At 41.1% G+C, this 57775-nt stretch overlaps 6 protein-coding genes across 8 annotated transcripts; 3 read left to right on the forward strand and 3 right to left on the reverse strand.

The window, feature by feature from the left end:
• The first annotated feature begins 5767 nt into the window (after window positions 1–5767).
• Window positions 5768–11761, forward strand: slc1a8b (solute carrier family 1 member 8b). Its single transcript, XM_012815307.3, has 11 exons — window positions 5768–6041; window positions 6548–6627; window positions 6915–7130; window positions 8047–8089; window positions 8202–8412; window positions 8537–8636; window positions 9255–9488; window positions 9742–9936; window positions 10352–10486; window positions 10599–10698; window positions 10995–11761. Exons 1-11 carry the CDS (start codon window positions 5793–5795, stop codon window positions 11145–11147), a joined length of 1716 nt encoding a protein of 571 aa, XP_012670761.2. The 5' UTR covers window positions 5768–5792; the 3' UTR covers window positions 11148–11761.
• Window positions 11762–15006: 3245 nt separating this feature from the next.
• On the reverse strand, window positions 15007–25719 carry elavl1a (ELAV like RNA binding protein 1a). Of its 3 annotated transcripts, XM_012815368.3 has the most exons (7): window positions 25507–25719; window positions 23589–23648; window positions 20949–21123; window positions 20125–20228; window positions 19258–19411; window positions 18950–19175; window positions 15007–18035 (listed from the first exon to the last, which is right to left on the reverse strand). In XM_012815368.3, the coding sequence occupies exons 2-7, from the start codon at window positions 23622–23624 to the stop codon at window positions 17711–17713; spliced, it is 1020 nt and encodes a 339-aa protein (XP_012670822.2). In that variant the 5' UTR covers window positions 23625–23648; window positions 25507–25719; the 3' UTR covers window positions 15007–17710. The 3 variants fall into 3 exon arrangements, with proteins under 3 accessions (XP_012670822.2, XP_031416250.1, XP_031416251.1); XM_031560390.2 differs by lacking the exon at window positions 23589–23648 and having other exon boundaries at window positions 25507–25718; XM_031560391.2 differs by lacking the exons at window positions 20125–20228; window positions 23589–23648; window positions 25507–25719 and having other exon boundaries at window positions 20949–21084.
• Window positions 25720–26727: 1008 nt separating this feature from the next.
• Window positions 26728–31245, forward strand: pex19 (peroxisomal biogenesis factor 19). Its single transcript, XM_012815399.3, has 8 exons — window positions 26728–26846; window positions 28204–28295; window positions 28470–28632; window positions 28818–28903; window positions 29008–29181; window positions 29286–29444; window positions 29612–29656; window positions 29740–31245. Exons 1-8 carry the CDS (start codon window positions 26777–26779, stop codon window positions 29824–29826), a joined length of 876 nt encoding a protein of 291 aa, XP_012670853.1. The 5' UTR covers window positions 26728–26776; the 3' UTR covers window positions 29827–31245.
• A 1054-nt stretch (window positions 31246–32299) lies between these two features.
• copa (COPI coat complex subunit alpha) lies at window positions 32300–47333 on the forward strand. Its single transcript, XM_012815356.3, has 29 exons — window positions 32300–32563; window positions 33037–33150; window positions 33254–33327; window positions 33800–33880; window positions 34007–34083; window positions 34302–34411; window positions 36447–36556; window positions 36785–36884; window positions 37024–37242; window positions 37530–37680; window positions 37857–37923; window positions 38045–38120; window positions 38218–38300; window positions 38523–38748; window positions 39209–39347; window positions 40583–40745; window positions 40974–41120; window positions 41350–41539; window positions 41712–41807; window positions 42019–42107; window positions 42254–42377; window positions 42485–42574; window positions 42715–42821; window positions 43071–43217; window positions 43437–43760; window positions 44081–44191; window positions 45262–45423; window positions 45609–45803; window positions 46709–47333. The coding sequence occupies exons 1-29, from the start codon at window positions 32524–32526 to the stop codon at window positions 46766–46768; spliced, it is 3672 nt and encodes a 1223-aa protein (XP_012670810.1). The 5' UTR covers window positions 32300–32523; the 3' UTR covers window positions 46769–47333.
• A 150-nt stretch (window positions 47334–47483) lies between these two features.
• On the reverse strand, window positions 47484–49528 carry apoda.1 (apolipoprotein Da, duplicate 1). The gene is made up of 4 exons (XM_012815281.3): window positions 49404–49528; window positions 49066–49187; window positions 48612–48697; window positions 47484–48301 (listed from the first exon to the last, which is right to left on the reverse strand). The coding sequence occupies exons 1-4, from the start codon at window positions 49518–49520 to the stop codon at window positions 48066–48068; spliced, it is 561 nt and encodes a 186-aa protein (XP_012670735.2). The 5' UTR covers window positions 49521–49528; the 3' UTR covers window positions 47484–48065.
• Window positions 49529–52175: 2647 nt separating this feature from the next.
• LOC105889443 (apolipoprotein D-like) lies at window positions 52176–53988 on the reverse strand. The gene is made up of 4 exons (XM_031560392.1): window positions 53966–53988; window positions 53021–53142; window positions 52640–52728; window positions 52176–52484 (listed from the first exon to the last, which is right to left on the reverse strand). The coding sequence occupies exons 2-4, from the start codon at window positions 53137–53139 to the stop codon at window positions 52246–52248; spliced, it is 447 nt and encodes a 148-aa protein (XP_031416252.1). The 5' UTR covers window positions 53140–53142; window positions 53966–53988; the 3' UTR covers window positions 52176–52245.
• Window positions 53989–57775: the final 3787 nt, after the last annotated feature.

A 57775-nucleotide genomic window follows, 5' to 3' on the forward strand; every position in this document is an offset into this window, starting at 1 on the left:
ACAAATACAACATTCTAAATAATAAATAATACATTCTTTATATGGCCACATATTGAAATAAGAAAATTAAGACACTTTTCAGTCCTCATGTGGTTGGGCATATTTCTCTGAAGACTGAATCTTTCTCATGAGTCGGCGATTACCTATCAAATAGGTATGAAAGTCCTTGCAGGTCATGTGTTTGAAATTGTAGCCTACTGGGTGCACAGAATCCCCTTCAGCACTTGGGATTTTTTGAGCTGTCACCGAATCTGGGAAAACCTTTCTTAGCAAACCAGATGTGCAGTCCATTGATCTGTAGCTGTTGTGATGCTTTATTGTATGAAAAGCAAGGGTACCCTCTGCAGCCGTAACAGAAGTGTCTGTTTTACTCACAAAAAAGTCTGTCACTTTACTCGATGAGCTCTCTCCTCTTGCTGCAGTTTTGTGTTTTGCAGAGTGCACGTGAGCTTCCAAATCGCTGCCACCTTTATTTGCCACCGACACGTAAGTGCCTGCTCTGCATGTCATGCACTCAGCTTCCGAAGCATCACGGCCGAGGCGAAAACATGGGTATTTTTTTTTTAGTTCGTCCGTGAACTTACATTTACGTTTCGGCATGGCTGCAGATGTCATGTGCTGTAACCATGCAACTAGTGGAGGCGGCAAGGTGCTCAGTGTTGCCAAATTGGAAATGGTGAAGTATCGTACCAAAGGCTCAAAATGGTCGTATTTGGAGGATAATTATCGTGTATCTGGCAACACTGAGATCGGTCGACCAATGTTCTCTCTACAGTCAGAGCTCGCGCAAGAAGGTGGAACGTAAGGGAGATACCATTTCCAAAACTTGTAGGGGCGTAATAACTAGTTTTTGAAAGACCCAGAGATACACAAAATAATATCCGACGAAGCAAAATCCCGGACGTTTTTGGAATCCCTGCCGGACGCATTTTTTAGGTCTCGAAAAGAGGACATGTCCGGGGAAAAGAGGACGTCTGATCACCCTAGGTTCATTGATCCTGTGGGTATGCTACCCTACTCAGTATCTCCGCCAGCTATAACTAGCTAGTGAACTCTAGCCTACAACGTTAACCTACTTACTTGAGCTGCAAATCCCTACCATGCTACAGTATAATTAGCACCTATCTCAGCAGATGTCTTCAATATGTTTATTGTTGTGCCATATTTTAAATCTAAGTTTTCTCTTTCTCTTTCTCTTCATAAACCCACAAGGACACTATTTAAAAGGATATTTTCTAAAAAATGCTTAGGGGGGAGCATGCCCCCAAACCCCCTTAGATTTGCTGGGTCACAGGAAAAATAATAGGTTTTATCTTAGCCCCCCCCAAAAGTGGGAACCTAGATTCGCCCCTGGACTGTAGCATTGCTAACTAAGTCTTTGAGTTCAGTGAATTACCGGTACGTTAGTTTACAAGTGCATCAAATATGCGGTAAAAAACGGTTGTCGAGATGCTTCATCCTTTCACCAGGAGGTGGCACTGCTCTCGTGTATCAAAGCAAGAATTCACTCTTGCTTTCGCCTGACCTGACCTTAGTTTTTGCGATTCATTCAGTAACATTTACGGCCATATAAATACGATCCTGTATGAGCACAGCGTTTTGAAATCGAGGGTGGCCTCTCTTTTTTCATTCTTCTTTCAAGTTCAGAGAAAAAAAGGCTGTGATTTCATATCCAAGGCATTGCTTTTTGTCGTTTCTATTTTATTGTAACATAATGGACACAAACATATTTCACATGTATTCACACAAATATTTATCACAAAGTCTGGTTCACCGCTTTGCTTTAGGACATGTCATTGCAAACAGATAGTGTTATAATATATATATATATATATATATAAGGGCACCTTAAGCTGATGGCACTAATCACTGTGTCTGTATTGATGTCCTACTTGGAACTAGTCCATGTAGGCCTACACAATCGAAGACTAACTAATTAACACTGTCCTAACTTTTGTAAACAGAAAAGTTGTATGTGGCCATACTTCATTATTAATCCTCTTTTTTTTACTAGATATGGGCAGAAACCAAATACTAACTGAACTCTGCTAACTGTTTGGTTAGACTGTCAACAGGATTATGCAAAAAACTAGAAGGCCGATTCTCATGAAAATTGATGGAAGGGTTTAGCACGAGCCAAGAAAGACCAATTCATTTTTGGAACGGATCCACCTATTATTTTTCAGTTTCGTTAACATTGCGAACACTGTGGTCCTGGGAGGCCTGTAGCGGAGAATGCGTGTGTGCGAGACAGGAAAGGAGGATATAAACAAAGATGCTCTAGTGCAAGGCTGCCATCCTATTGCTTTTTAATTGACACTTTAACTTGACCTCAATGGAAAATGTCATGAGCTCAAGAAAATGTTATTGACGTGAGTCAAGTTGATTGGGTTGTTGTTGCTGCAGCAAGGAATTGTGAAGGGGGTACTATCTCCTTTTCTTTTGTAAAGGATGCTCCAGTGTACCCTATGCTAAAGAAGATACGAAAGGAAGCATTGAATCACCTTTCTTTAGCATTTTGAGAATCCAACCAGCTCTTATCATGGCTGCCATTTAGATACCCTGGGTCATTTCACTTAGTTAGGAACCTTCCTTGCCAAATAACACTATCCGAACAGGTCCCAGGTTCCTGAACCGTCTCTGGTTTAAATCTCGTAGAAGCAGAAGTGGGGTGAGTGATGGCTGTCAATCATTCCAACGGGCTCCTCCCAACCCTTTTGTGTCAGTCAAATATTCTGACTGCTATGCACTTAGTTGCCTTTTCTATAACTTTAAATCAGTGATAGCTTATATTACAACTTTCCTTCAATATAAGCTTGTGTTTTGTGTTTAAAAGAGTTCTAAATGCTTTCCCATGGAAAATGCAGAAGAAATATTAGAAGAATAGAATATTGAAGCCATAATGGGCCATTTGATTTGACCCACATGTATTCGTCCTATAGGCTACTTAAACATAACTGAAATACGTTCAAAAAGTAGAATAGAGAGTGCGTGCGTGCAAGAGGATCACAGGTTGGCTTCTTCTGGACCAAATTGTACAGCAGCCTTTAATTTGAGCTCAACGGCCAAGATAAGGAGATTGGCAGCCAATGAAACATAATAAAGTGTTGTAACTGACAATGTACATCAAACCACCGCTTGACTGTGCTTGCTTGTGCTTCGGTCCATAGTTGACTGTTAACTTTCATCACATTTCATCATGGAGTCATTAATCCTATTGTGAAGACATTCTCTAGCCTTTTAAATTAGAAAAAAAACATTTACAATGTTTCTTCTCAGGTCTAATGATGGGCACCTTGGCAGTGGCCATTATTACATTAGAATTAGCGATGTCTTTAATTCTGCTGTGAGGTAAAGGTTCTCAACGAAATGAATGAAAGTAATTTTAAATGAGCTAGAATGAACGAACACATGTACTAGTTTACCCTGAGTGCATGTTTATTCATTAGCCACCTGCATCATTGCCAACAGTCCTAAATGGTGACAGTGCTGCATCCTATATCAGACCTAGCCTAGTCCTTTTGGCCTACGTATATCGGTCGAGGGATGTTTTTCTACAGGGCCATTGTCGTCAGCTAGCTTTTGTCACTACTGGCAGGGCACTGTAACATTTAGATGCTGGTCATGTTCTCCTGATAGTATTGTAAGGTCAAATTGTCAGTTACTTGCAGTTTTGTGTCACCATAAATGTTTATTTTGTTTTTCTGTGCAAAAGTTTGAAGCGCTTATAAAAATGCTGTAAAGTGAGGATGCTTTAAAAAAAAAAATGACATGAATAGTTTTTACATATCAAAACAACATTAAATGTTTGGTAAACAGAAAGAAAATAATGAAATCAATATTGTGTGTAACTAAACTTACCTTTAAAACTAAGTTGCCAAGGTTCGCCTGTTTTTGTTAAGGTACTCAGCAGGTAACTTGTCACAGGTTTGTCTGTGGATTTAGGATGTCTCAGTTGCCTCTGACTCTTAATGTAATCCCAGGTTACACTGGTTTCGACCAAGTTTTTCATCTGGTCTGTTGCTTTGTCCCTGTCTTTCTTTAGCAGTATATAAATGTCTCTCGGGAATGTGTAGCTAGTTTCAAAGGGAAAGTTAAAGAATCTAAAATATGAATCATGATACGTGACTCATTAATGTTGAAAACAGAGAATAGCTGTCTAAGACAAATGATTTTGCGAAACATCTAAAGTACTGTATATTACTGTTATTTTCATATGCATAAAACATAAGCTGAGGTGTGGTAAGGTTATTTGCAGAAAATACACAATGAAAAGTGTAAGTTACTATGTATAATAATATAATTGTATTGCTATTATTTCTTACAACCCTTCACCAACCTCCATTCTTCTTCCTATCTTGGCCAGGAAAACTACATTCTTCTTTTCCCCAGAGGCAATCAAGACAACCGGACACACACGCGACTAGGAGAAGTGACAGTCGCGTGCCGTCAGAAATCCCATTAAGTCCATGACGTTAAGACTGTGGGGGAGTATGCCCGCTGTCTGTGAATAGCTGGCCAGGGAAAAGACGTGCGTAAGACCAGAGAAACGTTTAAAGAGAGAGAGACAACACAAGCACATCAGCCCCTGGGATAAGGACACAGTCTACAGTCAATGCAAAAAGCCAGCTTCCTTTTATGCAGAAAACCTGCCTTGGAAAATCAGGCCATGTAACAGTCACTCACCAAGGCTTGGTATAATATGTGACAACATCTGGTGATTTGAAAGTCAAGATATTTTCTGACTGACATCTGTCAAGCATTTGTCAAGTCTGTCAAGTTTCTTTTTTCCCTTTTTTAATGTTAAAAAAACATTGCCAGTCTTTTTTGGCCTGAGCTGTGGGTGAGGGACCTTCATATTAAATTTGCATCAATTGTTTTACTTTTGAACATGTTCCATAAATCCAGACACAGAAGTTGTTTTCACTTTTGTTGCTGACATTGCTATGGAGGTAGAATTTTAATTTCAAACTAAATTTGTTTGAGATGTTTTATTATGCCACCACGTACCTTATCTATAGAACACAGGCTGTTACTCTGGCAGGCTGAAAGGATGGCAGGTGCAAAACATTGACAGTAAACATTTACACCTCCTTGATAGAGTTGAACAGATACCAAAGCTGTCCATGCCATGGAAGCTCAAATGAATATCTGACAACATATGAAGGAAACCCAGCTGTCTCTATGTTTTGAACAAATCTGATTTAGATTTATACCAAAGAATCCGTTTCAAGAGCTGTTTTATATCATTATGTATCCTGGCAAAGGTACTTCTACCAAATGATAATTCTCAAACATTTTATTCAGTATTGTGTCAAACATCTTGGTATTGACAGAAAGTGAAAAATGTACACCGTTTCCACTCCTCCATTTTCACCTGGTATCAGTTCCACTCAGAGTGGCATAAATAAAACAGCAAATTACAGACTTTTTGTTTTTCTTCCACTTTTGCTATTATTAGTAGTAGTATTAGTATTTTGCATTGCTGATTGTTGTTGTCTTTATTATTAGCCTACTTTTTAAAAGGATTTTTTAGTCATCTTGGACTTTAACAAACATGCAAAAACATCAATTCACGAAAGGCCATTAAACACCACCATACCTCTCCATTCTGAAAGTCACTAGACTTACACGTTTACGACATCTGTAAATCCCTGAGCCATGCTAAGTCTCCAGTAGCGAGGCAAAGCACAGCAAGGGAAGCTTTACCTGGAGTTGGCAGCCAGTCTTCTCCTAAGGCTTAGTCCTTCATTATGTCAGCCTGCCAACACACACATCCTGCACTCGACAGCATGATGATGGAGGGACAAGGGGGTCGTGCCAAGGCAACTTATTCAGGCAGTCATTCTCCGCCGAAGAGCCTTTGGAGAAGGATGCTGGAGGGGGTAAAGCGCGTCCTTCGCAGGGTAGTGTCTTTGAAAATCCGAGTATGGATAAGCGACTACTGCAAACACAACGGCCTGCTGACGCTCTCGGTCCTGGCTGTGGTGTCTGGATGTGTCATTGGATACATGCTGAGGAGCTTCAATTTGTCCTCTCAGGTATGTTGAGGAGACAGCTGATAGCTGTGGAAAACAGTCAGTGAGTTGGTTTTGTCGATGGGGCTCGGACAGGGTAATTTCGATTTGCTCTAATGCTCATACTGTGTTATTTGCTATAAGATAGGAAAATGGGGTGGGCTAGGCAACTATCAGACGCAGCTAACTGCTCACTACGTCTCACAGACACCAAAGTGTTGTGATGGTACTTGAGCATATCCATGCAATCTTCAACTGGAATGACATAATACCGTGTAGAATACAACAATTGTCCTTTCTCCTGTTCAAGACAAGCAATGCATTACTTTTAACAGATGAATTACTTAGAATGCTAGAATGATGTATGTATATAGTAAATACACTGTTATTAATGTCCATAATTTCTTTCCTTTGTCTTCTGTTGTAGACCAATGTTGTAGTCATCTTTTAAAACATTTAGCTTACTTTTATGTATAGCCATCTCTGGGCAGTGGCGAAACTGTTTTGAACTCCACATTTTTTCACACTAGGCAAAAATCTACTTCTCCTTCCCGGGAGAGCTCTTGATGAGAATGCTGAAGATGCTTATTCTTCCTCTGATCACATCCAGGTAACCACCCTTATATGCTCTTACCTGTTACAGTGACCAGTTGCACTATGCAGTGTCTATATGTACACATTAGAGTTATTGGGCCAGTTCAAAGGGAAACAGATGAAACAGCCTGAAGACAGTGTTGCTGTTCTTTAGCCCAAAGGACTTAGCTGTCTACTTACCATAGAACCAAACATGACCAGGTTCCACAAACGAACAAGAACAAGATGTTGTGGAAACAGTTTGCTGTTTTAACTGTGTGTACAAAATGTAACCTTATGTTTGCTATGCTTTCCTGTGAACAGTCTTATGTCTGGCTTGGCATCGATGGACACCAAGGCCAGTGGGCGCATGGGCCTTCTTACAATAACATACTACTTGTGGACTACCTTCATCGCGGTCATAGTGGGGATTGTGTTGGTTCTCATCATACACCCTGGTGACGGAACAGAGAAAGAAGGGCATACTGGAACCAGCGGGCCTGTTATGACCTCAGCTGACGCTCTCCTCGATCTCATCAGGTGATTTGGTAACTTAAATGAACTTTTTGTGCAGGAAAGAAGTTTTTAAAAAAGTGGACTAATTTTGACTACTTTTAATGATGATGCAGTGGCTTTTTGCTTCTGAGAGTCCTTGAGGATGTGGAGGGGCTATCCTTTACCTGACAGGATTCCTGAGAGATAGTCCCATCTTGATCATCCATTATGGGTGTTTACTGTACCACTGGAGTGCACATGCATTAGTCAGGGCTGACGTCATGCGGCATCCCTCGTGAAAAGTATAGCTAAACAAATGTCACCGGCTTCGGTAATGCTGTTGCCAAAAATGTCCCATTATCCACCGCACAGGCCATTATAACGTGGCAGCTGAAGCCCCACCTTCTAGGAAGAACATTATGTTTGCCTTCATGTCTCATGTCTTCAGTCTATGGCCTTTAATCTCAATCTGTGAATAATCCTATTACATAAGTCCAGGATTGGAGTATTTTTAGCCATTTGTCCTACAGGATGTGAATTTGTGAATTGCAGGGCTACGTGATGTATGCACTTCATCCCCCTAACAGATTTAATTGGTTTAAAGGCACAAGCCTCTGCATGTGGAGTGGTGCTTTATAAATAAATTGACTTTTGACACTTGCTCACCTCCTAATCCTTGACCACAACAGTGATCAATTTGACTTTTTTAGCTTTTAACCTTAACAATGGCCTGCAGCCACCTGGGCAGACTGTGCCTTTGAAAACAATGTCTGTATTCTGAGTTGAGAGAGGCTTTGTGATGAACCTTCATGTCCTCAGTTAACATTAACAAGGGGTTATGTGCTGAGGTGGCTCCAGGAAACAGGCCTTTGTCTTCTGAGCTGAACAAAATTAAGCTTAGAATGTAACTACCTGAGCCAACCCCTGCTCTTTTGTAATGTGCTCTGTTTCTCTTCCATAGGAATATGATTCCCTCAAATCTGATTGAAGCAACATTTCAGCAGGTGAGCAGAAATCAACCATGGCCTCTCCCATGAAAGCCTATAAAAAACTATGCACCATACATGACAAAATGTTATCCTGCATCTAAGTATTTTCTGTCTTCTAACTTTTCAGTACAAGACAGATCTCGTGCCTTTGGTTAAAAGTTCAGCAAAGGAGTCCCAGGCCAACTACGTTTACATCATGCCCGACTACGATAACCCCAAAATGGGCCACCCAGTGTTCCTGGAGATAACCCCTGCCCCGGAGATCAAGTACAAGGTGGTCCCGGGGAGCAGCAAACAGATGAATGTGCTTGGCATCGTCATATTCTCCGTCACTATGGGTAAGGGAGCCCACTTTGACATAGCACACTAACAGGCCGCTTTCGTCCACGCTTTGGGCACAAGTGTTAATACTCATGAATATAGAAATACATGAATATGACGCAATGACTTCCCTCACCTCAGGTCTCCTACTGGGAAAGATGGGAGAGAGGGGTTTGCCTCTGGTCAACGTGTGTCAGTGCATTAACGAGTGTGTCATGAAGATCATCAATGCAGCCATGTGGTGAGAAACCCTGTCATGAAGCTACATGCCTCACATCACCTCAACACAGCGTTGACACTGTAAAGGTGGACTTTAGGGGCGTGCAATAGCTTGATACTTCAGAATAAAAGAATAACAAGTTCAGGAATATGATCGAAATCACAGAGCAGAAGTGTTTTGGAAAGCGTGGGAAGCCACATCTCAGAGACATCAGGCGTGCCGTCACACAGCCCTGTGTAGCCGACTAATCCGGCCATGAGTGAAGAGGATTGCTTAGGTATCAGACTAGAACAGACGGGAGCTGGCCAATCTCACACAGCTGACCTTTTGCCTGATCGCAAAATGTGATAACAGTTGCGTAACACTGCTTTGTCAGCATAGTGCCACTTAAGTTTAGGTGGGTAAAGTTAAGCAAAAAAACATCAATAAACAGAACATTTTCATTTATTTCAAATGTTGAAGGAAAAACACTGGGCATGTACAAACCCCTATAAACCTTCACCGACATAAAAATTTGCTAAAATAAAACAAATTTACAAAGCTCACAGTCTTTAGGCATTACATGAGCATCCTCACTGTAATGTAATAGTGGTAGCATTTGTTTACCTGAAATCTGTGTTTGTCTCCCCTACCTTACAGGTATTTCCCATTTGGTATCATATTTCTGGTGGCTGGAAAGATCCTGGACATGCATGACCCCATTCACCTGGCTGAGAAACTAGGCATGTATTTCATCACTGTCTTATTGGGCTTGTTTGTGCATGGAGTCATTCTGCTCCCCCTCTTCTTCTACATTCTGACCAAGAAGAATCCCTTCAGCTACATCCGAGGCCTCCTTCAGGCTCTGGTCATCGCCCTGGCGACATCATCCAGGTAGGCCAACGTAAACATGTGGAATATATGGAACCTGTGGATGTGAAAACAAACAAACAAACAAACAAACAAACATCAAGTCATAAGTAACTAGGCATTCCTGTTCTTTTAAAGAAATGATATACCAATTAAATTATATCATCTAAATTACGTAAACCACTCTATTAGTATCATAGTATGTTGTAAAATATCCAGTATATATACAGTACAACGATCGACCCACTCAGTAAATTTGTACTCTTGTTTATTGCAGCTCAGCTACTCTTCCCATTACTATGAAGTGCTTGCTGGAGAACTGCCATGTCGATCGTCAGATTGCTCGATTTGTGCTGCCTGTTGGTGCCACCATTAACATGGACGGCACAGCACTCTATGAGGCCGTGGCTGCCATCTTCATCGCTCAAGTCAACGAGTATGAGCTGGACTTTGGACAACTCGTCACCATCAGGTAATGCACATGGGCTTTACACAGGAAGTACACCAAGACAGCTAAGAGGGCCCTAAGTCTATGCAGGGTTTCAAGTATTCTAGCTACTTAATAATAATAATAATAATAATAATACTTCAATTTTTTATAGCGCTTTTCTATATACCCAAAGTCGCTTTGACATTTTAGGACAAGCAAGACAAGACAACACTAAAATATAACAAAAGATTTTAGATATACAGACCTCCACTCCTTCTGGTAGTAAACCCCATGATATTTTCCCCTGAAAACATGTCTGACTAGTATGTCAGTGGAGACTGTAGCAATATGAGAAAACCACATGTGTCTCTGAGAAAACTGTAGTTCTTAACTACTGTAAATTATTTACTTAATTTAAGTAATGTATTTATAATCCTCTCTGGCCATCCCTCTCCAGCATAACAGCAACAGCTGCAAGCATCGGTGCTGCAGGGATCCCCCAGGCTGGCCTGGTCACCATGGTCATTGTCCTGACTTCAGTTGGGCTTCCACCTGACGACATCTCACTCATCGTGGCCATTGATTGGATCCTGTAAGTATGACACTGTCAGTGCAAATGTCATCTATTTCATTCCCATCATGTGTCATAAAACCCATTGTGAAGCCCACCTGATCTCACTTCCTGGAAACTTTGTTCTCAACAGAGATCGCTTCAGGACCATGATCAATGTCCTTGGAGATGCCTTGGCAGCAGGCATTATGGCCCATATATGCAGGAAAGACTTCCCAAAGAAAAGCGAGAGGGTAAGAACATTTTCTTTGTATAAACTTTACACAGCCCAGTCACGTAAGACTTGTAGAGCTGTAGATGGAAATAAACAATGGCAGTTCTTAGCTATATCCTCATGATCCAAGATGTCCACATATCAGAATGATGTGCATGCTGAAGGCTTCTCATTACAAGAATCAATAGTCATTTGTTTGTGCGTAATGGCTTCTGAGAATACAGGAACTCAGGGGAGGACAATATGTCTATTCTTGGAGAGTTAATCTTTCACCAATTGCATGGGCTAATGATGGATTTGCTTTGTGCTTCCCAGCGTGGCACTGCGATATCCTATGGAACCCAGAGCGTCCTGAGCGTGCCCTTATATGATGTTCCACTGATATCCAACAAGGATTACATCTTTGAGGTGGCTGGAGACACTGTGACGGAGAGACCTCCTACCTTCTACAATCTCTGCCAGGTCTAATCCCCTTAAGCTAACGACAAACAGTGGCTGCCTTGAATACACAAAAACCTTGTGAATTTTTTCTTCATACAACTGTGCCATGAAGAAATTATTCTTGTTTTGTTTTTCTATACAGTTCTTTTTGTTATCAGAGTTAAATTTTCCTCTCCAATAATAGCCTTCTGACACTTGTTTAGGCTTTTTTTTTTACAAGGACGTAGATGTGCAGTTCACATTTTGACAAATGCCTTACAAATCAATGTCAACTCACTGCACTGTGCAAAGCTTGATAACTGATGTATTTGTAATATGCACATGAGGTTGATGACAAGAAGAATGAATGTCAACTCTACAACTACTCCATACCTTGTCACGACCCAGATGTAGGAAACACAAAAAATGGACTGGACTGTGTTGAGAACAAAGAAGGGGTCTTGATAGAATTACCGTTTTGTGGTAGTTTGTACCAGTAGTTGTAATTGCTGGTAGTTTTCACAATATGTTATCGATCACTACCAGTGTGATTAACATTATTTACTAATGGATCACAGTTCAATCACCTATTTTCATACTTCAGATGTTGCATACTTGCACTTTGCTTTTTGTAATGAAATAAAAAACAAGGTGGCGTGTCACGGTCTGTGTAATTCATGGGAATGTGTACATGCACATGGTGTGGTATCCATGCCATTTTGGAGCCAGTGGTTTTGACATCAAATTAACTGGTAACATGAAGGCAAGATGAAAGATCTGCTTGCTCTGGTCTTTATGTTGTTCTTCTAAATTACGCATGGTGAACATAGAGCCTGCTTGTGAGTCCCTGTGATTAACCATTCCTGAAGATGTCCATCCACTGCATAGTTACAATATTGTCTGTGGTGCACGGCTTGGAGGGCCACTGAAGTGCACAGTGGTTAAGCTCACATTTTGTATGTTTAATTTGAGCATACACTCAGGTGTAAGAAAATGCTAATTGTAGATAGGATTTGGGTTAGGTAACCAAGACAGTGTTCAGGTTCAGTCATACGCAAATAGTCTTATTGTTGTTTAATTTTTCCCCAAATAGTTCTTTTCCACGCCACAAAGGAAGGCATAAAAAAGGGAAACCCACTGCATGACTTGTGACTTTTCCTATTGACCCTAAAAAGGTTGCTTGTTTAGTTACTCTGCAGTTCAAAGAATGCGAGAATGTCTTTTCCCAACTGTGGGAATAATTTGAATAATTTTGATCCTCATGAGTACATAATATCTCAGGCCCATTTTATTTTTAAACAAATTCATGTTAGTCACTCACTACTTCTTCCTACTACAGATACAAAACAGACTTCAAGTCATTCAACAGTAAAACTGAAGAAAATGTACAAACATGTAAAATCACACACAAATTAAATAAATACGTTGTGCATCCTCCTGTCGGTCGCTGAAGTCTGGCACTCCAATCGTTCCCCTTCTCACATAAAATGCAGGCTGAGAAAAAGGAACCTATTCTAAAAAATAAATAAATAAACAGATATGATATTGGCAGTGAAGTTACAGCAAAGAAACTGCATAATCCCAAATGTGAATTTAAAGAACACGTAAAACAGGCATGTGGATTTATTTTAATAGACTACCGTATGGTGAAATAAAAATCAAGGTGTGCTTCTGAATGACCATGTCACATGAGGGTGCTGCAGGAAAGGGACTGCACCTGGCATGAAGAGTTTAAAAGCTGTAGTTTAGGTTTCAGTTTCTCTACAAAATGTCATTTTCCACATTTTCTTATTGAGGTACACAGACACAGGTCTATCTCTGTTGGGATCCTTTCCATGTAGTCAGACACTGATAATTACACAATGAGCCTTTCAGTGGCAGAAAAAAATGGCAATTGGAAAAAGTTTGGACCCAAAAAATTCTAAAAATAGGGCCCGGGTTGAAAAATGCAGAAGTTTCCCTTTAACTTGTTACATTAACTGCATGTTGCTGCACTTGGGGAAAAAAAAAGACTTTAAAGTCATAAAGTGAGCCAAAATAATTTTTCGGGAGCAGCTGCCAGACAAGGACTATATTTTGACCGTGTTTCTCATGGTGTTTCTTCCAAGTTTCTTCTGTTGCTTTACGACACTAAACTGAGCCTTATGCTGGGCAGTAGACAAACGTTCAGCAAGAGGCTCAAAAATAAGTAGTCCCTGATCAAGCTTCACTGCTCTCCATTCAAACCCTATGGAGTGGCTCCATCCACTCTTTATACTGTCTATGGTTCTAGCTTGTACAGCGGATGGAGATCAACTGCAGCAGTTGACTTAAAAAAAACAGCCACTGCCCTGCTCCTGCGAAGCATTAATGTCATGTGACATGGTGACATTCAGTCAGGCAAACTTTTTGACCTGCATGTATTGTGTTAAGTCCAGTATGCATCACGTTAAAGGGTACAGTATGTAGGATTTAGTGGCATTTAGTGGCGTAAACCTACGGAAGTCATTAGGTGTCATAAAAAATGTGAAAGGCCCTCTCAAGTGCCAGTGTTTTGATTTGTCCGTTCTAGGCTACTGTAGAAACTTGGTGGCACAACAAAGTAGACTCCTTGGAAGAGGACCCGCTCCCTATGTAGATACGAAGGGCTCATTCTAAGCTAACAAAAACACAATGAGTTGTAGTTACAGGTTACACACTAATGAAAACATAATTATGAATACTGTATTCCATTTTTGCTAATAGATCACCCTAAATCCTACTGTACCTTTATACAAGCCTTCTAACTTCTGGGAGAGGAGGGAGGCCAGAGGGCTATGAGCGAGGAAACGCAATGTCACTCCCTCACTCATCGAGTAGCAAGCCTACTGTATGTGGTGGTATTCCATTCCTGTGTTCAATGTGCACATAGTGTTTGAAGTGCAATATGCTTGCAGCTCCCATTTTCAAGTGTGGTGTGGATATCTTGACATTTTTTACTGAGCGGGCCTTTCGGTCGTTTAATTTGCTAAAAAGAAAAGCTTGGTGGGCCTAGTAAGGGGTTATTGTTTCTGGTATGTTAGATATTTAATCATGTGTTTACTTTAACAGAATGTTTAACAGTTCTGATATAAAACATAAGTGACTGGATAGCCTGCTAGTCCAGTCTATTCCGCTATTTCCACACGCCGCGACACGCCCACTCAAAGCGAATCGAGCGTTTAGCTTCGCTGTCATGTATCAGTACCGGCCTTGAAAATACTCGTTTGCAGCTGCACATGCACAGTGGCGGACACCACGCACACGTAGTTGTAGCCTACTCTTGTAATGTAGTGGCGCAAACTACTAATGAACTATTGACACGGATCCATAGCAATAGTGACAATCTTATCGCCACAGAATTCCATAGCAATAATCAGTCCTTATTTGAAAATGTGAGCTTTTTAAAAAAATAAATAAAAAAAACGCCAGGTGGAAATTAGTTGTGTGTGTTATGACACGATATACTTAGCCAGATTCCTAGCATAGACAGATAGCTAAGCAACAATCCGTAGTTGGAAAGCACTGCCATCTGTGCAAGTACGGCAGTCCAGACTATTCTCATTTGTAGTTCCAAGTTGGTGGAATGAACTGCCTAGCACTACCAGAGCATGGGGCGTCCCTATCTACCTTTAAGAAGCTTTTGAAGACCCAACTCTTCAGAGAGCACTTCCCGTCCTAACTGGCACTTCGACTAGTGATTAACTTGCAAATACAGCAGTTACATTTCTGCACTTCTTTTTATTTTCTATTACATTTTTTTTATATTTCTTATTGTTACACCAGGTTCTTTTGCTCGTAGCTTGACTAGTCTCTCCCTTGTACGTCGCGTTGGACAAAAGCGTCTGCTAAATGACTAAATGTAAATGTAAAAAAAAAAAAAAAAGACACAAAAGTTAAACAAGAGACGTTTCAGAAACCGAGATGGTCAATTTTAGTCATTTCCTGTATAGGTCACATGGGTTCGACACTGCACTGCCCCGCCCCTTTAGCAGACAAGCGGCAAGTCCTGTGTCTTTTCACTCTAGTCTAATGGGAGAAGTGAAGGTGAGCACAAATTACCACCGATTATTTCGCCCCATAATAAATATTACATTTTCCACAAGCCACATATCTTCCTAACATTGACACTAAAATGGCATTTTTCAGACAGACAAATCAGGAGAAAATTAACTTTGTTCGAGACCCATCTGTGAGTCAGCAAACACGCTGGCAACACAGACATTGTATCTCTTCTCTATGTTGGTGACCGTTGGTACAGAGCTAAACCAGAGACGGTTCAGATATTAAGCTTAACAATTAAAAAAAGCTGTAAAATAAATGGCAAATATTACATTTGTACTGCAGCCGTTATGTTTAGTGTTTAAAATACACAGAAAGACATTTCATACAATACAATAATGCTGCCAAAACTATTCTTAATGTGTGCCGTTTTCCCATTTGGATTTCGGATTAACGTTATATTTTTCCTGACACGTTATCTTGTTCAAAACCAAACGTCCAAGTCTGGATGCTCTATAACAATTACCGTAATTCTAAATATGGCTGTTAGCTGTGTAAATATGTAATGTTAACAAATAGAAAATATTAATACATAATGGAAATGTAACCTAGATGCACGTATACATTCCAAAAATGTACTTGTAAGGCCATTTACCTCTACTGATAACAGCATAACTCAAAGTCATCTATCCAGAGGCCACCACGCCCACTTTGGAGACCGGAAGTGTATACCATCTAATTCCAAATGGCACAGCTTGTAATGAGTCCTCTTCTGTGCTAGAGCATGTTTGGTTAAACTATTTTTAACTTCAAGCGCTAGGCTCCTCCCTTTTATTTCTGCTTGCACCTCACTCAAATGAATGCCAGGAGCGGTGCGTCGTTCCAAAGAGAATTAACTTAAATCAGCAGGACAGGCAGTCAAAATAGGGCCATAGGTGTTCTCAGACCATCTTTCACAATAAAACAACAAACCTGAGGATTGTGATCATTAAAATCCATTCTTACTATGTTCAAGTTGAGTGCTCTGACTTTCAGAAACAATCAGTATGACAACTGCCCGCTCCAAGATGGCACAAAACACTTTAATTATATACTCCTGACAGATGTCAGAATATCCAGTAATCAGAATCAGCTTTAAAAGATGAATTGACATATTTTGAGATCAGCGCCTGCTCCAAGACATCCAGTGAGCTGGTATATTGTCAATTCTAAACTCCATTTGGTCTACCATCAAGTATTATATCAAATCTGTGCTGTCAAAAATCTCACACTGAGAGAAAAGAACAATCCAAGGCTGGAGCAAGTTTACCCGAGTCTTTGCTGACTGGGACACCGCTTGACATGGCATGACGCTATAACCTCTGACCAAACGACACTGACCAACCAAAATGGATGGGTGAAATCAAAACTGTAAAATGTTTTAAAATTAAAAAAAGAAACAAAACAAAAAAAGGTCACCAAAACGAAATAAAATTTAATGATAGCAAATGCCAAGTGAAACAATGAAAACAAAGGAAACCACAAAAGCAAAAGAAAAAACAAAAGGAGGAAAAACAAAATCAATAAAATCACAAGGCAGTCTTCAGAAGCTTCAGGGATTAGTATGTAGAAAAAAATTAAACAGCCTCTTTCATATTTCATAGCTAAACTTCAGAGAAAAAAAGCTAATTTGACTTCCCCTCAGGCAAAAAAAATTAAAGAAAATCCTAATCAGACATAAAGCAAACATTTCACATAAGAACAGCAATGCTTCAAATGAGATTTTTAAACATAGATATTTAGTACCTTGTATCCAGATATTCCAATTCAGGGAGGTAGGGAGGGAGGATTTGCTCCAAATCCCCACTTGTTTTCATGCCCCACTTGTTTTTTTTGTGAGAGGGAAATGACACCTTCAATCGATTTCTTTGGTCCTTTGAGTCTTTTCTCAGGGTCCCTTTCATAAAATTACAAGTTAAAAAAAAAAATCCCCTCAATGCTTTACTCGTAAGAACGCAATAGCATCACACCCCTCATATTGACCATGCAACTTTTTTTTCTTTCTTCTTTTGAAATCAAGTGCCAAGAAAGCTGTACTTAAAACTCTGATGCTTCTCTGAGAGCTCATTGCCTATGGTGTTGCTCAGTGACTGATAGTCATGCAATTATACAGACCAACAAGTGACGACTTCTCTGAATGTGTGACAGAGGTGGGGAGGGACTGGGGGGAAATCATAAGATTAAGGCATCTTGCTTCCAAACTATCTTGGACTCATGAACCACCATAGTGCTATGGGACAGTAGATCAGAGTCTCAAAGACAGCATGCCTTTAGTTTTTCTCCACACATATGGCACATTGTGACATTATCACACAGATACTACAATTTTTTTTCGAAGTATGGAGTTGGTCTATATCATTTCAGAGATGCAGAACACACTTAAAACATTTGTCGCATCATCCAACATATTGAAAAGTATCTACTTTCCATTAGACATCTACGAATATTGTAAAACTTGAAAATGCACGGAGTGGATTACACTAAAAAAAAAAAATGATTAGCATTTAAACAGTGCCAACCTCTTTTTTTTCTGCAGAAAAACTTGATATCTCTCCTTCATTTGGGTCTTATGTTTACTTGTGAGACTTGTTGGTTTTAAAAGACACCTGTAAGATTTTGTCCCCAAGGCGATAACCGTTGAGGCTAGCAATGGCCATTGCTGCCTCTTCGTAGTTTGTCATGGTCACAAAGCCAAACCCTTTGCATTTATTGGTGTTGAAGTCTCGGATGACTTTGACGTTGGTGACCGCTCCAAATGGACCGAACATCTGCCACAGAATGCCCTCGTCTGCGTCCTGGCCCAGGTTGTAGATGAAGATGCACCAGCCCGAGGTGGAGTTCCCTGGGACATTCACGCCAGAGATACTGCTCATGTGGTCCACACTCATGGGGGAGAACCTGGGGGAGCACAGGCACAGAGTTCATGAAAAACTAACAATAAATGCTTTAATTCATTATGGCCCAAAACTGTGAAACCCCTGGAAGACGACCGGATGACTAGTTATAAACTAAGCACATTTAAGTGAGCTTTTCAAACTTTTTTTGTTTCTATGATTAATTTGAATGTCTTTCAGGTGAAATTGAATTACTTTAATTGTTTTAATCTACTGAAGCACTTTTGGTACTATATTTCTATTAGCAAAGGCAAAACAATGAAATGCACAAACCAACATCTCTCTGCGTTTTTAACCCTGCACATTCCTCAAACTGTCTGCCGTCATGCAAAGCACTTTTTAAACAAGCGCTTAATAAATGTGCCAAGAAAATAATGCTTAATATTATACATCTCACCAATCAATGTTACAAATGTTAAAGAAACCATTTACATCTTAAGGGGCCAAACGCGTCGCTAGCAAAACCATTGTTTTCCTATGGTACGGCGCACCTTTCGTGCGGCCCTTTTATGCGGCACGCGTCGCGTTTTTCTAGCATTTTTTAGGCGCGCATAAAAGTTCAAATATTTCAACTTTTCAGCGCAAGGCGCGGAGTCGCACAGCTCATCAATGTCACACTCAGCCCAGGCAGCCAATCAGATCAACCAATAGGCGGGCTTCACTACTTTACCACTTTCTTCCGGTTTTGATGCTGGTAGATGTGGTAGGAACGGTCATAGACATATATACACATGTATATGTGTCTATGGGAACGGTGGGACAATGGCAAATGCAGGCGAAAGGTTGATATTAGCAGTATAATTAAATTTTTTTCCAGAGTCGCGATTTGATTTGGCTTGCGATTTGCCAAGGCGTTTTTTAAGCGTCTGCACCTGTAGCAACGCGTCTTTAAGGAGTTCATGGAATACGTGGCCTAACCTGAACCTCTGGGCCTGGTGGTGTACAGGCCCTCCAAAGCGCCGGGACTGTGCGTGGTAGATCTGCGAGATGATCTGGGAGTTCTTCGCCTGGTTGGGGTTTGCGGCGAACTTCACTGTGATGGGCTCTGTGGCACCAGGTGGTTTCTGCCCATTCAAGTCCTTAATTGCATCTTCAGCCTCTGCCCTCTTATCAAAGCGAATGAACGCCACACCCCGTGACATACCTGCACAGGACAATCAACTTAGATTACTTAGAATCAACTCAAAGTAGAGATCCTTTCGTGTTCTTATTTCTCCTGCACTCACCTGTTCCCTGGTCTACCAGGACACGCGAGTTAATGATTCGACCATAGCGTGCAAACATGTCTTCCACATCTTTCTGCGTCATGGTTTTGGGCAGCCCACTAATGTACAGGTTGGCATCCTTTATAGTGTCTGAGCTGGGTCTGGCATAAGACACCTGAGGACAAAGGAGGTTGAAAAAAAAACATCCTCTCAGTTTCTTGGAGGTCAAGGACATGAAAATAAATTGAATTATCATTGTTTTTATTTTTATTAATATTAATAATTATTAAGAGAAAAAAACAGCTATTTGTCTGATGTTTATTTACTAGAAAATGTGTCTAACCAATACTATGTGGTTGTTCAGCACCATATTTACATTTAACTGGTATCTGTGTTTCGTTCTGTATATTTCAAGGATCTATACATTTCTACACATTTCAACCAAACCCCCAGGACACCGCTAATAAAAAAAAGCCATTATTTTAGTTCCTATAATTTCCGACCTCAGAAAAAAAGGAGTAAACCAAAGAAGAGTTGAGTGGTTTGAGGAAGACCGATTGTAAGCTTATTCTCAATCAGTTTACAGACCAATCCTGAAACAGTTTGGTGCAGGAGATAAGTAAACCAAAAGAAACAACTTGCTTATAAAGAAAAACCATAAAATAAATAAGATTGTTAACTCATGAAAATAAATGTATAGGAAATCCTGTATAAGGCCGTATGGGACAGTTTCTGGGATATTCGTTGGTCTTTGTAGAGTATACATGTCTACTGCATGAGTACTAAAATAATCTACAGAGAGACCTGACAGAGGGACCCAAGGCTAAGTGAAAGCTTTTCAATCTACCATTTGAAACAAGTGTACAGGAACACCTTTAAGCACGTTACCTTGATAGTTTTAGACTGTAGTCTCAGCCCATTGAGTGTATTGATTGCCCTTTCTGCATCACTAGGGTTAAGATAGTTAACAAATCCGTACCCTAAACTGTGGCCTAGAGAAAAAAAAAGGAAAACAACAAAACAAAATAAAAAAAACTTTGCATAGTTCAAAACGCTGCATACTGAACAAAATAATCCGTACAACACATGCTAATGTTAAAAAGGGTTAAACAAGTCTGTAAGAAAATGAGAAGAAAATAAAACCCCAAAATGTTCAGGACAAGTTTCATGTGAAATAAATAAATAAAAAGGAGCCAGACTAAAGAGACCCAAAATGACTACTGCATGGTAGATGCGGACTCGTCTTCAGAAAAGGTCTGAAGCAAAAGAAAACAAACGTTATATTGAGTATAGTAATGTCAACACTGAGGAAAACATTCATGAGTTTGTCAATAATTGTGACCATAAATATCGTTCATTAAAAATGTCCACTGTCCACTGCACTGAAGTTGTGGAGAGACCCAACAAAACCAAGAATATAAAAATATAAGCCAGTCTGAGTGGAGAGTCCCTCTCTCTCGCTCTCTCTCGAACACAGAGAGGTTTAAGGAAAGAGTGGGGAAAATAAAACAGGCCACAGTCAACAATCATTCAATAGGAGAGTCATAGGGGGGGACAGAGCATTACTGAAATAAAAATCAGGTGGAATATTCCTGACATGCAGACAACCCCATGGCCTCTCTGCCAACTCCAACTCAAGCAGGAGAGATAGAGAGAGGGAGAGCAAGAGAAACAGAAACGGACCTGTGCAGAACTGCTTGGAAGAGACTTACCTGCCACTTTATCACGGATGAGCTTAGCAGACTCTACCTCCCCAATACTGCTGAAGAGACTGCGCAATTCATCTTGGGTCATGTTCTGGGGCAGGTAATTGACAATAAGGTTTGTTCTGGCATCTTTGTCATCAGCCATGTGATCTTCGTAACCGTTAGACATGTCATGCACCTCCTATGAACGTCCAAGAGAGGAACTGGGTTAGAGTTATCAAAGACCGACTTGGTCCTGTCTGACTCCACAAGTCACCACAGAAGAGTTCAGTCATAACACACCAACGGTATTTTAACCAGGGATATTTGAACCACTTAGCAAATACTCCCTTCAACTAAACTATATGGCTTCTGCCATCAGGGGAGCAATGGTGATTAAGCACTTCTATGTCAACAACTGAATAGTAACTCATGTTCCTCCATAAAAGTGCCTCTTCTGACTGCTTTACAGAACTTCAAAGATAGCCAGGGTACATGCCTGGTTGGCAAACTCAAGCTTCATAGTTGTAAAGTTCAGCAGACATTTGTTAGTCCTGCTGGCTGGCTGGCTGCAAGTTGCAGTTACATAACAGCTCCCAACAAAAGCACCATCCAGTCTTGCTTGAGGAATCCACACAGCCATCCAGACCATTTTACTGAAAGAGTAGCCACAGTCTCTGATCATTTGGAAATACTTGAGTAACTGTTATGTTGTGATGATAGAAGTGAAATCAGTCAAACGAACGCTTGGGGCCGCCATTAAATAATATTTAAAAATGATCAAATTCAACAAGGTATGATCAATTTCATCTAACATCGTAAAAATATGGAAACAGAAGCTGCAAAGTTCCTACAACAAGGAGCCTATAAGTTCAGAAGTAATAGTGAACCTATCACTGTTTTAGGCATTTAATCGTTCATCTTTCTATCGAACATTTGTCATTGATAACATTATGAGCAGTATTGGCGCCCGTTTACTAACTGCTCCTTCATTTTGTTCTCATATTAGCCAAACCAGTGAAATCATGGAAAAATGATTGTCGTCTATGAATATCGGAATAAACAAAGAAACCAACTATAATCTGAACTGGTAGCTGAAGCTACTGGATCTAACACTTCATCTGATAGACAGTGCAGGCCGTCTCCATTAAACATTAAATGTTCCCTGTTTAGAACCTACATAACACCATTGTACACTGCTCAGTTGTGGTCTAAATACAGGAAAAGGACACAATGATGCTTTTAGATTGCTGCTTCATGTGCCTAGGTGGCATAGTGCTAGTCAGTTGTTTGTGTCTAAGCACGTACCAACCTGTGAGGCGCTCTTGAGACAATTGATGTATGGTTTCATGTGTCGACTGGACAAATCTGAGAACTGTATAGTAGAGGTTCTGGTCAACCCTCTAAAGAGCTGCTATCGATTTACTTCGACATTAAGACGACATTGGCACAAAAGTCTTCATACTTTTTAATGAACTGTTTTATGTATGTTGTATCTTCTTGTTTTTCTCTCTTTTTTATAGTTGTATGTCTGTTATTTTATATGGAACTTGGCGTCTGAAATAAAGATTTATATATATTAGGAGTGGACTGCAACAAAATCCCTTCTTCTTTATGGCAAGACCCATAGGGTTATGGCCAATTGGGAGGAGTACCACTCCTTGAACCACCAGCTCTACTTTGAGCTACACCATGAACAGCCCAGTGAAAGGTTTAAGATTCCACACCCTGTTATCCGTTCAACCTATGACAAGGTATTTCAAGGAATTTCAAATTTACCTTCACAGCAAGGTGTAGTTATTTTGATAATCCAAAGCCGTTTATGAAAAGGTACTTGCAGTCATTTATTGTGGTCCGCTCCTCACCTCTACATAAAAGGATCAACTGCCATGTTGAGAAAATAGCTACTAGAATTCAGATTCTGAAGAGAAAAAAGTATATATATATTTTTTTTAGAAACCAGTACTTAAATGGGATGGCCCTTGGCATCTAACTCTGGTCATACTTTTTCGTAAGCCACATACAAAAATCCTGACCTAAACCAACACAAAGAAACCTACACACCTATAATAGGCTACAAAAATGCCTTGTGTCTGAAAGATTCACTCCTGCTTGATGTTTGCGTTCAGAGATCTATATGAGCACTGCAGTTATCTGACAATGTCCCATTCAGGGTGACAAAGAAGTCTTATTGTGTATTCCTGTGGTGAGATGTCAGCTCTGGCGACCTGAACAAACACTGTGCTTATTGCACAAATACCCACTTAGGGAGAGAACAAATGGTGCTGATGGGAAGTGGACAAAGACCTTTCAGTCGTGGAAAAACCCAAGGCAGTTTTCTTATCCATCGTCTTACTGATTCCACATATCAAATACAAAGGCTCAAAGTGGAATGTACAAAATTGAATGACGTCTTCAGAAGCCAAGTGTTCTGGTGGATTTGGGAACTACTATGTCTACCCTACATCAAACTATACAATTAAAACTTGGCTTAAAGTTTTGCTTCTTGATGCTAGCATTGATAACAACTTGACAGAATTTTTTGGCCAAGTAGCATTCTCGAAACTATCATTATCTTGAATATACATGAGCTGGGCTACACAGCACAATAACCTACTGCAACATGACCTACGTGATTGATCTTTGGAGATACACATTGCTACTCACTTTTAAGTATCTAATGTGTCCCCTTCTGACTGCCATGAAGAGACTTCACAGATCCCGAATCTGAAGGCACCAAAAACAAAATAAGGTAATAAAAATACACGCTGACCAAAAACGGGGGAGGATTGAGGGCGTGGAGAGTTGGGAGGGCAAAGACAGGTGTTTTCAGAGGTAAGGTGGGTCAAAATTAGAAGGAAAACAATTAATTAAAATAAAAACACAGGGAGGTGATGAGCCGCCTTCTGTGACCACCTGTGGAAAGAACATAACAGCTATAAGCCTCTGTGTCTGGTCCAGCTTGTTTCAGCGTGTATTTTTAACACCTCACTTTGGTTCACTTCTAAAGGGCAAAACACGATGACCCTGATTATTTCTGCCACTAATCCCAAATCAAAACAAGTTGATTTAGCACAGCCCTCCATGTCACAAATGACTCCCAGCTGGAGCAAAATGCATGCTCAATTTCCATGATTCATAATGAGAAAATCTTCAGTTCAGAATAAGAAAGTTCTTAGAGCAAATAGCAAAACATTTTATTTTTTAAATCAATCATACATGTTAAGGGGACGTTATGAGTTTTGTGGGGAAATTAATTATTTCTTAATTGTGAAATTATTTATTCTGATCAGTTTCACTTTTTCATTCAAAGGTAAACAGATTTGTTATATGGCCTTAAAAAAAGTATCTCACGGACAATGAAACAAACCCATAGGGTTGTGCAAAATAAGGCAAGCCCATATAAACTGGGGTTACTGACACATTAGAGTCTCTAACCTTCTGATTTCCATGTATGGTCATTTGGAAGACTTTAGAAACCAGCTCAGTGTTACAACAAAAGTGTTATCCGTGGGGTAAAAAACACCCGTCAGGTTTCACTTGTCAATTCAGAATATTTTTGAAATAAGGAAAGCAATAATCGATAAGTTACTAAAGCCAAAACTTTCTGAAATGCTCGTCTAATTGTGCAATTGTTTAGCAAAGGCCGTATTCACTTGATAACGCCTTACCATAACTGTCCACGACTTACAAAATTTGCTCATCTGAGAGCGTGATACGATTACCTTGAAAAATGGATTGCATACACAACGAAGTCAACTACCTGGCTAGCTAAGGGATACATCAGCTGATTTGATGGCGCTGTTTGTAGCCGCATCTTCATCACCCACTGGTTTCAGAGCTAGTCAGCTAACCGTATTTACCTGGCCGTCAATACAGTAATCAGAAACCTTGGCCAAAAAGGAATTGGGACGCCATGACAATGTAACGTTCACCTAAAGTTAGCTTTCTACTCAAGTTACCACTCAAACCCACTGAGGTTATAGCTAACGTTACCGATAGCTTCCAAACCTTTATTGATGGTAAATAAACGACACGTTCAGTCATACAATCATTATATAATCCAATACCTGAGCTATTTCTGGGTGACTTTAAACGGACATTTTAGCCATTCATTTTAACTGCCGGTATCTACCTAACCCCTTAAAAAACGAGGCTATTGCTTAGCGTGTGGTTTGAAATGCTGACATGAAAAAGGGGGCGTGAAGGGCTGTATGTCTAGCGGGCCAGCCAGCTAGCTAGCTGAATTAGCCGGATAGCTGACGTCTTCCGGTAAACCACAACGCCTTCATAATCATATCTTGACAACGTTCGCATACAATTGTAGAAATCGATCATTCTATTACATTACATTGACCCTGCTTCGACCACACCCTTCTCGTCATGACGATATTTACATGCTTTGGTACTACTAGCTAGTCATATTTTCTTCCGTTCATGAACCAAGCATCTACAGGCCTGTAGGCCTTCAACCAGACAGACAGTCCACGCATGGAGGCCGCTCTGCAAATGAAGACATGAACCTAAAAGTACATGGGCATTGAAAAATTAAATAAGAAAAACGAAAAATGCATGCTATCCTTACCAACTTTTCTGTTTCGTCGATTCACTGTCGTTTCTACAGCTACCCTACGAATGAACGAAAGCAGATATTGACGTTGACTTCTCGTGACACAAACACGCCACAAGACCATTAGCAAAAAAAAGCGAGGTTAACTTTATCCCGCCTACTTCAGCAGGTTATTCGACCACTTCCTTGTCAATTACCAATACCACGATGCCCGACATGCTAGGATGCGCCTGTTTCAAGTAGAACCAACCCTCTTTTTGAAAGATAGGGAGTTCATTGAAAGAATTGTTACACAGAAAATAACTGGGGTGAGATCAGCTGTGTGAGGGAGATTATGTAAAATAGGCAATTTTTGTGACCGCTCATAAAAGTTTTTTGCGATCCAAAGTTTTTCTTCTTCTAACAAACAGGCCTACTCATGCACAAAGAAAGATATGTTGGATCATATCCTATGTTATGCTCCTTCCAGTTAAGATTTAGTATCCCAATTGACTATTATCTGCTTCTGCTGAGGTCTATCTTCAATGTTCAATGTTGCACCTTTATCATATCCTGCATATAAACATAGATTAAGTAGCCTAACGTAGTCCATTTTTTTTTTATTCAAATAGAATATAACTTTTTTTTCACTGGATTTAGTTAAGAAATCAATATAAAATTAGCATAACATTGATTGTTGCGTTTTTAATAAATTATGTTTGGGTTGTGAACATGTTTCTGTTGTTGTTCTAGTGGAAGAAAGAGGCTTCTGACAAACTTTACTAAATGTACCACAGTTCGTAACATATTTGTTGCAAATGGGCATTGAGGTAGTAATTCGCGTCATATATTCTATCACATGTTAATCGATTTATTGAGCATGATACACACACTAACATGTGCTTTCATCAGTGCAAGATGTCTTTTAAAAATGTATTGTTATTGCCAGAATGTTCTACTTTGACTGTGAGAATATGATGGGTAGAAAGAATGATTGACACCATAGATATGAAGCCTGTTATAGCCTCGCCATCCTTACTGTAACCAGCCATTGTGGAGCACTGCTACCACTTAGTGGTGGTCCCATCAGAATCAGAATCAGAATCAGAATGTGGCCTGGGCCAAGAGATTTTACCGTTGTTAACTCTTTTCCCGTTTGTCGATTTATCCTGTATTTTAATATAGATTAAATTGACTAACTTACCAATATTTCTGCATTATGGCATATGCCTGACAGGCTACTGTGAGCTGCTGACTCACTCACACGTCATTTTCGCGCGTCGCTGTCGCTATCCTCTGGGAAGTCATGAACAAGATGGCGTCTGCGTCGGATCCGCAGGTTGAAGAAGACACCGAGTTGGATGAATTATTGGACAGTAAGGTTTGGAGTTATACCTTAATAAATGTGCCACTTCAGGAGAACCAATGTTAGTCCTGTATATGTGCTAGTTTGCTTGGTGTGTAATTAGTTACTTTTCGAAATATGCATGTTCCTCCTCATTTGCAGAAGCCTGCCCCCTAACTTGAGAGCATTTGACGCCCTTGTTGACCTTACATTTTCAGTTAATTTTAAAACATATGTTATTATTTTGTGATCTTCAGGCGTTAGTCTGTTATATGACATTGCCGGTATTAGTGTCGTAAATAGTTTTGCCCTTGAATATTTAAAAAAATTGCTTAATGTAGATGCGGCCCGTACAGCATCGACGAGGAACAGCCAATCGTATTTAGTACCATAGTACTATGTTGTGACATAAGTAAGGTGCAGCTGTGGAATTCGGTCTATCTAGTCTTACTAATACATGATTCAACAGGATCCGGTAATGGTGATGAATGTAGATTTTCTCCTGAAATAATGCTTAAAAAATCGTTCACAAAATGCTTGTAGGTATATTAAATTAATGTGAAATTGAAGATGTGGCATTGTTCCTTTATAATTATTTCTATGATGGTTCTAGTAAAACATGGGGTGTTAAATACCTTAATAAATATAGTTTGGTTCAAGTTATCAACTTCATATTTTGTGCATTCAATTTTACTCATTAAAACATAAAACCAGCTGTAAGATTGTTTTTATGGTAGACTTTGTCATGCATAGGTTATATACACTTGAAATATAGGTGACCTTTTTTTTCATAAATCAGAACATTTTGAATTATTTCAGACATGCACCTAGTTGCTGAGAAAATACTTGAGTGTTATATATCAAAATGTAAAATATCTCATGGGGTTCAGTGTGAAGATAAAGCAAGCAAAAGTTCCTCCAAAGCTCAATACAATTTTCAGCAAGTTGTTGTAAGTTGAAGTTAAAGACATCTAATAGTGTAGAACAACCCCTGCATTTTTTCAAGAATCTATCATGAATAGTTCAAAAGTAATTACTAATGGAATTTTGTCGCAACACTCGTTTCTTGCAGTGAAATTAGGGCCATTCTCTCTTAAAAGTCTCTGTATCTCAGATACTAAAGATACAGACTTAAAATTGTGCATGCTAGTTATTGAGTAAAATGACATGGAAGGACCCTGTACAGTTGTGAACAGTTCTACACAACAACATATAATTTGCAATGTAACTGTCTCTAGCTATCTACTATGACTGCTCAGTCTTACTACTTTAGGGAGAATTCATTTTACACCCAAAATGATCCTACCTCACCTTTAAATAGTCACAGACAGCTCATGAGGTAGGTCTCTTCTCAGAGCTATTTAGTATTAAGTTAATGTTTCTTTCAGGTGCCCTTGATGACTTTGACAAGGCAAACGTTCCGCCTTCTGCCCCAGAGGCAGCTGCTGGTCCTAATGCAGACCAGTCCAGTGGGAAGAAAGTGAGCTTAATTTCATTCTTGTACATCTAGTTAATTATCAGACATACACTGTCAGTAAAATTAAGCCGTTGTTGTTTTGATCACACAGCATGTTGCCTAATTGAGGTACCTGTATTAGCCTTAATGTAGAAGTTTCCATCCCATCAAAGTTCAGTGTGAATGTAATTTTTTCAGCCCCCTCTGTTGGAGGACACTCAGTTTTTTGAGAACCTGTTTGAAGGAGAGATGGCAAACCAGGCAAAAGAGGAGTGGGAGAGGGCCATGGTCGAGCTTGCCCAAGAGGAGCCAGAGCTGCTGCAGCATTTTCAAAAACTGTCTGACGCAGCAGGGAAAGTTGGTGTGTGGAAGAACATAATAAATGTGTGTGTGTGTGTGTGTTGACACATTGTATGTTCAAGTGCTACAGCAGATTATAGAACATGAAGCTTTGTGTATACCTTTTGTAACTAAATGGACTATGTATCTGTGTTTTATAACTGTACACATAATATGGGATTTGTTGTGTCACTTTTATCCCTAAAGGCAGTGATGTAGCTTCACAGCAGGAATTCACCTCATGTCTGAAAGACACCCTCAGTGGACTTGCAAAAAATGCAGACTACTTGCAGGTAATTCTTCTACTCAAATTGATGACAGGAATTTTGGGTAAAAATGTAAATTGTTATGGAATAGAAAGCACAGATGCAAAATAAGGTTTTAACCCCATTCTCAGAGTTCAGGATTAGCAGGAGAGGACCTGGCAAAGACTTTAGAAGGACTGGGATTAGACGACAATGGAGAAGGAGGAGGAGAGGATGGAAATATTTTACCCATCATGCAATCTATCATGCAAAATCTGCTCTCCAAAGAAGTTCTGTACCCATCACTCAAAGAGATTACAGAGAAGGTATCATAAGTCACATATTGTGAAGACATACCTTTAGGTCACATGGTTTATCTGCTATTTGTATGTTGAAATGTTATTGACATAATATATCTGTTTACTTTAAGTATCCTGAGTGGCTGAACAGCAACAAAGAGTCCCTCCCTCCTGAGGAGTTCAATCGTTATGAGCAACAACACAAGATCATGGGAGACATTTGTTCCCAGTTTGAGAAAGATGGAGATCAGGAAAGCGCTTTTGAGAACATTCTGGAACTTATGCAGAAGGTAATTGATTCTATCAATAATTTCACACAGCTCCCTTCAAAGATTTCTTAATTGACTAAACATGAACATAGAAATGCATTTTACTATGGATATTTCAAAATCCCCTCTAGCTGTAAATTTGTGGACACACAGAGTTTATCACTGATTAATCTTTTATCTTTTCCTAGCTGCAAGATCTAGGCCAACCACCAAAAGAGTTGGCAGGAGACGCGGTATGTACAGCCTTATTTTTCACTGAAATACAAAGTTCATTCCCACCACTGTTGATTTCACTCCTATTATTTTTTCCTTACAGCCTCCTGGCCTGAACCTCAACATGGAATCTTTGAATATCCCAGGAGCACCTGGGGCAGGACCTGCTGAGCAGTGCTCAATTATGTGATCTCACAAGGCACTATCAGGTGTTTGCAATACTGTCTCACAAAAGCTGCTCCAGGAGGATTTGATCTGTTCTGTTATGGATACTTTCAAGAGGGAGCTCTGTGTGTACAAATGTACACTGTGGATGCAGGCAAGACACCAGTGCAGTGACTACCCCTGACAAAAAAGCTTCTTCCTGACTGATTGATCATTCACAAGAGAAGAGCTGCTCTTGGAATCTATCACTTAATTTTAATCACGTTTTTTGCAGTCTTGCAATCGGTTATAAGGCTAAATTAATGCCTGGTCAGTTTAGGTCATCTCACTGTTGCAGGTGAAACAATTGGAATTGGCAAGATGATAAAACAATGCTGTACATGATTCTGTAAAGTCGTCTTCAGTTCAGTCTAGTGAGCTTGGTGGTTGCAGCTTGAGTACTGATAACCTGAGACTCACCCTGGTCCTGAGCTCAGTCTTGCCTGTCAGGAGGAGGGTGTGCGCCTGTAAGGGTAATTGACTTAAGAATAGATAGGTCTCACTGAAAATGGCCTAAAGGTACCACTGTACCTCAGGGTAGCAATAACTCAATAACTGTTTCACTCACCTCTGGGGTCTATTATTTATGACGCACTGTGGCAAGTTCTTAAAATTAAGTGAATAATGTATATTGTTTTGGAGAGAGACCATCGGTTTAATTCACTAACCATGACAAAAAGATGGACTATTAACTATGTTTACATAATCAGCATCGTCACAATTTCAGAGAAATATTTATTAACATTCCCATTTCCTAGAAAACACTACCAAAACACATTAGATGTTGTATACCATTCCCATTCTGAGCTTCTGTCAGTTAGCAATGGTGTAGCAGTGTCATAATAAAGGAGGATATTGATTTTGCTTCCTGTGTGAAAATATTCACCATACCCCGTTACCACTTATTGATCTAAGAAGCCAATAGCTTATGATTGAAAAGAAAATTGAGATAAGAAATAACATGGAAAGTTAATCTCTGTAAGGACTTAAAGCGATGTGCCTCCTCATTTTCTCTGTTGGTGTTATTGTATGTTGTACCCTTGTATATTGTATAGAATTGTGTGTTGTTTGGATTATTAAGTTTCAACCATTTGTTCTATTGTAATTAATCTCTCCCATAATGATCACTGACAGATACCAAGCTTGCAAGTTTTCAAAGACTGCAGTCGTGTCTAACGACAGCATAAACGAGCTGCTGTTTAAATTAAGACAGCTAATAACATAGCAATAACACATTAATTATTAAGGAATACACAAATGGCACAGAAAGAAGTTAACACGAAGAGGGACACAATCTAGCAGCAGTACTCCAAAGGGGACTCCAAATGTTACCACCTGTTAATCCCACCACAGTCCCCCCCCCCCAAAATAAAGGTTGAACCTATTTCAGTGATTGAAACGGCAACAGTGTGTCTGGTGCTTGGGTGTGTGAGTTTTCATCTGAGCAGCCTGTGCAAAGGTATTTGTACATAATGTGAAGACTAAGATTTCTCTGATATGGAGTTATATATATATTATGTCACTTTGAACTACAGGGAAAAAAATAAAGAGTGGCCTGTATTACACCAATCCACAACTATAATTTTTTTTTAGAATTCATTGTAAGCAAACACATATAAAATATAGAAGATCTTATAACTAATGAAATTCTAAGGCATTGATAAAAAAAAGTATTTTGATAGTTAAACCCCAAAGGTTACATTTTGATATGCCTTGCCTATTTGTTTCCCCCATTTTTGAATGAATGGTAGCCGAGTCCCTGTCCTCTATTCATTAAATATGATGACCAAGAAATAAGACTACGTATAAGTAGGTTATATGTATTATAGTACGACATGATCTTTATGTATTTATTTATTTGCATCTTCTCTGTGGAATGGACTGAAGTACATTTTGTATCAGTTTTCCAGATCATAGGCCTGACAACTACAGCATTCCGTGAGCAGCAGTAGTCAAATTACCTGCTTCAACTTCCAGCCACGTTTAGACAAAAATAAAAACCAATTAGGTTTAGTATTTAAGAAACATCGGATTTGTATATTGTATAATCATGATAACAAACAAAAAAAATGTATCGCGGCTTGTTCTACATGGGATGTAGTAAATTACTATTTTGTGTTGTCACGTAATTATTTTAAACTGGCAGCAAGAAGGACCTCGCGAAATATGGGATATCTTTTCTCGTTTCTCCATTCATTATGTGTGTATGGAGGTGCAGTTCATTTTTTATTTACATAATACACACTTGTTGTATTATGTAGGTCTACTTATTTTCGATATTCGGTGTTTTACTGCATTTGCTGCTTATATCAGTTTCACTGATGTGTTGCAAATGAGTAATACGACTGACAGGTAGTTGACACAAAAAAAATGGTTCTCTGCTTGGACCTCTAACTTCTAGACACCGGATATTAGGACGTGGAACCTTTGATGGTGGCGCTTCAGTGTTCCTATACGAACAGGGAGAGGATTTCTGGGTTTACGTCGACGTGTCAGCTAAGGAAGTGGAGTGGTTGGCTGCAGCCTTCCAGCAAGCTAAACCGACCGTATTAGAAAATACCTAGTTGGCATAACACTGCTATAAAGAACTGAATCGTTGATGAAAAATTGTTGGATTTTCCAGGCTTTTATAAGTCAGCTTCTTGAATCATTGTCTGTGGAAGTGCAGTAGCGTTTCTGGAAGATGTTGACCAAATTTGAGACAAAATCGGCCCGTGTTAAAGGTAAGGTAGCTAGCTAGCTGCGGCTCTAGCTACATTGCTACAAGTCATTTGATTAAATATAATACCTTTTTAGAACTTCATATGTATTACTAGTATAGTTGTATATATGTCAGTTTACTCTGATATATGTTGAATTAACCTGTTTCCTTAAAGTCTGCCTCTTTGCTATAGACATTGAGTGAAACGCTAGCAAGTTAATCAAACTAGCAAGCGATATCAAGTTAATGTGTTAGCGTTGACTTCGGCCTAACAAGAAGGACTTGTGAGTTATTAATATTCATTCAATCCTGAGTTGCGGCTGCCGTAGTTGTCTTCTGTTGACGATAACCAAGTAGTACATTTAAAGGCTAGGCTAGTTTTTCATCATTAACATAATTAGCTATGTTGTTAGCTAGCTAACGTCATTGCTTTTAGGCTGCCTGCTCTGTCATATCTAGTCCTTAGCCAGATGTGTCAATAATTTCTTTTTCTAGGGCTTAGTTTCCACCCGAAGAGACCATGGATTCTTGCCAGTTTGCACAACGGAGTCATTCAACTGTGGGATTACCGCATGTGCACCTTGATTGACAAATTCGACGAGCATGACGGTATTCTATGATTACAAGATTTGCAGCTTCAAACGTATCTTCAAGTTGACTTACTTAAAAGCACGTTGACGTGACGTGAGGAATGCGTTGTTATTTGTCACAGGTCCAGTCCGAGGGATTGACTTTCACAAGCAGCAGCCCTTGTTTGTGTCTGGAGGAGATGACTACAAAATCAAGGTTTGGGGGCATATGAGGAATCAATATACACAACTCAGTTGCCAGTTTATTAGAAACATCGAGGTAAAACTAATGCAGTCTAATACACCAGTCCTGCAATAAATCTTCAAGCTCCACGAAGGTTATAATTGTCAGTATTTGTGTACTAATTAAGGGAGCCGTTTCAAAAAGTGATGCTAAACTAAAAAAACAGACACATTTGTATTTAATTCAGTACAGTTTAACAGCAGCACAAACTACATCCTCCAAAAATTATCATATAGTTTAATCGCCACCTTTCTTAAACTGTTTTAACATAAACTGAACATCTATTTATTGTAGGACTGTTGTAATAGACTGTGCTCGTTTTCGCTATGTGTACCCGATAAACTGGCAACAGAGTGTATATCTGCATTTCGAATATAATGTCATCAGTTATACGGTGTACATAATCATATCTTCTGGACTCAAAAATTCATTTATCACATCTCAGGTATGGAACTACAAATTAAGGCGATGTCTGTTCACACTGCTTGGACACTTGGATTATATCCGGACTACCTTTTTCCACCATGTGAGTATAAACCTTTAAAATTAAACAACCAAAGATTCTTGCATTATGTGGGGATGTCTATAATGCTACCTCTGACTTCTGCCTCCTTTTCTAACTTGTCTTAAATGTCCCCAAAAATGTCTGTAGGAGTATCCCTGGATTTTGAGTGCATCAGATGACCAGACCATCCGCATCTGGAATTGGCAGTCTCGTACTTGTGTCTGGTGAGTGACGCTTGGCTTTTCAAGTGAAGTTGTTATTCATAGATTCTGGGTAATAAACCATGCCTTTTCACTGTGTCTAACCTAAGTATTAAAATAATATAATAAGCCTAATACTGATGTATTATATGTTTTAGAGCAGTCTATAATGATTACATACATTTTTTAATCTCTTCGTCTTTGTCACTGTGTGTGTCTCCCCCAACTCTTGTGTTTTGCAGTGTCTTGACGGGTCACAATCACTATGTGATGTGTGCTCAGTTCCACCCCTCAGAGGACCTGGTGGTGTCAGCCAGCCTGGATCAGACTGTGCGCGTGTGGGATATCTCTGGTGAGGGCGCGTGGGAACGGCTGGACTTGAATAGGGGAGAACTTGAGCCTGGATGGATGAATGGGGGGGGGGGGGGGGCGGTGGAGAGCAGGAGAGCAGGAGAAGAGAGATGCTCCAGTGTCCTCCGCTTCTCCCTCATCTGTGTGTGAAGATTTGATCTTTGTGGGCTGCTTACAGAAACACATCTTGCCTTTAATGTTAGAGTGTAGATAGAAGAAGTCAGGCACAGTGGAAGGCTTTTTCCGAGCCACTGTTCTAGTGAACAGAGCTCAAACTTGTCTTGTGTGTTTTGTGGACATTAATTTGAATGAATTCTTGAAAAAGCAACATGGCCAAATGACCATTTTGCTCCCATTTCTATAGCCATCTCAAATTAATATTTACATTAAGTGAGAGTGAGTCCAAAGAGGTCTAGAGACTGTTACATTTGGACATAAAGGTGGAGAATGGATATCCCCCATGCAAGAAGTGTTTCTGTGTTTATGCATGTTAATACTTGTTATGTTATGTTATGACTTGTTTTTTCCAGTCTTTGTCTATTGCACACTTCCTCTAACTGCTCAATCCAGTAACCTTTAACTGTCTCCCTTTCTGCTTCAGTCTGTTAAGATGTCGTGTTGAGGGTGTACACATATATACTCCATCAAACTCATAGAGAACACTAACTCTACAGTTTACCTTGCATTCTCAGTCAACCTTTCTGGGTTTTGTCCATTTGTTACTAGTTATTCAGTGACTCGCTCTTATTTCCCATCTCTTTCTGCATGGTGGAATCCTGAATACAGAAATAGCTAAAGTACTGAGCATGAGTACTTATTACACACTAAAAAGTAGCCTCTTACCCAAAGCGGGAAGGTGTTGCATATATTATGCGACTTTCAAGTAGTTGCACGTGTTGGGAACTCACACTTTATCTCTAGTTTTACTCTCCCCTGTGTGAGGTTTTCCCAGTTCACTGTAATATCAATCTAATATTAATGACTATTTTATGACAGATGACCCTCCCCCTTCCCTCATTGACATCAGTGTCATTACTCAGACATCATCTACTCAAGCTCTTCTCTATGCATCATCTAACAATAGCATGAAATAGCTTGCAGACTTATACTCCTTTCAGTAACCCAGTGCCCCATGAGAACATATCACGACACCTCTTAAGCCCCCACTACCCCATCAGTCCATCAGCCAGTTTCAACGCTGTTCAGTTCCACCAATTCCCATGCTCCTCCGGAAACATCCACACCTGTGCAGTGGTTTCTACTCATTGCTCCTTATACCTCACTTCTCTTGGACTGTTGAGTCACTCAGTGATTTGTGCGCTGAAATCACCAATACAAATCTGTGTTCTCTCTTGTTTCTTTGAGGTTTCTTACTAGAGAACAGTAATGATCCTGTTCATGGAAATATGGTTGATAATTATTTAAAGGTAGATTCAGCAATACTAATTCAAAATACATTTTGTAATATTTGGTAGGATTCTTATCAAATTCAGGTGATTGTTAATATATGTTTGTATGTGAAAGCCCTTCTAAGACCTAAGACAGTTACCAAAGGAAGGAGATGTATTTTTTTTCCGACTGTGCCTTAAAATAGATAACTATTGCTGGTACTACCTTTAAACTCCATCACGCACTCTCTGTCTGTACAGAATCAGATGAACCCAACCATTTGAAGCCTTTGTAGGAGACATGTAGAAGTTGTTTACAGAAGTGCCTAATGGTTGTGTCCTTGATTAGTGAAGAATTCCTGTACTCTGGATGAAACCCACTTGAGAACATTGGTTGTATTTGTAATTCATAGTGCCTGTAAGGGGTTAGCAGTCTAACAGTGTGTGCTGTGTCTTCATGTGTGTTTCTGAGCTTTGTAAATAGTTCTATGTAATGATCATCACCTCATTCTAAAAGATGTTTTGTTTAAACGACTGAGTAATGTGTTTGATGTTCCCACCTCTCCTCCCTTGTTCTGTTTTGTGGGCCTTGTCTTGTTGCTTTTGTTTGGTCCTACCCCTTTTTTTCCCGCGGATTGTCGGTTCCAGGTTTGAGGAAGAAGAACCTCTCCCCAGGCGCCGTGGAGACAGAAGTGCGAGGGCTCACAGGAGTGGATTTGTTTGGGGCCTCTGATGCTGTAGTGAAACACGTTCTTGAGGTAAGTGCTGTCAGTCTTCATGCTGGAGTGGATCCTGAATTAACAAGATTTGTTTTTTTTATCTGTGAGAACACATAGTTGAGTCCAGTTTGAGCTGGAGTAAGGATGAACTAGGAGGGAAGTGAAGAAAATGAAAGATTTGTTTCATTCTGCTTACTGTGTATCCTCAAGCTTTAGGGGGAGGTTGCTGGAGGAGTTTGGGGTAAATATGTGTGTTTTTCTCCTCAGGGTCACGACCGCGGGGTTAACTGGGCCGCCTTCCATCCCACCATGCCCCTCATCGTCTCAGGAGCGGATGACCGCCAGGTCAAGATCTGGAGGATGAATGGTGAGTGGGTATATAAAGAGGACATTGTGTTGATTTGGTTATTTTTGTGGATGAAGTGGTGTCTATTAGTATTTGTGCCATTTTTTTGTCTTTAGCCTCATTGTCTTGATCTCTTGTCTCTGTCACGCTGTCTGCACAGAGTCCAAAGCCTGGGAGCTGGACACCTGCAGGGGACATTACAACAATGTGTCCTGTGCCGTCTTCCACCCCCGCCAGGAGCTAATCCTGTCCAACTCTGAGGACAAGAGCATCCGCGTGTGGGACATGTCCAAGAGGACCGGTGTGCAGACCTTCCGCAGGGACCACGACCGCTTCTGGGTGTTGGGGGCTCACCCTAACCTCAACCTCTTTGCTGCAGGTGAGTGTTCCCTTAGTCTCCCCATAGGCCTTACAGCAGAGAAGATAATGCCTCTCTAACAAAACAAAAAAGAAACTGATTTCTTTTTTTTTACTGGCCGCTTCATTACATCACTACACTTTTATTGTCTGTTGACTACTTAAATCTCAGTAACAATGGGAGAAGGTGGAAAGAATGTATAGCTGTGCTGGTATACCAGTCATCAAACTCTATTGATTTGATGTCTGTCAATCTTGCCATGTCAGAATACCCATAAATGGTTGACGTCTGTGTGTGTGTGTCTGCAGGGCATGACAGTGGGATGCTGGTGTTTAAGCTGGAGCGGGAGAGGCCGGCCTACGCTGTGTACGGCAACATGCTGTACTACGTGAAGGACCGCTTCCTGCGCCAGCTGGACTTCAACAGCAGCAAAGACACGGCTGTCATGCAGTTGCGCAGGTAGGGCTCAGGGGCAGGAAGGGCCAGTGTCATACTTCCCAAGACCATGATTGTGGAAGTATTTGCCCTTTGTATAGCGATAAAAGAAATATTGAATATGTTCATGTAAATATTAGATGAGGTAGTTGAGGTAATTCATGCAAGTTTAGCTGAATATGTTCGTTTTCTCTATGTAGTGGGTCCAAGTTCCCCGTGTTCAGCATGTCTTACAACCCGGCCGAAAATGCTGTTCTGCTGTGTACTGTGAGTATTATAGGACTAGCCATTAATTTAAGTGTTCGGAATATCTAGACACATTAACACTGTTGAAATAGCTCAGTAGACAGATGTGTGACTTCTTTTCTGTTTCTGTCCTGGGTGACAGAGAGCCACTAATCTGGAGAACAGCACATACGACCTTTACTCCATCCCACGTGAGAGTGACTCCCAAAACCCTGATGGTGAGCCTGCCTTGCCCCTGGAGTTAAGTGTTCTTCTGCCTCTTCACACGTTTTGCTTTAGTAGTGATAATAATTGTCCCTCCTCACTCCCTCCCAGCTCCTGAAGGCAAGCGCTCTTCTGGTCTGACGGCTGTGTGGGTAGCCAGGAACAGATTTGCCGTTTTGGACCGCATGCACTCGGTAAGAGTCCATGTCCTTTTATGTAGTTTTAATGTTAGTCAGAATTAGAAGTACTGGCTGACTATTCAGTGAGAATCTGTTCTCAGGCAGCTCTCCTGCTTTATCAATGTTGAACAATAAAAATGCATCTTCCCCCCCCGATCTTCCCTCAACAAATCTGGTGATGGCTTTTCTATTAGTATTTCTAATCATTATTTTTATTTTTACCCACCCCTCCACTAGCTGTTGATCAAGAACCTGAAGAATGAGATCGTGAAGAAGGTGCAGGTTCCGAGCTGCGAGGAGATCTTTTACGCGGGGACGGGCTCTCTGCTGCTGCGCGACCCTGACGGAGTCACGCTGTTCGACGTGCAGCAGAAACGCTCCCTCGCCACCGTCAAGATCGCCAAGGTCAAGTACGTGGTGTGGAGCACCGACACCAGCCACGTGGCCCTGCTAGCCAAACACGGTAAGACAGCACTGCAGGTCTGCAGAGTGACACCAGGCTCAGTCGGGTGATTCACTCCCAGGGAGACAAAAAACTTTAGTCAGACGTGTACCTTTTCTGTAGTCGTATCATTGGAGGTAATAAATGACCAATACACTTGTTAAAAAAAGACTAAACATGAAATGAAAAGGCCTCTCCCTGTCTCCTATCACTGGCTGAAATCTCATTCCAATTTCCATACATGGGCCTGGGAAAGGCCTGTAGGTCTGCAGGATCTTCTCCAAAGGAGCTGAAGAGTTCTGTAGTATTTTCTTAATAAATGAGTATATATAAAGTGCCCCTCCCACTGGCAGAATTCACAGTTCTTCATTCAAACGTTCTCCCTATCGTCGTTAGAAATGACCTGGACCAGTGCGCTCTGTCCTTGAAATTCATCCTCTTGCCTTGTGGCTCCTGACACTTGTCCTTTTCCTCCCCACAGCCATCATGATCTGCAACAGGAAGCTGGAGAGCCTGTGCAACATCCATGAGAACATCCGTGTGAAGAGCGGCGCCTGGGACGAGAGCGGCGTCTTCATCTACACCACCTCCAACCACATCAAATACGCCCTCACCTCAGGGTATGCTACACACACACACACACACACACACACACACACACACACACACACACACACACACACACTCACATACTAGTACTTTAGTGTCCCCCAGTGCGTCAATCACATCCCCATATCCTATACGACAGCAGAGCTGTGCTGCCGTCCCTGTCAAGTCTGACTGATTGAGTGACCGGCGGATTTAACGCAGCTGGTCCTAGTACAGAGATGGTTGGGTTAATTATTCATCTCTTTGTTTACACAAAAATGGAATGAAATAGACAAACATTAACCGTCTGAATACACACACACACTATACCCATCAGTGTAGTTTACACCATTAAAGGTGCAGTCGCGATTGTAATCCAGAACACTTTTTGTCTAGTTCAGGGAATTGGTGGTCATGGTGGTCTAGCTATCCGTTCAGTGTGTACACTCAAGAAAGCTCTGGTGTTTGCACCCAGTCCTGGCGCTGTAAATGGGGAAACAACGAATATAGTTGCTCAGACTAGTGATGGCGATGAAGCCTTAAAGCTTTCTAGCAAAATGGGTTAAATATGCACTTAGGGCTTCAAATGCACTTTAGGCACACCTGCTGACCAATGGGACAATACAAGAAAAATTCTCAGCACGGTGACAACACCGAGATGTGCGGTAGCCTATTGCTTAGCAGAGGTCTGATGCATTAATGTGCATATACAAGAAAGATACGTCAAATAAAGAAATGAAATAAATGTTTTATTATATAATTTACATATTTTATTTATAATTTGTATTTTATGGTAACCATAGCCTCAGTAGTCGAAGCTTTGTGCCAAGATTGAACCTTTTCTTGAACCAGCTGTTAAACGAGGCTTCGAAAGTAGTGGATGATATATTTTCCCCAAAACAATTCAAGCCTTCATACGGAGCTCTGATGTAAAGTGCTACAAGTTTTTGATACAAGCTTCAAAGCCTCAGTTTCAAGGGTAACCTCACTAGCTCAGACCAAGCCATGAACAATTCCAGCCAATCAACCCATTGCTTCAGGAGCACAAAAGGGCGAGGTGTAATCTGATTGGATATTCAGCTCAAATATCAACAACCCCACGACAGAATCACGAACTCAGCCTTTAAGGCCCCATTACCTCCCAATGTCTGTTTTGGAAACTGATGGATTATAACGCAAAAGTGCTTTGAAAACTTGATTTGCTGATCTTTCCTTCGAGTCCGTGACCCTGTTCCTGATTGGTCCTTTCCTTCTTGTCTCTCTGCAGTGATCACGGCATCATCCGTACGCTGGACCTTCCCATCTACGTGACGCGTGTGCGGGGAAACAGCGTGTACTGCCTGGACCGCGAGTGTCGCCCTCGTGTGCTCAACATCGACCCCACCGAGTATCGCTTCAAACTGGCGCTGGTCAGCCGCAAATACGAGGAGGTCTGTGCCTGTCCCAGAATTTTGTTTTCATTCCACATGCCTGCCATGTGCTTTCACAAAATCTACTTTGTGTTTTTTACACAGTATATTTTCAATCACTTTAATTTTTGGTTTTGGCAAAACTTGGTGAGGTTCAGTGTCGGATCTTGTGGATTTAGAGATTTATATTGCTGATGTCAGTCACTGCACAAGTTTCCTTGAGTTGACCGTTCTGATTGTGTCCATCAGGTGTTGCACATGGTACGTAATGCTAAGCTGGTGGGCCAGTCCATCATTGCCTACCTGCAGAAGAAGGGCTATCCGGAGGTGGCGCTGCACTTCGTGAAGGACGAGAAGACCCGCTTCAGCCTGGCTCTGGAGTGTGGCAACATTGAGGTGTGTGTGAGAGCGAGGGAGGCAGAGACTCCATTTGTTTTTTGTTTTCTGTCTGTCTGATTTCTGCATTTTAGTCCCCTGATCTGTTGCCAGCTTTTCTAAACCCATCCTATCCTTTCCCATTAGTGGCTAAATGTCAGCACTGATCCGAGACCACAGTTGGGTATTGCAATGTATCCACTTTGAATCTAGCTCCTGCCTGACTGCACTGTCTCCCCTTTGACTGTAGGTGGCGCTGGAGGCTGCTAAGGCCCTAGATGAGCGCAGCTGCTGGGAGCGTCTGGGAGAGGCCGCACTGCTGCAGGGTCACCACCAGGTGGTGGAGATGTGCTACCAGAGGACCAAGAACTTTGACAAGCTCACCTTCCTCTACCTTATCACTGGCAACCTGGCCAAGCTTCGCAAGATGATGAAGATCGGTGAGTGAGGATGGCACAAGATGTATACTACTGTCAAGTCATGTTTACTTGTACATGACATTTAAATAGCAAATGCCATACAGACTTGTGCAGTACAACAGTTGTGGTAACAAAAAAAGGTGTGTGTGTGTGTGCGCGCCTTTATAACAATCCTTTTGGTTGTCTGCTGTAGCTGAGATCAGGAAGGACATGAGTGGACACTACCAGGGAGCCCTGTACCTGGGAGACGTCAGTGAGAGAGTGCGCATCCTGAAGAACTGTGGACAGAGTGAGTATAATCCACACACTTCCTGCTTCTCTCATGTCTATCACCTCTATGTGCTGATTTCCTAAAGCTTTGATACAAACCTGCTAACCTTCCTTGACCCCAAATTGTGCATATTTGCACTCGCAATACTTTTGTCCTAAAGTAATGTTGCCGTTTCTTGTTGTTAGACCCGGATAAGCTTTTTAACTGTGCCTGACTGGTTGTGTTTTAGAGTCTCTGGCCTACCTGACTGCCGCCACCCATGGCCTGGATGAGGAGGCGGAGGCCCTGAAGGAGACCTTTGACCTTGAGAAGGAAGTGGTAAGACCAGAAGAAGAAAGACAGATTTCACAACTTGACAGATCATGTTAATGCCCTGTTGACCATGCTGTAGTTGATACCTTACATTATGTGCCTTATTATAAACTCTGTGGATAAAAAAAAAAAATACGTTTTCCGGCTCTCAGATTCCAGAGGTGGACTCCAATGCCCAGCTGTTGCAGCCCCCTCCTCCCATCAACCCCTTGGACACCAACTGGCCCCTGCTCACTGTCTCCAAGGGCTTCTTTGAGGGAGCCATCGCTGCCAAAGGTGAACTACAAAGTCATTTACCTGACTCTGTGTGTGTGTGTGTGTGTGTGTGTTCGTTCATGTGCTTGTGTTTGTTTGGTCGTGTCTAACGTTGAAGTGTGTTTCAGGTAAAGCTGGTCAGATGGCTGCAGACCCGGACATGGAGGCCCCAGGAGGAGAGGGCTGGGGAGAAGATGCCGAACTGCACCTGGATGAAGGTGAGGAATGGGACAGGATGTGGTTGCTAAACCAGCCGCCAGCATGTTTCTCCTGTCTTGTCCTATGTGTTTAATTTCACCCTTTCTCTCATGTTTCTCCTGTCTTGTCCTATGTGTTTAATTTTCGGTTTTCTCCTCAGATGGCTTTGCTGATGCCCAGGATGTGTTGGGTGATGAGGCAGGCAGCAGGAAGGAGGAGGGAGGCGGTTGGGATGTAGAGGAGGATCTAGACTTGCCTCCAGAGCTGGTGAGGACTGGGCCCTTACATTCATGTTCCTACGCTCATGTTATTTTATTCATTCATTATTATTATTTTCATGTTACCACAGTCTCGTCATTATTATTATTATTGTCATTGTCATTCAAGTTAAGTTCATTCTGTTTCTGTTCATATTTTAATATTTTGCATGCTTATGTTAAATAGCTTGTTCATGTTGTATTCATTTCAAGTTACTGTAAATGAAGTTGTGCTCACTTATCACCTTCTGCCCAATAGGAGCTGGCTGCTGGTGCAGGAGGCGGAGATGAGGAGGGCTTCTTTGTTCCGCCCACCAAGGGCATGAGCCCCGCCCAGATGTGGTGCAACAACTCCCAGCTGGTTGTGGACCACCTTCTGGCAGGGTCCTTCGAGACCGCCATGAGGGTGAGTCCAGAAGCGATCCACAACATTGCTCAGGCTACTGCTCATGGTCACTTGACTCCTGTTCTTTCAGAGTTTTTTCATTTTCAGCAGCTCAAAACAAAGAGACATTCAACCTGACCAAATGACATTGTGATGTGATGTAGACCACAGGCTTGCTTGTTGATGCTCCTGCCCCTTCCTCGGGTCAGTCACGTTTGTTCCTCCTTCCTCCCCCCTCAGCTGCTGCACGACCAGGTGGGTGTGGTGTGCTTCGAGCCCTACAAGCAGCTCTTCATGCAGACGCTGTCGCGCGGCCGCACCGCCTACCTGGGCCTGCCCTCGCTGCCCTGCCTGCGCGGCCACCCGCTGCGCAACTGGAAGGACGCGGGCGTCAAGGGTGGCCTTCCGGCCGTGGGCTTGCGCCTGGCCGACCTCATCTCCCGCCTGCAGCAATGCTACCAGCTCACCACGGCGGGGCGCTTCGAGGAGGCCGTTGAGCGCTTCCGCGTCATCATGCTGTCCGTACCGCTGCTGGTGGTCGACAACAAGCAGGAGATCGCAGAGGTAACACAGACAGTGTGTGTGTGTTTGGTTGTGCATGTTTTACTTTAAGGCACCAATCAGTTGCTCAAGACTGTATATACCCATCTGTGGAGTCAAAACTGTGTGTGTGTGTGTGTGTGTGTGTGTGTGTGTGTGTGTGTGTGTGTGTGTGTGTGTGTGTGTGTGTGTGTGTGTGTGTGTGTGTGTGTGTGTGTGTGTGTGTGTGTGTGTGTGTGTGTGTGTGTGTGTGGTCAGCACTAGACACATTTGCCCTCAGTGTCTGCCCGCATGTGCACGAGGTTGACTCCATGTGCATGATGGTACTTGTCTTTGTCCCTCAGGCTCAGCAACTTATCACCATCTGCAGAGAGTACATTGTTGGGCTCACCATGGAAACGGAAAGGAAGAAGCTTCCAAAAGAGACCCTTGACCACCAGAAGAGGCTGTGTGAGGTATGACACCCAGGATATAATAGGACATGAGGTTTTCAGTGCTTTATGCCTGCACTGCTATACTAGAGTAAGGATGGAGTCGATGTGATTTGTATGGGAGTCCCAACCACACAGGATACTTTGAGAAGTTGATTCAGAGATGGGGCATATTTACTAACTAGTGAAAGTAGTAGTTTAATTAGTATATCCTTGAAATATTGGATACTCTATAGCAGTGTTCCTCAACTGGTGGGTCCCAACCCAAAAGTGGGTCGCAAAATGATTTTCAACTTTAACATTTGTAGGAAATATTTGAACAGTAGCTTTTATTTTGAAATGGAAAAAGCTGAGTCTTCACTGTTCTCATGCCTCAATCACAAAATGAGATCTCAGAAAGAGACGGAGAGTTCTGAAAAGAGTTCTGCGTGTGCGGCACATGCATAGCATACTGTATGAGGTAACATGCTGTAACGTGAGCGGGGAGAGACTTGGCTTACTAGCTGTCTACAGGGATGCCACTGGTGGGCTAGTTGAATCTTTGTGTTAAGATTCATAATTATGTTAGAAAAGTAAAACGATTAGCTAATTCCTGTATTTCTATTGCTCTGTAACTATTTTCTTGTGATCTGCAGTTAGCATGTGACTGAGATTAGCTCATATATATATATAGAGAGAGAGAGAGAGAGAGAGAGTTATGCAGTTATGTGTGTGGGGAAGAAATCAACATACTGGTTTTTACATCAACCTAATATGATTTAAGAATATAATGTGGTTGAAATAGTGCCCAGATAACTTGACAGTGTGGTAAAACAAAAATCTATTGAAAATCTATCTGATGTTAGCCCTGGGCTAATGTGCTATGAGTGCAGGAATAAAAGTAGGCCCTTTGTTTATGTTTATATTTTTATGTTTATTTTAATGGTTTGAATTCTGTACATTTTGGGTTGCAACTTAATGACCATGGGAAATTGTGGGTCCCAAGGCCAGAGCAATTGAGAACCACTGCTCTATAGTATTTGGTAATTCATTTTGCATGGTCAGTGTTTGTTGACTGCAGATGACTCACTTATCTTCCCTGCTTTGTCCACCAGATGGCGGCGTACTTCACGCACTGTAACCTGCAGCCAGTTCACATGGTCCTGGTGCTGCGCACAGCTCTCAACCTCTTCTTCAAGCTGCGCAACTTCAAGACCGCGGCTGGCTTCGCACGGCGCTTGCTTGAGCTGGGCCCCAAACCAGAGGTGGCACAACAGGTAACCCTATCTCTCTGTGTGTGTGTGTGTGTGTGTGTGTGTGTGTGTGTGTGTGTGTGTGTGTGTGTGTGTGTGTGTGTGTGTGTGTGTGTGTGTGTGTGTGGGGGGGGGAGATTTGGTGTCCATGGTCAAAGCATTAACATAGAACTTGCCAGCTTGTGAACTGCACCATTGTCTTATTTTAGACAAGGAAGATACTGGCTGCGTGTGAGAAGACTCTGACAGACGCACACCAGCTGAACTACGACCCCCACAATCCGTTTGACCTGTGCGCCGCCTCTTACACTCCGCTGTACCGTGGTCGGCCAGTGGAGAAGTGCCCCCTGTCGGGAGCCTGTTACTGTCCCACGTACAAGGGGCAGATCTGCAGGGTCACACAGGTAGGCCCACCTCTCAGCCCCTCTCACCATTACAAAACTCTTTTACATATATAGATAGGACTGTATCTGTGCCTCTATCTCCTTTTCTATCATGTCTTATCTCTGTTAAATGATGGCAATATTTATTATTTATATTTATTTATATATATTTATTTATATTTCTGGGACTTAAGTAACAAAAGCCGCTGTAAAAAGCCACCTGCAAACGCTTTCCATCACCCAATATTGTGCTATATTCACGTCGGGGGCATCACCAAAGTCCAGCCCCAGTGCAACCCACTCTGCACTGACAACATTAACTCTTGCAACTCCAGTAAGCGAACTAACGTTTTAGTTTAGCTTTTATTTCATGATTTTAATTTCCTTTTTGTTTATTATAGTTTAAATAGTTTATTATAGTTTAAATAGTTCAAACAGTCTTTTTATTAGTTTTTTTTAAGCTATCATCATACATTCGTTTAGTTTTCGATTTACATTTTCGTCACATAGATTATTTTATGTCCGTTTTACCAAAATGTCTTATAACCCTAAAATCATCGGTTTAGTTTAGTTGTAGTAGATAAACATGTCATATAAAAGCAATGAAGACATAGGTGAATGTTCAAACCACGTTCCATGACTGACATCGCTAAAACCTTCAAGTCTGGATAGGACAAGACGTCTAACATAATGCAATTTGGATTTGATTATTAAGAGAAATTAATTTACACTGCAAGTAATTCTGGGACTCCTTCATATCCTTTGTACTTTTTTTGGCCAGTATGGATGTGAAATAAGTCTTTAAATGCATTTATTATGGTCTTAATTTTACTTATTGAAACCAGCAGAATCCCTGGTAGTCACCTTGCTGAGAATAATTGTGCTATTATGTTGTGGAATATGAAAGGTCTTCTTTTGTCTCCTAGGCAACGGAGATCGGAAAGGACGTGATTGGTCTGCGTGTCAGCCCCCTGCAGTTCCGTTAGAGGGAAGAGAAGGGAACGCTACAGGTCCATCTAGCGGTGCCAGTGCCCAGGCTGGCACATTCGATTATGTCAGAAAACGAAATGCCTTTTTTTCCCCCACTGGCTTTCTTTCCTCTGCTTCTCTGGTTTTCCACACTCATCTGCATTTATAGAAGGAACTGGCACCACTGATCTCCAGTGCTAGAGTAGAGTTGTGACCAGTTGTGTACAGTATCAAATAAACAACCTATTTTCTGTCTGTGTCAATACAAACCCTGGCTACCCATCTGTGTTTTGCCTGACACCCATGTATTTATCAAGAGAGTTGACACCTGTTCAGGACACAACTTAACCTTAACTTGTAGACTTAATGCTCCAGTTGAAATGATAAGTAAGTAATGTTTTATAATGCATTCCACATTGATTCCACACATGGATCATATAAGTTCATTTGGCTTCTTGAAGATTATGGTAGCTCATATGAATACATATTGTTTTGGTCAGGCTCTTTTATGAAAAAGACATCAAATGTATTACTTTGCTATTTCTTCTTCTGCAAACACGGAAATAAATGCTTGGCCTCTCAGTCTGTGCTTATTTTTGTAGCTACCTGAAATATTTACCAATCAACCTACTAACTTACCAACAACAGCAGCAAGATTTTAGTAGTAAAGAGTCAGCAATATTCCAGCTTGTTTATCATTTTGTGTGACTCCACACTCTGTTTGGTCACAATATTCTGCATAACTCTGACTACCAAATTAACCCACTTAACTTGTGGGTGTCCTGTTAGTTGTAAAATGATGTCAGTAGACTTCTAACTGAAGACATGTTATGTAATCTGTTCTAGAAAGACCTTCAGATGAGTGCAATTCACATGACTCTTGTTAAGACACTACTTTATTTTTCTCTCCAAGGAGGATCTCATGCTTTCAATTGGTTACATTAACTTTTGAAATCAAATTTCAGAATCCATTTTAGTGATAAAATTACTTGTGCTGTAAAAATGTTACAAAAAATAAAACAAAATAGTGATATATATTACATAGGTACTTGGCAAATGACTCCTTTCACCAGAAAATTATAATTCTCTGCATGTAAAAAAATTTAACAAAACAGATGAAAAAGGAAAGTGACAGTTAAGTGATAATTGAAAACAATCTGTGTTCAATCAGCGATGCCCCTCAGACTGCAGCCAGTCCAGCAGACCTCCTTAGTAGCGAGTGTGGCCTTCTTTCTTTCTCGCTCTTTCCCCTCTCTCTCTCTCTCTTCCCCACTCTTCCTCTCTTCCTTTCTCTCTTGCTCTCCTGCCAGTGTCTCAGTAATCCTTCTGACAGCCCGCCTGCTTGCTCATGATCATCCGGCTGACGTCGATGTTGTTGTTGTTGAAGACGTCCTTGGCTTTAGTGATGGTGGCGATGGGGAGGCTTCTGGTTCTGCCCAGGATCCAGGCGAAGTCCACGTGGAACAGCCTCAGGACGTCAGTGCAGGAGTAGACCAGCGCTGTGTTGTCGTAGTCAGTGGACAGGATCCAGTATGGCGTGTAGGGCAGCACTGGAGACAGCAGCAGAGTAGTTAGGTTTACAGTAAGCTGTCTCGCAGATCACATCACATTCAGTTGTTCACTCAAGATATACTAATCGACTTACCACATGATATGTTATTATTTTGTTTACTAAATTACTAGTTGTGATATGTAAAAGGCATATGTGGGTATTGGTTAACAGGGAGAATAGGCAACCATGTGTATTATAAAATAAAAAAAATGCAGGTCATACAGGTGCTATGTTTATTTGCCTTGGTTGAAGGCCCTCCTGATCTTAGCATCTCTCTTGAACTGATTGTGTGGTATTCCTGTACTCACCAAAGGAGAAGCTGATGCCAAGCTTGGCAGGTTCCCTCATGTCCTGAACCACAGCATTCCCCTCAATGGTTCTCAGTTCACCTTTTCTACAATGTCACAAAAAAAACAAAGCTGTTCCATTTCATAATCTGGCATTGATGATGACGTTTACATTTTAAAAGTTTACAATCTCTTTTAGGATGATCCCTTTTATGTATATATATAAAGCTTGTGTCATGATTTTGAAAGGCATTGTAAGGCAGTGTTTCATCATGTTACACTATTACTTAACATCAGGTATTCCAGTTGTAATGCTATCTAGCACAACACAAAAATGAATGTAAGTAAATGTAATAGAAAAAGACTGTATATGAGTGTCTTTATTGTAACATGAGTTGTGTCTTCTAGTGTTGGCTTACTGTATGGAGTACTATATGTTGTGTAGTACTATATGTTGCCACAAATCTGAACTTACAGTATCTCTGAGGCGACCACACGGACACTCCCATCCGCTTTCATGGTGAAGTTGGACTCAATGCACCTCCCTTTCTCAAACTGAGCCGGTAGTTTTGCAACCTCATACCACCTGCCCAAGAACTGAAACCCATCACCCAGCAGAGACATCTAGTCACGTACTTGAGGTGCACGAGGCACAGTCATGGTAATGTCAACACATGAACAAATAATTCTAAAAGAAAGATGTTGTCAGCAAACTTTTATTTTGCTTGACTAATGTCAATATCAGAGACTTAGTCAATATTAGTTTAAATGCACAGTGGCATGTCACAGGAAATGAAGAAAAATCTTTGATACCTTTTTCATACTGAAGGCAGTTTGCACAGGAGGTTCTGGACATGGCCCCCAGTGAGGTATCTGTGCACTGATGAGGGGCAGGAGAAGGGGCAGGATCAAGGTGATAGACTGCTTCATGGTAACAATGCAAACCTGGACATGAAATTGGTGTAAACAGCACCGTTAGTTTGTGCATTTATATAACAGAATATTGTCACAAACAAAAACATCGCTAATGTCCCTCTTATTTGGTTCTAGCACTAGCAAAGCTTTAAAGATAAGTCAAGGCTCAAGCAACAAGCTCAAAAGTTGAGGAAAACAAAAGACTACATCGCATCAGCATGTATCTAACTACCAACATAGGAAAGAAGCAGGCAATATTTAAATTATCTGTCAATATACATACATATCTACAATATGTGTGCATGATCGCTGTTCAATCTAGGGTCTTTATTTTCATCTTGCTATCAATACACAGACATGCAACACAAGCGATACATTCTTACAGTGGAAATTATGAAATGTGACAAAAAATGCTAAAGGAAAACGCAATATCTTACCTCTATGGATGCTGTGTGCGAATATTCAACAAATCATGTTGCCCTGTGTATTTATAAGAGGCCCTCTGCTGCTTCAGGTCACGTTACTCCAAAGTTGTGTGTCATGAATGAGTGTCTTTGTGAGGGCCGAGCTTATCTCGGACATGAAGTGAGCCATTAGACAAATTTAAGTCATGGGGGACATACCAGCCGAAATGTAATTGGCCTGCGTCTACACTCAAGGGGATACCTCTCTTTTGCTTGTTGCTCTTTCAAGTTACCTGAGAACTGTAACAGATATGAAAGCTGAAACCTTGCTGTTGTAGTAAAAATGAATTTGTCTTATTATGTCTTTTTCCATGAAAGTTTCTAGTTTGTTCTCTGTGACACAAAAGGTGTCTTTGCCACACTCCATCATCAAATATAGATATTTTCATAAGTTGCTTGCAGCTTATGCAAGAAAAGGAGACTGCCCAGTATGGCCAGGCTCAACCTGAAAAATACAGAGGGCATGAACTTAGAGTCAGGGCACGCAGCTATGACTAAACGGCATGGTCAGCAGTGGAGACTCGTTAGTCGTGAAGAGCCACTGCTGTCACTACACATGCCACCAATCTGACTCACAACTGGGACGTCCTGCATAACATCACTACCAGTGCCAAGATGGCACTCCTGATTCACAAAACATGACAGAGTTTTTTATAGGCAAGCCTGTACTTAATGCCAAAAAAATTATGAATATGAATCCACATTTCATTTACATTAGGCTGTTTTTTTCATAATATGTTTCTATTGAAAACCTTCACAATATTCACCTAACAGAGAGCAAAGGACACTGACATCATTTTCACCTCAACTATTTATGGAAGTATAACAGTGCCATTAGTCCCTAATGCAAAATGGCATATTGAATGAAAACATATCACAATAACAGTGCTTGAATTTTTCTGCCTAGCAATTTGACACATATTGAGAAAGAAATAAAAATGTGCCATGCTTGAATTTGAAAACAATCATAATGATTGGATTTTTTACACCGCTATTCATCGTGATTGTGTATTTCAATTCAAAACAAAATGACAGCATTTAAAATTCAATGCAAATATATTCACCTTCCGAAAACACCGTTCTAAAATATTCAGTTGTTAAAATACCATCTTCACTATTTAGCAGGTGATAGGTAGATTGTAATTAAGACAGCCACACACCTAGACGGCTCTTTTCTAACAGATTTGTTGTCTGTTCTTCAAAGAGCTTGGGATTTTTTATTAAATCTCTAGCTAGCTAGCGTGCCATTGCTCTATTGTTTTCCCAGTATTTTCAATAGTGTAAGAAGTAATGGTAATATATCTTCTTTTTAATTTGCAGCTAATATTTTTTTATGATTATGTTGGGTGCAGGGGCGTTTCTAGGGACTCTGGGCCCCAAGCAAAGTGTCTGAGCATTTGTTTTTACCATTTGCGTCCATAGAAATGCGTAAGCCTGGCGGGAAGGCAATCTTGCACCTACAATCATGTGATACACATATGTGAATGTTAAGACCAATGTGTATAGTGGCAATGACTGTTTAAATCTAAATAATTTACACTTGATGTTGCCTATTTGTAGATCAGAGCCCACGTGTCCCAGAGGAAGTTATGGCTATTAAGAAGGTTAATGTTTTGACATAGAGCTGATTAGATCCGCACCCAGTAACTGAATTTAATTTCAATAGGTAGCCAGTATCATGTTCAATTTCTCACATTTATAACAAACATGAAATTTCATGAAAATTGGTTCAGAATTAAGCGAGTTACAGTTCTCTGTGGATGTCTGTATCTTTCAATACACATTGTATTGTTTACAAGCGGATCTTGACCGCTCCATTATGGCGGAGGCGTTTTGGCAGCCTGAATTTGTAATGTTGAAAATAATGGGTTATATATTGCCTTCTGAATAATGAATATGGTATTTGAACAACCGAATATTGTGGGACTGTATTTTAGTGTTTTATTTTGAAATTCGAATTGAATGCTGGAGTTTTGTTTTCAATTGAAACATACAACCACAATGAATTGCAGTGTGGAACATCATTGTTATTACTGTTTTTTTGCAGTTTGTGTCAAATTGCAGTGCAGAAAAATTCAAGCATTGTTATTGTGATGTGTTTTTATTCAATTCACGTAAATCAACATGCCATTTTGCATTGGGAACTAATAGCATTGTTATACTTCCATAACTATTCATGTGTTTCTTCAGGTGAACAACATGCTGGATCATGGAGGATGTTAGAAACAGACATTCCTCACTCACCACTGAAGTGGAAGAGGAGGAGTTTGTCTTGTTCATGTAGGCATGCTACCACAACCGGTCTGGTCCGTGACTGTCATAGTGTCAGTCTCGATGTGGTCGAAGTGGAGCTTGTCTTTCAGCTCAGTGATGGTGTCTGCTGGGAGGGAGCGGGACCTGCTCATGATCCAGGCGAATTCTACATAGGACTGCTCATCGACCTTGGTGCAGGCGTAGACTAGACTGTAGCTGTCGTAGTCAGTGGCCAGCACCCAGTAAGGACGGGGACGTGGATCTGAAAGATCATCAGTGATGATTTCTTGTTGCATTATATATCACTTTACTTTATTGAGTTTAACTACATATGTCTTTGGGAACAAAACTCATTGACTGCGTGAATGTCTTCAACTTATGTGTTTTCAGTTCTAAATGTGATTCAGTGATACTCACTTTCAGAGAAGATCACTTTCAGCTTGGCAGGGTCACTCAGATCTGCCACACTTGCTGTTCCCTTGGTATTGCTGATTTCTCCATCAGACCTGTCAAAAGCACAAACTGTAATTACACTGAAACAGTCATTCTTAGCAGTAGGTTTTACAGGGGAAAAGCACAGTAGCTATTCTAGATCTGTGGAGAGAATGCTCACACACACACACACACACACACACACACACACACATACACACACACACACACACACACACACACACACAGACACACACAGACACACACACACACACACACACACACACACACACACACACACACACACACACACACACACACACACACACACAATCACACATATTCTACAAGTGAAGCTCCACTTACTGAAGACCCTGATTTAGGACCTTGATCTGTCCGTCACTCTGCAGGGTGTAGGTGGCCTGGCTACACTTGCCCGTCTGAAACACAGCTGGCAGCTTCTCGATACCATACCACCTGCCCATGTACTATAAAGACAACGGCACTTAATAGATGGTATGCCAATTTGGCTTTGGTGTTTAGAGTGTAAGAAAAAAAACATCAATTACCCTGGTAACATCAAAGTCCTGCTGTACGGGGGGCACCGGGCATTGGCCCTTATGGAAAGACTGGGCTCTGACCGCCATAGCAGGGAGAAGGGTCAGCAACAGCAACTGCACAGCCTGCATTATCTCTGCATTTACACAAGAAAACAAATGAACAAACTGGTATTGCACTAAGACAGTGGGTAGGGGGGGGACCATATATGATATGGTCAGGGGTGTATGTTAGAAGGGATAGCTAACCTAATTATTAATACAATGGACATGCACCTAACATGAACACTGTGTGTTCTGATCAAATCAAATAGAAACAATGTTTAGCTTATAAAATATTTAGGTGAAGTTGAAGTAAAAATGAAATTGAAAATGTTTAACTGTTCAAATGTACAAACAATGTTTAAGAAAACAGCCAATTAGTTTTTTAAGTTAGTTTGCATGTAATATGTAACCTTTGCATCTTCTCAAACTGTTTTCATTGTCAAAGAGGGGTCTGCCATGGATTGTTTGAGAATGATTGTTTGAGAAATACAAATTAGTATCTGCAACTGCATCATAACTGTTATTGATGCTAGCAATGTGATTCTATAATTCTATAGTTAACCATGGAATATCCATATTAATTATCCACTAATCCATTAACAAAAAATAGACTGCTAACATATATGTATTAATAAATATGTCATATTATTATATAACATAATATTAGAGGAAATTAACAATTTATAAGACAAGCGCATGTGGTCTATACCTGTGTCTGGGAAGACAGTTCTCTTTACCTTGGCTCTAGATGAAAAGATAGACAAGTTAATGTAAGCACAAGGTCTTTATAGTAGGACTTAGGTAACCGTGGGAACGGTAAGTCAGTGCACAGCTGCAGCACACATATGTATTGCCTTTAGAGGACCACAGGTGATAGGATCTTTTCCTTTATCTATTTCAAGTTACTTGATAACCCCCGAAAGAGTGTATCAGGCCACCACTCCAAGAACTCCTCAAACGTGTGAGGCCATGTCGAGGGAAAACTACAGATGTGTTGTTACAGTTATGTTATGTCATTTTTGTCCAACAGTAAGTCTAACAATTTATATACGCAGATAGACGTATACACAGAAAGCAGTTACAAGTCCACAAAAGTAAAAAAATAATTTTTTTGTAAGCTTTACACACCTTTAAGTTTTGCATATGACAACTATAAATGCAAACGAACAGTAAAAAAATAAGTGTTACATTAGGTTTTAATTACACAATTTTTCCCTCTTGCTGGACATGAGGTATAGGACATGTATACATATGATATATACATTTATGGAATACATTTAAATTGCCTATATGATGATGGTTATGGAGGGGACAGGAGAAAACTCAAATTACAAATACAAATTCTGTGTGAAGAACATCATTTACTAGCCTGACGATGTCATACTCATAATTCTAGTCAGAATATGAGTCTGAGACCGCTCCGTTGGGCTGTGATTATGGGGCGTGTTTCAACCGAACTAGGGAAAAAAAGGCCTCTTCGCTCAATTGGATAGGCCTACAACCAATCAGAGCAACGTAGTATGACCATAACGTAGACCATGGGGCCAGCTGATACATTAAACTTTTACCGGATCCCGTAGGAAGGACGGCAAAAACATCTTTTCGATCGACAAATGCCTTGATCGCGTTTCTCTGTTCCTCTTTCAAAATGAATGTGCTGTCAATGTCTTCTAAAACAGACTCGAATTTCCACATTTCAGCTCTCCAACGGCAGCCATGTTTGTTGAAAACGAATTCACCCCAAAAGCTCTTTGGTGACGTGGTTGATTACGTTAGGGTTGATCATCTGTCCATCATCGTATAAAGCCCGCCCTGACAATTTGATTGGTCTATCTATCTCCTCACAGATTTTTGTGAGGAGATAATTTCTCCCCAACGGAGCGACACCAGACCGAACTTCCCGACCAAATAATTTGTGGGCGTGGCTAAGTTCGTCTGGCATCCAGGCTAATCATTTACATGAAGCCATAGTAAACTACCAGGGATGATGCTATTTTACAGCATTGTCCTTGCTCAAATAAATAAGCAAAAAAATAGCTGGAAACTTTGTGCAGTGGTGTAAGCATAACCACCTGCAGTTGATCACCACTAAGACCAAGGAGATGGTGGTGGACTTTAGGAGGTCTCAGCCTCCTCTGCTACCAGTCTCCATCGAGGGGGTCTGTGTGGAGGTGGCCAACACCTACAAATACTTAGGAGTTCATCTGGACAATAAACTGGACAGGTCAGCCAACATTGATGCAATCTACAAGAAAGGTCAGAGCCAGCTCTACTTCCTGAGGAGGTTGAGGTCCTTCAATGTCTGCAACAAACTCCTGCGCATGTTTTACCAGTCTGTTGTTGCCAGCATCCTCTTTTATGCTGTGGTGTGCTGGGGAGGCAGCATAAGGAAGAGGGATGCGGGGCGACTGGACAGACTGGTGAGGAGGGCAGGAGCTGTTGTTGGCACTGAACTGGACTGCCTCACAACAGTGGCGGGGAGAAGGACCCTGAGTCGGTTGCTGACTATCTTGGACAATGGAGATGGTCTTCCCTGCATGAGTCTACCTCAGTCTGCCCACCCCTTCTCATCTCATCTCACTGTCCATCCCTTTACTGGCTATACTAGCCCCTTGCACAGACTTAACCACTTATATTCTGCACTATCTCTTTGCACTATCCACACACAAGCACAATAACACTATCTTTGCACTATCCACACAAGCACAAGAACACTATTTTTTCGCACTATCCACACCAACATCAACAGTGTCACCACTGATAGGTGAAAATTCACCCTAGTTACCTCAGGACTCCGGAGCTGCATATAAGTATATTTATTAGACAAACAACAATTGCAATCGGGCTCACTCCCAGCACAAGGCTGAAAGTGAAGCAATGATAAACACATCGCACAAGGTTTATATAGACAGAAGTTGAGCGTTCAGCAGGGATAACCACGTGGTGGATTTCTGACGTCCGAGGCAAGGATGGAAGTTTTGCAAGGTCGGAAGAAGCACAGTTCGACCCTTCTTATCACCTCTGGTCTAAACATGCTCTTGTACATATGCAGACTAAGTGGCACCTAATAATCTAAGTTACACACACGCAGAAACACAGAAAAGCCATGTTCCTGCTTACATAAGTACATGATTCATATAAGGTAATTAATAATACAAGGCACTTATTTATTATTATATTCTTAAGTCATTAACAGTGTTTGGAAATTATCTCCGTCAACCACCCTCAAACAAATCACCACATTCCCTAATCAGAAGCCATGGATGAACAGGGAGGTCCGCCTTTCACTGAAGGCACGCGATATTGCTTTCAGATCAGGTGACACCCAGGCCTACAGTTCATCCAGGGCCGACCTGAAGAGGGGCATCAAAAAGGCCAAGCACAGCTACAAGCTAAAGATTGAGGAGCAGTTCAAAAACAACTCTGACCCCCGACGCATGTGGCGAGGCATCCAGGCCATAACGGACTATAAACCCACCAACACCTCCCCCCCAAACCGGCGAAGCATCACTCCCTGATGAGCTTAACAGCTCTTATGCACGCTTCGACGGGGCGGCAGTGGTACAGGAGGTAAAGAAGTCGTTTAGTAATCAGAAGGTTGCTAGTTCGATTCCCTGTCGAAGTGTCCTTGAGCAAGGCACTGAACCCCTAATTGCTCCTGATGTGCAGTGTGCCATCAGTGTAACTGTAAAATGTGTATACATTGTAAGTCGCACATATGAAAGTCGCTTTGGATAAAAGCGTCTGCTAAATGACTAAATGTAAAATGTAAATGTAAATGTTCGACAGGGACAACCAGGAGGCGGCCATCAAGGCTGTGCTCACTACAGACAACCAGCCCCTCACACTCTCCTCCACCGACGTGTGTGCTGCACTGAGCAGGACTAATGCATGAAAGGCTGCTGGCCCTGATGGCATCCCTGGACGGGTGCTCAGGGCCTGTGCTGGGCAGCTGACTGAGGTCTTGACTGACATATTCAACCTGTCACTGGCCCAAGCAGCTGAATTGTCCCCACGTGCTTCAAAACCACCTCCATCGTGCCGGTGCCAAAGCACTCCAAGGCAGCGAGCCTTAATGACTTTCGCCCAGTTGCACTCACTCCAACCATCATGAAGTGCTTCGAGAGGCTGGTCCTGGCTCATCTCAAAACATGTCTACCACCCACACTGGACCCCCTCCAATTCGCCTACCGCCAGAATACGAGCACGGAGGAGGCCATCTCCCATCCCAACCACAGACTGTTTGCCCCATAGATATATATAAAGGCTAGATGTCTCGTCCAACGGAGTCGAACGTCCGCACATGGCGGCCATCTTGCCCCAGGCAGCTCGCTCACCCATAACATTGTGTTGGTAGTAGTATGTACTTTTTAAATAACCATAACTTGCTCAATTTTCAACGGATTTACAAATGGTTTGGTTTCTTACAAACGTTATTAACGTGGTTATAATTCGGGATGCTTTTTGGATATTTTTAAGAAAATAACATAATTATTCATAAGTATGCAGTGTCATACCT

Source organism: Clupea harengus, chromosome 22 (genome assembly GCF_900700415.2).
Source record: "Clupea harengus chromosome 22, Ch_v2.0.2, whole genome shotgun sequence".
NCBI classification, from domain to species: Eukaryota; Metazoa; Chordata; class Actinopteri; order Clupeiformes; family Clupeidae; genus Clupea; species Clupea harengus.

What these genes read in the sequence shown, in the direction of transcription:
- slc1a8b (XM_012815307.3), top strand. Translation starts at nt 5,793, where the DNA reads ATGATGATGGAGGGACAAGGGGGTCGTGCCAAGGCAACTTATTCAGGC. An exon ending in GCTTCAATTTGTCCTCTCAG is followed by an intron (nt 6,042 to 6,547) that starts GTATGTTGAGGA and finishes TTTTCACACTAG; the next exon opens with GCAAAAATCTACTTCTCCTT. An exon ending in GCCCTGGCGACATCATCCAG is followed by an intron (nt 9,489 to 9,741) that starts GTAGGCCAACGT and finishes TGTTTATTGCAG; the next exon opens with CTCAGCTACTCTTCCCATTA.
- elavl1a (XM_012815368.3), bottom strand. Translation starts at nt 23,624, where the DNA reads ATGGCAGTCAGAAGGGGACACATTAGATACTTAAAA. An exon ending in GACACATTAGATACTTAAAA is followed by an intron (nt 21,124 to 23,588) that starts GTGAGTAGCAAT and finishes GGACGTTCATAG; the next exon opens with GAGGTGCATGACATGTCTAA. An exon ending in CACCAGGCCCAGAGGTTCAG is followed by an intron (nt 18,036 to 18,949) that starts GTTAGGCCACGT and finishes GTGCTCCCCCAG; the next exon opens with GTTCTCCCCCATGAGTGTGG.
- pex19 (XM_012815399.3), top strand. Translation starts at nt 26,777, where the DNA reads ATGAACAAGATGGCGTCTGCGTCGGATCCGCAGGTTGAAGAAGACACC. An exon ending in ACCAGTCCAGTGGGAAGAAA is followed by an intron (nt 28,296 to 28,469) that starts GTGAGCTTAATT and finishes TAATTTTTTCAG; the next exon opens with CCCCCTCTGTTGGAGGACAC. An exon ending in TTCTGGAACTTATGCAGAAG is followed by an intron (nt 29,445 to 29,611) that starts GTAATTGATTCT and finishes ATCTTTTCCTAG; the next exon opens with CTGCAAGATCTAGGCCAACC.
- copa (XM_012815356.3), top strand. Translation starts at nt 32,524, where the DNA reads ATGTTGACCAAATTTGAGACAAAATCGGCCCGTGTTAAAG. An exon ending in CAGTCTCGTACTTGTGTCTG is followed by an intron (nt 34,084 to 34,301) that starts GTGAGTGACGCT and finishes TGTGTTTTGCAG; the next exon opens with TGTCTTGACGGGTCACAATC. An exon ending in TGACTCCCAAAACCCTGATG is followed by an intron (nt 38,121 to 38,217) that starts GTGAGCCTGCCT and finishes ACTCCCTCCCAG; the next exon opens with CTCCTGAAGGCAAGCGCTCT.
- apoda.1 (XM_012815281.3), bottom strand. Translation starts at nt 49,520, where the DNA reads ATGAAGCAGTCTATCACCTTGATCCTGCCCCTTCTCCTGCCCCTCATC. An exon ending in CTGCCTTCAGTATGAAAAAG is followed by an intron (nt 49,188 to 49,403) that starts GTATCAAAGATT and finishes GATGGGTTTCAG; the next exon opens with TTCTTGGGCAGGTGGTATGA. An exon ending in TGGCATCAGCTTCTCCTTTG is followed by an intron (nt 48,302 to 48,611) that starts GTGAGTACAGGA and finishes TGCTGTCTCCAG; the next exon opens with TGCTGCCCTACACGCCATAC.
- LOC105889443 (XM_031560392.1), bottom strand. Translation starts at nt 53,139, where the DNA reads ATGGGCAGGTGGTATGGTATCGAGAAGCTGCCAGCTGTGTTTCAGACG. An exon ending in GTCCTAAATCAGGGTCTTCA is followed by an intron (nt 52,729 to 53,020) that starts GTAAGTGGAGCT and finishes TGCTTTTGACAG; the next exon opens with GTCTGATGGAGAAATCAGCA. An exon ending in GAAAGTGATCTTCTCTGAAA is followed by an intron (nt 52,485 to 52,639) that starts GTGAGTATCACT and finishes ATGATCTTTCAG; the next exon opens with ATCCACGTCCCCGTCCTTAC.